Raw genomic sequence first — 58032 nt, forward strand, 5'->3', positions numbered from 1 at the left:
GTGGTGTGTAAGGCAGCATGGCTATGTGGGAGAGTTTCTATACTGATATGTTGCCAAACAATAATTAATAATGTCAGCCATCAGTTTTATCCTAAATAGGTCTGGTGTTTGGGCATCATGTTGCTGCAACCAATGCATTATAAGATCTGGGTTCTTCTTCTGACCCTCCCACCTGTTTATGTGAAGACCAGACAAGTCACTGAACTTGAACCCTCTGAGATCATCTGGTTTGAGCGCCCCATTTTTCACCTGCAGAGAAAACAGAGCCCCAGAGAAGGGAAGCAACTTGCTTCAATATGTCATATCAGAGTTAGAACTAGAACTCATGTCTTTGGATTCTCATTTGAATGTTCTCTTTACTGTTGTTCAATAGGATTTCAGTAGAGCAGTGATTCTCAACCCTGGCTGTATATTTGAATCACCAGCAAAGCTTTTTTAAAAATACCGATGCCGGGGCGCCTGGGTGGCGCAGTCGGTTAAGCGTCCGACTTCAGCCAGGTCACGATCTCGCGGTCCGTGAGTTTGAGCCCCGCGTCAGGCTCTGGGCTGATGGCTCGGAGCCTGGAGCCTGTGTCCGATTCTGTGTCTCCCTCTCTCTCTGCCCCTCCCCCGTTCATGCTCTGTCTCTGTCTGTCCCAAAAATAAATAAAAAGCGTTGAAAAAAAAAAATTTTTTTTAAATAAAAAAAAATTAAAAAAAAAAATACCGATGCCTGGGTATTAGACCAATTAAATCAGAATCTCTGGAAGATGGGGCCTGGGCAGCATATTCTTAAAATTTCCTCAGAGGATGTTAACGTGCAATCAAGGTGGAGAATCACTGATTCAGAGGTTGTGATCTGTGAACCAGCAGCATCAGCATAACCTGGAAGCTAGTTAGAAATGCACATTTTCAGAACCCGGTTTTCTGTTTTGCCAATGTAGAGACTAATAGAACCCCTGTCAGAGAGAATTGTCCCAAAGATTAAATGAGATAATACATACAAAGTGCTTATCATGGTGTCTAGCATATTACTACTCTCTAGAGCAGGGGTTGGCAAACCTTTTCTGTAAAGGGCCAGATAATAATTTAGGCTTTCTGGGCCATATGTATGATCTCTGTGGCAACTGCTTACTTCAACTCTGGTTGAGATAGAAGCCATTGACAATACATGACTAAATAGACATAGCTATGTTCCAAAAAAGACCTATTTATGGATACTGAAACTTGAATTTCATATATTTTTCATGTGTCATGAATTATTATTCCTCTTTTGACTTTTTCAAAAATGAAAAAAACATTTATAATATAATATGAATTATAAATATTATATAAAGATAAATCCCATACATTTGGCAGCCGTCTCCCTTATTACAGAATTAGCATCAGGTTTCATTCAGCTGAAAGGAGTTGTTAAGTAGTAGTTAAAAACACTAGGTTTTCAGTGTTGTAACTTTTCTCTTTATTTGTAATTTTTTAGATCATGTCTTCAAATGTTTCAAAAAACAAAAAATGTTTATATTTTTACGTTATAATATTTATAGAAAATTAAAATGTAAAAACCATTCTGGGTTTGCAGCCTGTATAAAAACAGGTAGAGGGTGGGATTTAACTCACGGCTCTAGTTTGCTGATCTTTGGTGTTGGAATGTAAGTTCTATGAGGGTAGGCATTTAGTCTGTTATGTTCATGGGACTATCCCTGGGAAATATCATCGTGTTCGGCCCATAGTATTTGCTTATTTGTTGAATGAAGAAATGACTCAGAAGGGAGAACTTTTATATACAGTTTATTTCAATAGCTCAGGATAACAGTAGACCTGAGCAGTGCCTTTATTGCTTAATCAGATTTATATAACTACCTGGACTGCTCACATGTGGCTATTTAAATTTAAATTAATTTAAATACTATTTAAAAATAAGTTCTTAGAGTAACTGAATTTTAAGCGCTTAAATAGCCACTTGTAGCTCTTGGCTCCTGCATATAGATAACTGCAGACGCAAAACATTTCTATCACTGCAGAACATCTCTTGTGGACAGTGCTGATCTATATTGATAATAGCTCAGAAGTGGGTGATATAAGGGGCACCTGGGTGGCTCAGTTGGTTAAGCTTCCAATTTTGGCTCAGGCCATGATCTCATGGTTGGTGAGTTAGAGCCCCACATTAAGTAGTAGTTAAAAACACTAAGCTTTTAGTATAACTTTTCTGTTTATTTGTAATTTTTTAGATCATGTCTTCAAATGATGCAAAAAGCATAAAAATTACACAGTGAAAAAATCTTCCCCCTGCACCCCCATCTCATAGCTGCTCAGTCTCATCTCCCCCACTCCCTTAAGGAACTACAATTACTTCTATGTATCTTTTCAGTATTTCTTTATGTGTATTTAAGCAATAGATTCTTCTTTCTCCACCACTTTGACACAACAGGTAACCTAGAGTACACACTATTCTTCCCATTAAAAAACATTTTTATGACAAATTCTTGAAGGTCTTTCCATGTCAATACATAAGTATATTTCTCATTTTGGGTTTTTTTTTAATGTTTTTGTTTTGTTTAAAGAGTGAATGGCATTCCAGTGAACAGCTGCACCATAATTTCTTAAGCCAGTCCTCTATTGATGTCATAGGAATTGTTTCCATTATTATTTCATTTAAGATGAAATTTTGAAGCTATTTCCTCCACCACATTTAGAATCCTTCAAACATATAATGAAAAGAAAATTGACCAGTCATTTGGAGCTTAAAATGAGCCTAACCATTCTGCTCTACCAAAAAGAACTTATCAGCATCCTCCTCATCAAAGTGGTAAGATTGCCTTCTCCCCAGCAACATTCTTTTCAGTGATCTTAGCATTTCATAACATCTATTTTCCAGGTTTCCAATATTCTTTGTAGGTGAAGGAGCTGAGCTAGGAGTACAGATGTTTATACTGAGCTACAGAAAACTCCTCTAAGAGAGAAAGTACCATTCCTGGTCAGCTGGGCTTTCAAAGTATTTAAGGTCTCATCTAAAATGCAAGCTCTACATCTATATAAACAGCAGTGCAGAAGAGGTTTTAGCCGCCCTACATCTCTGTAAGTATCTCTCCTACCAAGTAATCCAAGTAATAACAGTGGCTTAGCATATATAGCCTCAAAGCAAGGTGAAGCCCCCTACTATTCTCCCTAGCCCTAAACTTAACCTTCTCTATAGGATTTTTGGAGCTGCCCTTGATCACTTAATGGAGAAAAGTGGCTTCCCTGGATTATTTCCTTGGATTTTCATTTATATATTCCCTGAAGTTTCCCTAGAGGTAGTATGCATACTTTCTGGATGATGTAAACGATGGATTCCTATCTGCCACTGAGCAGGGTGGAGAGGTAAGTAGACAGCACAATGAAAAACTCGGCTGGTACTTGAACTCAATTAAGTTTTTTCCAAAACATTTTACCAAGTTAACACATGCACATAGTTAAAAAAAATTACATAGTACCAAAAGACTTAAAATGAAAAACTTATCTGCTATGTTTATAGCCTTTTGTGTGTACATACTCCTTGCTACTTACTAGATACAATTACACAACAGCTGAGAAATTCTGATAGAAATACTTTCATGAGAGCACTTTTGATTTGTTGGTTTTGCTTGCTTGTTTGTTACTCTTGCTCAAAAGTGCATGTGCCAGCCCAGAAAACCTTACATAGAAGACAGATAAGGTAGTACTCACTAAAGTGAAAGATTCCAACACAGCTGACGGTGATGGCAGACCTGTTTCCTAGAAGAGCAGCCCTGAAACTTGAACTCTCACTTCTGCTTTAGTCCTGGTAGTAGCCAACAGAAGAGGGAGAAGTAGTCTGACAACTGGAAGAAGCAAGACATAGAGGGCCCTTCCTGGATTGGTGGAGACATTCTAGAGGGAGGAGCAGGAGTTTCAGGCCAAGTTTACGCTGAAAGTTTACACAATTTTCTGCCACCCTCCCTTTTAGAGTTAATTATTTAAATACCCTGTAAGCTTTTGCTGGGGAGCTGGGAAAGTAATTTATTCACAGGAAGAAAAGTGTCTATGGAGTTGCTGGGGGGATGGGTCCCATGAAGGAATAGAGGAAGTTTTCTCTTAGAAGGAGCAAAGAAAAAAGGACGTAAGAAGACAAAGAGGGGGTTTAAATGGAAAAGAAAGAAGTTAAGGGGTGGGTTTGGGTTGCTCTAGGTCTTAGGGAACCTGTTGCTGTGTTTATCTGTTGAGCTGGTGATGACTAAACATAAATGCTATCATGTCATTCCTCTGCTCAAATCCTTCAGTGCTTCCTGGTTCACTCCAGGTCAAATCTCAAGTCCTTCCATGGACTACAAGGAACTGGTGATCTGGAACAGGGTCCTCTCTGACCACCACCCACCCACCTCTCCTTCTCTTAATCTTCTGCAGCTTGAACATACCACACATGTTCCAGCTTTGGGATCTTTGAACTTACAGCTTCTACTGCCTGGAAAACTCTTCTCTTAGATAATCCCTTGGCTAAATCCCCATTTTATGAGGTATCCATCAAAGTGGTCTTCTCTTACTACATTTTCTAAAACAGCACCCCTCATTTTTTTTTCTCTTTAATCTGTGTTAACTTTTTACATCTCTTACCATCACCCTTAGGAGTAAGAACTTTGTTTTGTTTGCTGATGCATCACTATTCTCTAGAGCAGTTGCTGGCAGCTTTTAGGCATTCAATAAATATTTGACTGGTAAATGAATAAGTAAATGACCTTTTCAGTTACATGTGACAGAAACCCAATTCAAATTCACTCAAACAAAATGAGGGATTTATTTGTCACTTTTTAGTTCTATGAGTTTTTGGTTGTTGTTGATTCCCTGGGATTATCTATGTAGATAGTCACATAATCTGCAAATAGGGACAGTTTTACTTCTTTCTTTTGGTTCTCTGTGACTTTTATTTCCTTTTCTTGCCTTATTGCATTAGCTAGAATTTACAGGCTATGTTGAAAAAGAATGGTGAGAGCAGCTATGCTTGCCTTGTTCCTGATATTAAGTGGAAAGCATTCAGTCTTTCATGCTTGGGGGTAATGTCAGCTGTAATATTTTGTAGATGACATTTATCAAGTTGAGGAAGTTCTCCTTTATTCTTATTTTTCTGAAAATTTTTATCATGAATAAGCCTTGAATTTTGGCAAATACCTTTTCTGTCTCAATATCATCATGTGATTTTTCTTCATTAGCCTATTAATAAAGTGGATTTTTTAATCATTGAACCAGCCTTGCTTCCCTGAAATAATATATATTTATATTTATAGATGAATTCTATATACCTCTTGCCAATTTTGAGAAGTTTTCCATCATTATTTCTTGGAGTAATTTTCTAGCCCTGCCCTCTCTCCCTTTTTGGGAGTCTTATGACACAATGTTAGATCTTTTATGATAGCCCTACAAGTCTCTGAGGCTCTTTTTTTTTTTTTTTTTTTTTTTTTGGTCAGCCTGGTTTCTCTCTGTTGTTAATATTGGGGAACTTTTTTTTTCAGATTTTCTAAATTGACCACCTTATTTAAACAGAAAAAAAACCCACAATTTTAATTATGTACATATGTGGGAACCCTACAAAGATATGAGACTCCTACATTGATTAAATTTTACCATCAAAACTGTTACTTTTTAAAAATGTTTATTTATTTTAAAATTTTTATTTATTTTTTTTAATTTACATCCAAGTTAGTTAGCATATACTGCAACAATGATTTCAGGAGTAGATTCCTTAATACCCCTTACCCATTAAGTCTATCCCCCCTCCCACAACCCCTCCAGTAATATATTGGATAATTTTTATTTTTCTATCTTCCAGTTAACTAATTATTTTCTCTTCTTCCTCCCATTCTGCCATTGAGTCTATCCAATTAAGTTTTTCTCTTATTATATTTTTTATTGTATTTTTTAATTTTAAAATTTCCATTTGGTTCTTCTTGATAATAATCTATTACTTTGCTGAGGCTTTGGTGTTTCAAGCATATATATTTACAATTGCTTGTTGAAGCATTTTTATTATGGCTGCTTTAAAATCTTTGTCAGATAGTTCTAACATCTTTGTCATCTTGGTGTTGGTATCTATTGACTGTCTTTTTTTATTCAGTTTGAGATCTTTGTGGTTCTTGGTATGGTGAGTGATTTTCATTTGAAACCTGGACATATTTGTATTACGTAATCAAATTCTAGATCTCATTTAAACCTTCTGTTTTAGCTGGCTTTGTTCCACATTGTCCTGGCAGGGAAAGTGGGAGGACACCACCTCATTAATGCCAGATGAATATAGAAATCTAGGTTGTCCACTAAGTCTCCAATTAAACTGGGATTGGGAGCAGTGCTGGGTGGGGATAGCAGTTCCAACTCCTCATGGGGTCTCTACTGACACTGGCCTGTTCCCTACTTGGCATTCTCTGATGCTACCCCAGTGGAGGGTATTGGGATACCTTGTTATAGACTGTTGAGAGTAGAAGTCTAAGCTTCCCACTCTACCTTTTGCTGGCATAGGTAAGGATATGTGGAGCCTTGATTTTTTCTGTGGTATTTGGCTGGAGTAGAACAGATAATATTTAAAAGTTTTTTTTTGTCTTGGTAGGCTGCTCCTTTCATGGTCCTCTGGTAAAAGACAGCAGGCTTTTTTCTGGGGCTTTTATTGTTGGTACCATTGCTATTTCCAAGTTTCTGGCTTTTTCATCTCCCAAGTCTACAATATATGAGGCAAAAAAAGAAAACCCAGGGAACTGACCACTGGGTCATTCCTTAGGTCTCAAACTCTATAACCAGTCTGCCTTCCTCTCTATACCTTCCAGAGTCTTATGTTTGTTTTATATCTAATGTCCAGGGATTTCAGTTGCACTTAGCAGGAGAAAAGAGAAAAGTCTGTCTACTTCCTCTTCCCAGAGTAGAAGTCCTCCCAACTCATTTTTTGAGATTAGAATAACATTGATAGCAAAACGAGACAAGAACACTGCTAAAAAGAAAATCACAGGCAAACTGAAAAACTATGAACAAACAAAAAGTCAAAAATAGATTTTTAACAAACTGAAATCAGCAATGTACAAAAACCAAAAATCCATTATGACAAGTTTGAGTTTATCCTAAGAAAAGGTAAAGGAGAAAAACCAATATGAGCATTTCAGTGCACACATAAAATGTATAAATTTCAGTATTTATTCATGATAACCTCCATTGCCCTCAAAAGTAAAATTCAAGTGGAAGGAGATTTCTTTAATGTGATAAATAATGTATATCAACAAATTATTTTGATATTGAACATTAGAAACATTTTATGGTGAAATATTAGAAGCATTCCAACTAATTGAGAATAAGGCAGTGGTCACCATGCCTAATTAATATTATACCATGGGGCACCTGGGTGGCTCAGTCGGTTAGATGTCTGACTTTGGCTTAGGTCATGATCTTGTGATTCATGGGTTTGGGCCTTGCATGGGGCTCTGTGCTGACAGCTCAGAGCCTGAAGCCTGGTTCGGATTCTGTGTCTCCCTCTCTCTCTGCTCCTCTCCTGCTCATGCTCTGTGTGTCTCTCAAAGATAAATAAACATTCAAAAAAATTTTTTTTAATTAAAAAACCTAAAAAACAATGCAGAAGATAGCCTCCAACAAAGAGTTAATTATCCAACTTTAAAAGTAAGGGCTATGGCTGAGAAACCCTGATCTAATGTCTAAGTGGATTCAGTGCTTACTAATAGGCCTTTACACATAGCTTGTCTTTCCTTGTATTCATTAATGTTTTTCTTTGTTAGCTGAATTTAACACCTACTAGATTTTTTCCCCCCACAAGGGCTTATAATGACTGCTTTCCCTTGCTTAGTTGGTAATGCCTAACTACTGACTTTATACTGAGAATATAAAGTCTAGGTAAGAGTTTCTTGTGTTAAATTTTCTTTCCCTCAGAAAACTGTAGACCTTGTTTCACTGTTATTTGGCATTAAATATTACTTTGGAGAAGCCCAAGGTCAAACAAGTTCTGTTCTCCTGGAATGTGCCTGTTGTATACTAGAAAATTTGACTGGCCTTTGTCCCTGGTTCCTAAATCCTTGGAGACTCTAAATCCCTAGAATTCCTGGGTAATAGGAGTGCCTTTGTTATTCATGAACCCCTTAAATGCCACCTGAGATTATGCTAGCAAGGTGACTCAGGATGAAGGGTCTGGTCACCAGAAAGGTCAGCCATGTGATCAGAGGGTTGGAGCTTTGAAGCTCTGGGGAGAGAAGGGGAACTGGAGATTGACTTGAGTCAAATGCCTAATGATTCAGTCAATTATGCCTAAATAATGAAACCCCAATAAAAATGGTGAAGTTTCCTGGTTGGTGAATATATCCAATATGCTGGGAGGGTGACATGCCCTGATTCCACAGAGAGAGGGCATGGAAGCTGTACATTTGGGACTTTCCAGACTTTCTTTTATGCTTCTTTTCATTTGGCTGGTCCTGATATATAACCTTTATAATAAAACTGTAATCCCAAGTCTAGCACTCTTTTGAGTTCTGTGAGATCTAGTGAATTAAGGGACAGGAGGGGGTGGTAGCCAGTTGGTCAGAGGTTTGTGTGGTCTGGGGACCTGTGAACTTACAGTTAACATCTGAAGTATGGGAAGTCTTTCTGGGGACTGTGCTTTTAAAGCTGTGAGGTCTGATGCTATCCCAACAGTGTCAGAACTGAATTGAAATGCAGCACTGTAGAGCCTCACTTACTCTGCCTGGGTGCTTGTGTAATTTTTTCTTTATTCACAAATTAATTAACTTCAGCCAGAGGTGTTTTAATGTTGTTATTCCTATATCAGGTCTTATCTACAACAAATGTGTCTTATTGTTCTGTAGATTCTTTTTCTGTTATGCTAGTTTATGGTCATTCTCTATTATAATTTCTACATCATTCGTCTTAATGTTATTGACTTGGGTCCTTGGGCTCTCCAAGCAATAGGAATTGACTGGGGCCAAATGGGAATTTCCAGGCAAGGCTTTTATTGGGCTTATGCTCGAGCACAAGGGAGACAGCACAAAGGCAGGGTCCTTCATGCTGGCTGTCAGAACAAAGGCCAAGGAAGTTTTTAAAGACGGTAAGGTGGGAAAGGAGTGATGTCTAAGCATGTAGGAGTGAAGAGAGATACAGGAAGTTGGGCGGATAGGCAAAGTGGACAGAACATGCTTCTTCACGCATCGCATGTCTCATTACCATGTTAAATCTCCACCCCTGGGCATGGTTTTTAGTATTATAATGAGGGACAAAGTCAGCGAAAGGTCAGCACTGGGGTCCATCTTGCAGACTGGTTTGATTTGGTCTTCACCAGTCTTTGTAGTGGGGTCCCTCCTTTGGTAAGCATCCTGTTTTCCCATTCCTGTAAGACCATAGAGATCCATCTCTCAAGGATTGCTGGATTTTGTGGTGAAGATTGAGGGGACCTGAGTTCAGTCCCTGTTCCATCTTAGTAACTTCAGTGCTCATGTAGACAACCCATTTAATACTGTGGTCTTTCATTCTCTTAATATCCTGTCTCCCAATGATCTTAATCCTACCCAGCCTTAGTCTCTCATTCTTGTGACTGCACCCCACACCTTCTCATTACCACCAACAGTACTACCTCCAAAATCTGTGTCAACATCCCCCACCCCGCTTTTTTTTTTTTTTTTACTAATTCCTCCTGTCTTGCCAGTTCATTTCCCTTTACTATCTTTATCACAGTAATTCCTTTAACTCCACTAAAATCTTCAGTCCATTGACTTGAACACTGTCTTCTTCATACCTTCACTTACCTCTTGCCCATCTTGGATTCTAGGTCCTACACAGCTCCTTTGTACTGCTCTCCCTCACCATACTCACCCGACAAAACCCAGCTTTCTGCAAAACTCCAGATAGCTATCTCCCTATATTGTGACTACACATGAGCAGCTTAACATAGCTCTGGAGAAATGGTTCTGCGGAAACCTGGTTCTGCACTTACGATGTTGATGGTACTTGCTAATGGTCTTAAAAAATCCAAGCAGGTCCTCCCCATTGCCTGATAACCCCATTACATATCTATAGGTGGAGATAACCATTTCATACCTTCTCCTATTTCTATAAACCTTCATCTCTCCTCTCCTCCTCTTATTTCACTGAGATTTAGAAGTAGCCAGAAGAGAATTTCTTCAACCCCCTAGTACTTAATCAAACTAAACTCCTACAATTCTGTTCATACCTTCTGCATTCCTTCCTGTAACAATGAATAGTTGTCAGGTTCCTAGTTTGGGCCACCCTCTCCACAGTGTCCTTGACATCATCTGCTCTCCCCAACTCAAGAACATTACTCCTTCAATTACCTCTCTCCTGTACCACCCATTTCTTCCTTTTATTTTGGACTGGGAGTTGCAAAGAGACAGCCACAAACACATAGTAATATCTCCTATATTAAAATATCTTAGGGGGGGCGGCTCACCGGACCCTTGATTCTGAACCACACACCTACAGGGAGTCAGAAAGTTGTCGCGAGATGAGGAAATCCTGATGCTGGCTTTGTCTTCCTGACCCAGGAGGTAGTCGTGACAATGGACATGAAGTGAGAGGGTGATGTCTGGGCCTCAGCTGTAATCTGTCCTATGCTGGCATTGGGTGAACCCTTTCAAGTTCCATCTTTGAACAATTTTCACAGTGTTGGACAACAAAGAAGACAGAAAAGCATCTCTGAGAACATCATTTTCCAGGTTCCATTTGTGTCAAGGTGGTGGCTGGTAACAAGTTCTTAAAGAAAAAAGACAGGCTTCTGGGAAGATGGCGGTGTAGGAGGACGCTGGGCTCACTGCATCCTGAGGATCACTTAGATTCCACCCACACCTACCTAAATAACCCAGAAAATCACCAGAAGACTAGCAGAACGGACTTTCCGGAGCCAAGCCTAGATGAGAGGCCCATGGAAGAGGGTAGGAAGGGCGGTGAGGTGGTCGCGCTCCACGGACTGGCGGGAGGGAGCCGGGGTGGAGGGGCAGCCCACCAGCAAAGCAGAGCCCCTGAGTCTGGCTTGCAAAAGCAGAGGGGCCAGACGGAGTGTGTTCGGACAGCAAGTGGGACTTAACATCTGGAAGGTTATAAGTTAACAGCTCTGCTCGGAGAACCGGAGGGCTGGAGGACAACGGGAGGGAGAGTTGTTGAGCCCTTGACCACAGAGCTCAGCTTGGCAGGGAACAAAGGCGCTCGCTAGCGCCATCTCCCTCGCCCATCCCCCAGCCAAAATCCCAAAGGGAACCAGTTCCTGCCAGGGAACTTGCTTGCACCGCGCAAACACCCAACGCTGTGCTTCTGCGGATCCATCCCTCCAGCAGGTCTGACTCACTCCCGGTGCCACAGGGCCCCTCCTGAAGTGGATCTCCAAAGGAAAAGCGAGCTGAGCCTCCCCCTCCCGCCCGTGTGCAACTTGCCTATCCACCCCGCTAATACGCCAGATCCCCAGCACCACAAACCTGGCAGTGTGCAAGTAGCCCAGACAGACCACGCCACCCCGCGGTGAATCCCGCCCCTAGGAGAGGGGAAGAGTAGGTACACACCAGTCTGACTGTGGCCCCATGGTGGGCTGGGGGCAGACATCAGGTCTGATTGCAGCTCCGCCCACCAACGCAAGTTATTCAAGACAGCACAGGGGAAGTGCCCTGCAGTTCCACACTACTCCAAGGACTATCCAAAATGACAAAACAGAAGAATTCCCCTCAAAAAAACCTCCAGGAAATAACAACAGCTAACGAACTGATCAAAAACGATTTAAACAATATATCGGGGCGCCTGGGTGGCGCAGTCGGTTAAGCGTCGACTTCAGCCAGGTCACGATCTCGCGGTCCGTGAGTTTGAGCCCCGCGTCGGGCTCTGGGCTGATGGCTCAGAGCCTGGAGCCTGTTTCCGATTCTGTGTCTCCCTCTCTCTCTGCCCCTCCCCCATTCATGCTCTGTCTCTCTCTGTCCCAAAAATAAATAAACGTTGAAAAAAAAATTAAAAAAAAAAAAGATGTCTAAAAACGATTTAAACAATATAACAGAAAGTGAATTTAGAATAATAGTAATAAAATTAATCGCTGGGCTTGAAAACAGTATAAAGGACAGCAGAGAATCTATTGCTACAGAGATCAAGGGACTAAGGAACAGCCAGGAGGAGCTAAAAAAAATGCTATTAATGAGCTGCAAAATAAAATGGAGACGACCACAGCTCAGATTGAAGAGGCAAGGAGAGAATAGGTGAACTAGAAGATAAAATTATGGAAAAAGAAGAAGCTGAGAAAAAGAGAGATAAAAAAAATCCAGGAGAATGAGGGGAAAATTAGAGAACTAAGTGATGCACTAAAGAGAAATAATCTACGCATAATTGGTATTCCAGAGGAGGAAGACAGTGGGAACGGAGCTGAAGGTATACTTGAATAAATAATAGCTGAGAACTTCCCTGATCTGGGGAAGGAAAAAGGCATTGAAATCCAAGAGGCACAGAGAACTCCCTTCAGACGTAACTTGAATCAATCTTCTGCACTACATATCATGGTGAAACTGGCAAAATACAAGGATAAAGAGAAAATTCTGAAAGCAGCTAGGGATAATGTGCTCTAACATATAAAGGGAGACCTATAAGACTCGTGACCTATCTCTCTACTGAAACTTGGCAGGCCAGAAAGCAATGGCAGGAGATCTTCAATGTGATGAACAGAAAAAATATGCAGCCTAGAATCCTCTATCCAGCAAATCTGTCATTCAGAATAGAAGGAGAGATAAAGGTCTTCCCAAACAAACAAAAACTGAAGGAATTCATCACCACTAAAACCAGCCCTACAAGAGATCCTAAGGGAGATCCTGTGAGACAAAGTACCAGAGACATCGCTACAAGCATGAAACCTACAGACATCACAATGACTCTAAACCCATATCCTTCTATAATAACACTGAATGTAAATGGACTAAATGCGCCAACCAAAAGACATAGGGTATCAGAATGGATTAAAAAAAACAAGACCCATCTATTTGCTGTCTACAAGAGACTCATTTTAGACCTGAGGACACTTTCAGATTGAAAGTGAGGGGATGGAAACTATTTATCATGCTACTGGAAGTCAAAAGAAAGCTGGGGTAGCCATACTTATGTCAGACAATCTAGACTTTAAATTAAAGGCTGTAGCAAGAGATAAAGATGGGCATTATATAATAATTACAGGGTCTATCCATCAAGAAGAACTAACAACTATAAATGTCTATGCGCCGAATACAGGAGCCCCCAAACATATAAAACAATTACTCACAAACACAAGCAACCTTATTGACAAGAATGTGGTAATTGCAGGGGACTTTAATACCCTACTTACAACATTGGATAGATCATCTAGACACATGATCAATAAAGAAACAAGGGCCCTGAATGATACATTGGATCAGATGGACTTGACAGATATATTTAGAACTCTGCATCCCAAAGCAACAGAATATACTTTCTTCTCGAGCGCACATAGAACGTTCTCCAAGACAGATCACATACTGGGTCACAAAACAGCGCTTCATAAGTATACAAGAATTGAGATCATACCATGCATACTTTCGGACCACAATGCGATGAAGCTTGAAATCAACCACAGAAAAAAGTCTGGAAAACCTCCAAAAGCATGGAGGTTAAAGAACACCCTACTAAAGAATGAATGGGTCAACCGGGCAATTAGAGAAGAAATTAAAAAATATATGGAAACAAATGAAAATGAAAATACAACAATCCAAATGCTTTGGGATGCAGCAAAGGCAGTTCTGAGAGGAAAATACGTTGCAATCCAGGCCTATCTCAAGAAACAAGAAAAATCCCAAATACAAAATCTAACCACACACCTAAAGGAAATAGAAGCAGAGAAGCAAAGACACCTTAAACCCAGTAGAAGAAGAGAAAAAATAAAGATCAGAGCAGAAATAAACAATAGAGAATCTTAAAAAACTGTAGAGCAGATCAATGAAACCAAGAGTTGGTTTTTTGAAAAAATAAACACAATTGGTAAACCTCTAGCCAGGATTCTCAAAAAGAAAAGGGAGATGACCCAAATAGATAAAATCATGAATGAAAATAGAATTATTACAACCAATCCTTCAGAAATACAAGCAATTATCAGGGAATACTAGGAAAAATTATATGCCAACAAACTGGACAACCTGGAAGAAATGGACAAATTCCTAAGCACCCACACACTTCCAAAACTCAAACAGGAAGAAATAGAAAGCTTGAACAGACCCATAACCAGCGAAGAAATTGAATCAGTTATCAAAAGTCTCCCAACAAATAAGAGTCCAGGACCAGATGGCTTCCCTGGGGAATTCTACCAGACATTTGAAGCAGAGATAATACCTATCCTTCTCAAGCTGTTCCAAGAAATAGAAAGGGAAGGAAAACTTCCAGACTCATTCTATGAAGCCAGTATTACTTTGATTCCTAAACCAGACAGAGACCCAGTAAAAAAAGAGAACTACAGGCCAATATCCCTGATGAATATGGATGCAAAAATTCTCAATAAGATACTAGCAAATCAAATTCAACAGCACATAAAAAGAATTATTCACCATGATCAAGTGGGATTCATTCCTGGGATGCAGGGCTGGTTCAACATTCGCAAATCAATCAACCTGATACATCACATTAATAAAAGAAAAGATAAGAACCATATGATCCTTGGGGCGCCTGGGTGGCGCAGTCGGTTAAGCGTCCGACTTCAGCCAGGTCACGATCTCGCGGTCCGGGAGTTCGAGCCCCGCGTCGGGCTCTGGGCTGATGGCTCAGAGCCTGGAGCCTGTTTCCGATTCTGTGTCTCCCTCTCTCTGCCCCTCCCCCGTTCATGCTCTGTCTCTCTCTGTCTCAAAAAAAATAAATAAATAAACGTTGAAAAAAATAATTAAAAAAAAAAAAAAAAGAACCATATGATCCTGTCAATCGATGCAGAAAAAGCATTTGACAAAATTCTCATTCTTTCTTAATAAAAACCCTCGAGAAAGTCGGGATAGAAGGAACATACTTAAACATCATAAAAGCCATTTATGAAAAGCCCACAGCTAATACCATCCTCAGTGGGGAAAAACTGAGAGCTTTCCCCCTGAGATCAGGAACACAACAGGGATGTCCACTCTCACCGCTGTTGTTTAACATAGTGTTGGAAGTGCTAGCATCGGCAATCAGACAACAAAAGGAACTCAAAGGCATCAAAATTGGCAAAGATGAAGTCAAGCTTTCACTTTTTGCAGATGACATGATAATATACATGGAGAATCCGACAGACTCCACGAAAAGTCTGCTAGAACTGATACATGAATTCAACAAAGTTTCAGGATACAAAATCAATGTACAGAAATCACTTGCATTCTTATACACTAACAATGAAGCAACAGAAAGACAAATAAAGAAACTGATCCCATTCACAATTGCACCAAGAAGCATAAAATACATAGGAAGAAACCTAACCAAATATGTAAAAGATCTGTATGCTGAAAACTATAGAAAGCTTAGGAAGGAAATTGAAGAAGATATAAAGAAATGGAAAAACATTCCATGCTCATGAGTTGGAAGAATAAATATTGTTAAAATGTCAATACTACCCAAAGCTATCTATACATTCAATGCAATCCCAATCAAAATTGCACCAGCATTACTCTCAAAGCTAGAACAAGCAATCCTAAAATTCATATGGAACCACAAAAGACCCCGAATAGCCAAAGTAATTTTGAAGAAGAAGACCAAAGCGGGAGGTATCACAATCCCAGACTTTTGCCTCTACTACAAAGCTGTCATCATCAAGACAGCATGGTATTGGCACAAAAACAGACACATAGACCAATGGAATAGAATAGAAACCCCAGAACTAGACCCACAAACGTATGGCCAACTCATCTTTGACAAAGCAGGAAAGAACATCCAATGGAAAAAAGACAGTCTCTTTAACAAATGGTGCTGGGAGAACTGGACAGCAACATGCAGAAGGTTGAAACTAGACCACTTTCTCACACCATTCACAAAAATAAACTCAAAATGGATGAAGCACCTGAATGTGAGACAGGAAACCATCAAAACCCTAGAGGAGAAAGCAGGAAAAGACCTCTCTGACCTCAGCCGCAGCAATTTTTTACTTGACACATCCCCAAAGGCAAGGGAATTAAAAGCAAAAATCAACTGTTGGGACCTCATGAAGTAAAAAAGCTTCTGCACAGCAACAGAAACAATCAACAAAACTAAAAGGCAACCAACACAATGGGAAAAGATATTTGCAAAGGACATATCGGACAAAGGGCTAGTATCCAAAATCTTTAAAGAAATCACCAAACTCCACACCTGAAAAACAAATAATCCAGTGAAGACATGGACAGAAAACATGAATAGACACTTCTCTAAAGAAGACATCCAGATGGCCAACAGGCACATGAAAAGATGCTCAACGTCGCTCCTCATCAGGGAAATACAAATCAAAACCACACTCAGATATCACCTCACGCCAGTCAGAGTGGCTAAAATGAACAAATCAGGAGACTATAGATGCTGGCGAGGATGTGGAGAAATGGGAACCCTCTTGCACTGTTGGTGGGAATGCAAACTGGTGCCACCACTCTTGAAAACAGTGTGGAGGTTCCTCAAAAAATTAACAACAGACCTACCCTATGACCCAGCAATAGCACTGCTAGGAATTTACCCAAGGGATACAGGAGTACTGATGCATAGGGGCACTTGTACCCCAATGTTTATAGCAGCACTCTCAACAATAGCCAAATTGTGGAAAAAGCCTAAATGTCCATCAACTGATGAATGGATAAAGAAATTGTGGTTTATATACACAATGGAGTACTACGTGGCAATGAGAAAGAATGAAATATGGTCCTTTGTAGCAACGTGGATGGAACTGGAGAATGTGATGCTAAGTGAAATAAGTAATGCAGAGAAAGACAGATACCATATGTTTTCACTCTTATGTGGATCCTGAGAAACTTAAGAGAAACCCATGGGGGAGGGGAAGGGAAAAAAAAATGAGTTTAGAGTGGGAGAGAGCCAAGCCATAAGAGACTCTTAAAAACTGAGAACAAACTGAGGGTTGATGGGGGGGTGGGAGGGAGGGAATGGTAGGGGGTGGGCATTGAAGAGGGCATCTTTTGGGATGAGCACTGGGTGTTGTATGGAAACCAATTTGTCAATAAATTTCATATATAAAAAAATAATAAAGAAAGAAAAAAGACTTACAATACAGAAAAAAAAATATCTTAGGGGATGCCTGGGTGGCTCAGTTGGTTGAGCGTCCGACTTTGGCTCAAGTCATGATCTCCTGGCTCATGGGTTCAAGCCCTGCATCAGGCTCTGTGCTGATAGCTTGGATCCTAGAGCCTACTTTGGGTTCTGTGTCTCCCTCTCTCTCTGCTCCTCCCCTGGTGACGCTCTGTCTCTCTCTCCTTCAAAATAAATAAATAAATAAATAAACATTAAAAAAATTTTAAGTATCTTGGGATATTTTTCCTCTTCCACCTCTTCATTTCTTTTTATAGCAAAATTTATATACAACTTGTAGTTTTTACTTCCTTATTCTCTCTTTGTCTTTGTCCCTCATTGTGGAAAATTTCAACCATATATACCAATAGCTAGAATAGTATAATAAACCCCTGTGTATCCGTCACTCTGCTCCAACGATTGTCAACACATGGCCAGTCTTGTTTCATTTATATCCCCACCCACCACTCCCTCTCCTTGCATTACTTTGAAACAAACCTAAACATCCTATCATTTAATTCATTTTGAGTATTCAACCCTGTGGCTGAATTTAACCTATTTTTCTGTCCCTTTATTTCTGTAAACTAATATATCTAGAAGCCAGATCAATATTTAGCAAAAGGATTACATAAAGAGTATTGTGTAATTACTATTGCATGACATCTTGGGAAACATAATGTCTAGTTGGCTTGCCTTTTTTGATGTTAAGGTATCAGCTTGACCCATCCAAGGTTCCATCAGCTTTTCACCTCATATAGTTTTTGGTTTTTGTTTTTAAGTAGGCTCCACGCCCAGCATGGAGCCCAGTACAGGGCTTGAACTCACAACCCTGAGATCAGGACCTGAGCTGAGATTTCAAGAGGGCACAGGGCACCCAGGTGGCTGAGTTGGTTAAGTGTCTGCCTCTTAATTTCAGCTAAGGTCATGATCTTACTGTTCTTGAGATCAAGCCCTGCATCAGGCTCTGCACTGACAGTGCCTGCTTGGATTCTCTCTCTCTGCTTCTCTATCTGCCACTCCCCTGCACACATGCACTCTCTCTCTCAAAATAAATAAATAAACATTTAAAAAAAAAGTTGGATGCTTAACCAAATGAGCACCCATGTGCCCCTCACCTAATGCTGCTTTTGACAATCATTTCCCATATCCATTATTTCATGAAGATCCCCATTTTCTCTGGAAAGGAATCAGGTTTTCTTCTCTAGTACCCAACTGAAATATAATCCCCTTCAAAAATAAAAACACTTTCAAAACCTGTTCTACAGGAAAGAGGACAGAGGTTTATATAACTGTGTCAACTATTTTGTTAACTACTTACAGACTTAAGAATTTTAATTCTATATACATTTTGTAAGAAGGGAGCAAGAGGCATTTCATGTGTCCTGGCAAGAAAACAGAAAGCTGGCCACTGGTCCAGGATTTCCCTCTGAGTCTAAAAGAAAATAACAAAGCTGGGCTTTCCAATCAGGTCCTACTTCAAAACCCATGTTCTCTTCACTTTGTTATGAGCTGTTTTATTAATTTATCTGAAGGACAGTGTTCGTAATCTCTGTGGACAGTAAGACTCTAACAAGAAGAATAAAGACGTTCTGAACAAATTCTAGATTGCCAGTGTATTGTTCAAAGGGTGCTATGTTATGCAGTAGAAACAAACCAAGGTAAAGCTCAGAGGCTGAAGTCTAATGTGAAAGTTCTGTGCTGCTGGGCTTTCCTGGTTAGCTCCACTCCACACAGTGACTTAGTGTGACTTATATTCACAGTGACACAGTGACTTATATTCATGGGCTCCATTCTCCCTCAGCGCTCCTCTAAGAGCTGTGTGCTGGATCCTCTGCAATCAGCCAGTAGAAAAGCAGAAGAGCAAGAGCCAGAGCAAAGAGCAGAGAGAGACATTTGTAGAGGATCTCGTATGAATTTAGGCCTAGAAACATGCACCACTTCTGCCTACATTTCAGTGGCTCCACCCTCACTTCCAGGGAGCTGGAAAGTGATAGCTTAATATAAAAATAATATAAAAATATATTAATATAAAATATATTTATTAATATAAAATAATATAAAAATATATTAATATAAAAATAATATAAAATAATGTCTGCATATGGATAAAAATGAAAGATACAGAATGATATAAAGTAGTTACTAAATGTGTTGCAAAACAAGGGTATATGTGTGTATAGGGAAGTGGGTGGAATATATATGCAACTAGTTTTTCAAATAAGTCTTAAATCAACTTTAGTTTTTCTCCCAATTTCTGTCCCCCCACCCCTGCTGTATCCAATATCCCTTTTCTATCCCTTAGTGACTTGCTGGGATGATCCCACAATTCACAATCACTTTTAGTTATAAGTTTGTCCACTTAAAAATGTTAATCACAGAGGTGCCTGGGTGGCTCAGTTGGTTAAATGTCTGACTCTTGATTTTGGCTCAGGTCATGATCTCAATGTGAGATTGAGCTCCACATCAGGCTCTGTGCTGACAGTGTGGAACCTGCTTGGGATTCTCTCTGCCACCACTCACATTATCTCTCTTTCCCTCTCTGCCCCACCCCCCTCAAAAATAAAACATATTAATCACAGACTCAATGTACATTGCACCTGTTCCCCTCTCCCTAGCACAGACTTGCTCTGTGCTTCTTGGGACCAGCAGTGGACAGGACTGGCCACCCTTCTGCACTCCTCCCATTCTAGTATCTAGAATATAGACATGTAGCTTGTCTGCCTCTCATATACCTTCCCTCTCTTATCTAACCTCTAGACACTCTACTGTCAGAGTTAAGGAAAAAAGATTAAGAGAAGGGGGTTTACCATGCTGGCTAAGACTTTAATCCTCTGTTGGGCCTGGCTGTTCAAGCCTAGGTATCTTCTGGGAGTCCACTTGGCACAGAAGATACTCACACATCTTTAGAACACCTTGTCTCAGGCTGCAGGTCTCTGTTGTGTTGTCTTTCCACCCACCTCACTCTCTGTGCTCTGCCATGTGTCTCTACTTCTCTTTCTGGCTTATTTCCATACTTGGTCAGGCAGAAGGGGACATCATCCCAGTAATGTGATGCCAGTCTCCTTCCAGGAACCACTAACCTTTATAATGGATTCCCTTAGTGTCCCTCTCAGCAAAGGGTGTGAAAGTACTATCTTCTTTCCCATCCCCAAGTTTCTGATTTAGGCCCAAAAGCAGAGTGCTCTCAGTGTAGCAGGACCAGTTGAGCCACCTTTTCACAAACCTGGAGAGAGTTACAAAACTTAGTCTTTTTTTTTTTTTTTTAGTTTATTTATTTTGAGAGGGGGGGAGAGAGAGAGAGAGAGAGAGACAATGTCAAGCAGGCTCCGCATTGTCAGTGCAGAGCCCAGTATGGGGCTCGAACTCACAAACTGTGAGATCATGACCTGAGCTGAAATCAAGAGTCAGATTCTTAACCAACTGAGCCACCCAGGCTCCCCTCTTAGTCTTTTTTGACAGTTCTCTTTAGAATGGAAAGGGCAGGGACATAATGCCTCTTAATCCTTAGCTTTGGGCTTTAGTTGAGAAATGTGAAGAGACACCTGAACTCTTACTAAGCACCATTTTTATATACATGTAGGATGAAAACATACATATGTGAATGTATAGGTTATGTGTATACATTCACATATGTATAAATATGTATCACATATGTGTCACTTATGTATATATACACATATGTATGCATACATATGCATACATATATGTATGCATACATGTCACATATGTATATATACACACATATTTATGCACTTAATTATTCCCTTTTAAAACATGAATCAGTTCATACTACACATACCTCACTTTTTTTTCCTTGATTTTCCAATGTATCTTGTAGATCTTTCCATATTAACCCATTTAGATAAAATAAGGCTTATCCTGAGTACTGGAAATCAGTAAGGAGTGACTGAAGACACCTCAGAGCAAACTGAGCAACAGAAAAAGCCTGGGTCTTCACCTCAACTCTTGTTTGCTTAAAAATTAATCTTACCAAACCTTCCAATTAGCAACAGCCATGACAAAACAGCAGTAGCTAACATTTATTGAATATTTTTATGTGATTACCATGAATTATTTTTATTCAATACTCATAACTTCCTATAAGGTATATATTACAGCTATTCCCATTTTATAGATGAGGAGCATGAGGTTAGAGCAGTTTATTTGCCCAAGGTCATAGAGGTAGCAAAGGGGTGGAATCAGTATTTAAACACAAGACTGCAACTCTCAATGTATGTTCTTAATCAGTTTGTCTATTTGTTCATCTACACATTGAATGCCATATTCTCATTGACTTCCCTCCAATTTTTTTTTAATTTTTTTTAACGTTTATTTATTTTTGAGACAGAGAGAGACAGAGCATGAACGGGGGAGGGTCAGAGAGAGGGAGACACAGAATCTGAAACAGGCTCCAGGCTCTGAGCTGTCAGCACAGAGCCCGACGTGGGGCTCGAACTCACGGAGCGCGAGATCATGACCTGAGCCGAAGTCAGACGCTTAACTGACTGAGCCACCCAGGGGCCCCAACTTCCCTCCAATTTTTAACTTAAATATAAATGATTCAACCTGACTACTCATGTAGATTCTTATTTAGGCCTCATCTGTGCTGAAAGATCCTCTAAGCCTCTGTCATCCTGGACTATTAAGCATATGCCGTACCTACTCTGAAATTTATACTTCTTGCATTAGTACTTTATCCAATACTATTGTTATGCCTTGGTGGAGTGTGCAGTTCACAGATGATTTCAGTTCCAAATGGATGTATTTCTAACTTGTTGAACTGTCTGAGACTCCACCATTTGGGATTCACTCTTAGGAGCACTGACAAAAGTGGAAGTAAGAAGCAGGAGGAGGACCTACAAGTACTCAAAAAAGTAGAGCTATATAGTAAAACAATGAAATTTAAACATAGATTATTCAACCAAATCTCAGAGAAGCAGGAAGGAAGTACCTGTGAAACCTCATGAAAAGTTTTAAGAAGACTCATGCATGTATAGAGTGTAAAATTGGAGAAGAAAATTGGAGGGAAGGAATTTATTCACCTTTTCTCTCAAGAACCAACATCCATAAAATGCCAAATTTGCCTTACCTGTCAAAATTAGACTCTAGCAGTGGTGGGATGAAGCACACTGGCGGCGGGGGCAGGGAGGGGCTGGGATCAAGAGTTCAGGACACCCAGCAGGGCTAAGTGAGGATGCAGGTAGGAACAAACGGCTAGACCAAATGTGGCTTCTCCAGGGATAGACCAAGTTCACATGGCTTCAGAGTCAGGTTCCATTGTGGAACTCAGGCTGTTGGGCACGTTTCTTATGCAGCTTGTAGGTGTGATAAAAGTGCAAGTGTGGCACAAGTGCTGTGGGCAAAGAGCCAGTGAAAGACCTGGGGTGTCATTCAATCAAATGTGAGGCAGGAGCCAGTTGGCAGAGGTAAGGTGTTACGTATTTTATCTTATTTTATGATACACGATATTAAGTTAACTACATTTAAAGTTTCTTTCCCTTCTGGCCTCCTTCCTCAAAGGATTACATTTAGCTTTCAATAAGTGACACATGGAGATAAGACATTAGGGGACAAATAATGCATTTAGGGGACTGGGTTGGGGAATGGATACTAATATAAAAAATACTAGGGACACCTGGGTGGCTCAGTTAGTTGAGTGTTGGCTCAGGTCATGATCCCATGGTCATGGGATTGAGCCCTGTGTTGGGCTGTGTCGGGCTCCATGCTGAGCATGAAGCCTGCTTGAGATTCTCTCTCCCCGCTCCCCCCCCCCCCCCCGCTCTACTCCTCTCTCCGGCTCGTACTCTCTCAATCTCTAAAATTAAAAAAAAAAATAAATAAATAAATAAATAAATAAAAATACTAGACATCACTGAGTCACAACTGAGCCCCAAACCAGCTGTTTTTAAGTCCACACTGACTCAACAGTGACTATGAACAAGTCCACATTGACTCAACAGTGACTATGAACTAAGCACTTGTCATGCCTATCTTAATGAGTTTTCCTAGTAACCCGGAAAATCGGTATTATTATCCCCATTTAAACGTTGTTGTTTTGTTTTTTTAATTTCATGAGGAAATTCAGCTTCTCACTTGCTTGAAGTTCCCCAGCCAGAACATGGCAGAACTGGGATTTAAACACAGTTTGACTTTAGAATTTGGGCCCATGATCATATACATATTATCAACTCTGAAGGTGGCAGGTGTAGAGAAATCAAATCAGCAGGTGACCAGGGTTCAGTGTTAAGACATCTATTACCTGAAAATGCTGGGTAACAAGAGAATAAGGCAGGAAATCCTGGATGGATAGTGTAGTCAGAACAGGAACAAAATCTAAGAGTGTTTCCTACCTGTGTTCGGGGCAAGGATGGATTCTGTACTGAACATACAAGTAGAAGTTAAATGGCAGTAACTTTGAAAGGAAGAGAAAGAGAAAGAGAATTTAGAATGTCTTACATCATTCTTCCCTTTCTGGGCTGAAGACCTCATGAATATGTGAAGCGAATTAGAATTAGGTTAATTAGAATAAAAGGCAAATTCCTCATAGTACTTATTCCAAACCCACATTATCCGCAGCACAGGGTATTAAGTGATTTTTCTATAATGCCGACATTCCTTTTCTTAAAACAAAACAAAACAAAACAAAACAAAACAAAACAAAACAAAAAAAACACTTGGTATACAGGAGCCAGAAGAGGGGTTTACAAGCCACATCACAGAGTCCTTGGTGCCCAATGATAGACACCAGACCTCTGACCATGACTGGTAACCTAAGGAGGTGAAAGTTCACACAAATTGAAATTTCATACAAATGTGTTTCCAGCATTGCCAGGGAAATCTCTCTCTTAATTCCTAGCTTCTTTTCTTGCTCCTCTGGTGGGGCTTAATGGGATCTGGACTTGGTATACTTCCCTTCTTAATAGCATTGGTCTTAACCTTTTTCCTTTACTGACCATTTCTTGGGGTTGAGTTCAAATGTTCAATAATATTTTTTGAGCACCTAATATGGATCTGACATTATGGCAGGCACCAAGGATGAAAACAAAAGTAAAAAGAAGTTTCAGTCAGCTCTCTCTATGCTTCTGAACACCACAGCAATGCCACTGTTCTTCACAATCAACTGAGGACCTCCAGAAATCTATACTATGCAATCTCCATTGTCAAAAGTAAAGGCTATGCTGATTATATAGGTGAAAGCAAAAAATAAGATGATGACAAAATTTTTGGAAATAGTGGTAGATCCAGGGTCAGAAGAACCAAGGATGACTGGGGGAGTGAGGAGGCTAGAACTAGCATCAAGGTTCTGAAAAGTCTAGTACTGCCACTGCTTCTGGAGTGGCTGCAAAGCTGATGATACTGGATTTGGAATGCCACTGCCATTGGTCAGATGAACTCTAAATGGGCACTCCTCTTTACACATTTGCTTCCAATTCTCAGACCCTCACAGATGCATCCAATTGATGAAGCTGAGGTGATGTGCTCACATTACAGAGTGGGAAAAAGGAATACCTGACATGTCAAGCTTCCATGATGCAAGGTGGGCCCTGCCTTCCACTCAGACTCATCCAATGATGGATTACACCTCCTTCCCAAAAGGGGGTTCATTTATTAAGCAAACAAAAACAACAAATGTTAACCATAAGGTAGACAAAAACTAACAAGGAAGTAGTTATAGGTGATCATGATATGTATTCCAGCCCAGTTTTCCCACTGGTGATAGAATCTGCTTATTTCTCTGCCTTCATCCCTAGGATAATAGTATTAAAGAAGACATATTGGAAATCACTTCCTCAAGGATTCCATTTCTTATGAAATTGCCTCCATATTTGGCCAGAGGGACCACCCTAAAAGGGAAATGAATTTTTTCCATTTGTCCTACTCTACAGTGTGGAATGGGACAGTTAACACCTAGTACTAATCAGGAACTCTAGTATTAATATTAGTAATTTAAGCAAAAGAACCTAAGGGAAGATAAGGTTATACACACACACACACACACACACACACACATCTTTATATACATATATGTATATATACAACTATACATACATATACATATATATTTACATATAAGAAAAAACCCAGTCAACCATGAAGTTCAACATCAGGATAATTACTTTTCCTCTTTTTAGTATTTTGTTGTTTCATACATTACAAGTAAATCTCAGAATGTGAGATTGAAATATCTAGGTCAATAAAAAGCACAGTACTCCTGCATTGCTTACTAAAGCAATATACTGTCATAGGTGGAACACCAACATAAGGGATTTATAAAGTTCAAGTTGACTTTTTTTTTTAATGTTTATTTATTTTGAGGTAGGGGGAGGGACAGAGAGAGAGGGAGAGAGAGAGAGAATCCCAATCAGGCTCTGCTCCTTCAGTGCAGACCCTGACACCAGGCTCAAACCCACTAACAGATCATGACTTGAGCCAAGGTTGGATGCTTAACCAACTGAGCCACCTCAAGTTGACTTTTAATTGCATGAAGTATAAGGAGCTGGATTCCTGACTTTAGGGTATGGGGAATATTATGATGTTAACTCTGAAGGGATTGCTTATCTATCCAGTTTAATGAGTGGGTTCATAAACATTTTAGGGGACAGATATGAAGAAAAGAAAATAGCAAGGTATATTTAATTGGAGAAAAGAAGATGAATAATTTTCCTAGTAGTGAAAATTCTTTTATATGTATATGGACTATTCTAGACTATTATTTCATATCAGAATTACTTTTTCATAGGTGTCACAAGAATGTGAATCTGAGAGATGAAGGCCTTACAATAAATAAGAAGTTCTTTATTCCTGACTTTCTATAACAATCTACATTTCTGGGGCACTGGATTCGCTAATTCTTCCTAGGGCAACAAAGGACAAACCTTCTTTTGGCTCTTCATGATTTTGTTCAGAAGTGAGGATGTGATTTCCTGTCCAGACCAACTACAGTCAGAACAATAATTTACCAAAATGTTACTATCACTTGTTATGACATCAGCGTCAAACAAAAGTTGTGTGAAGAAATTTATATGGACAATATCTTGGGTATGAATATGAATCTTGGGTATGAATAGTGACAATTCAATGTTAAGAAGTTTGGCAGGAGCACCTGGGTGGCTCAGTCGGTTAAGCGCTGGACTTCAGCTCAGGTCATGATCTCATGGTTCGCGAGTTTGAGCCTCACGTGGAGCTCTGTGCTGACAGCTCAGAGTATGCAGCCTGCTTCAGATTCTGTGTCTCCCTCTCCCTCTCTCTCTCTGCCCCTCCCCCAATTGCACTCTATCTCTCTCAAAAATAAACATTAAAAAAGTAATTAAAAAAAAGAAGTTTGGCCAAGTTTCCCTGTATTTTATATTTCTTATTCTGATAATCAACTCTCTGACTTCAATGAGTTTCTTATACTTTGTGTTCTTTATTTGTACCTCTGGGGTTCTCCAACAGGAGTGCTAAAGTCAAGTCCATTGCATATGCACATTTCAAAAGGAGCAAAAAATAAGAAGGGTGGTTTGGAAGAAACATTGACTTCTAAGAAACACTGCCTATAAGTGCAACATGAGTATGAAGTGTGTCTGTCTTTGCTAATGGTCTCAACCTTAGTACTTAGGTCAATAACTAGTGCATGGGTACTAAATAAATATTACCGGAATGAATCAATGACTATGAATGGTAAACAAAACAGTTCTTTACAAGCATGGTCTACATCCGGCTGGAGGCCAGCATGTAAATTTACAAACCCGCTCCATCCAGGCCAATTCCCCAGGAAGCCCTGGCTTTTGGATAGTGAGCAGTAAGAAGTGCCCATCAAGGGCGCCTCAGTGGCTCAGTCGTTGAACTTCCGACTTGGGCTGAGATCATAATGTCACCCTTTGTGGGTTGAACCCTGACAGCGCACAGCCTTCTACGGTTTCTCTGTCTTCCCCTCTCTCTGTCCCTCCCCCACCTCAAAGAAGAAAAAAAAAAGTGCCTGTCCACTCTCTCCAAGGGCGGGCCTCGCACCACCATTCCACGGCTGGCCACCTGCCGGCTTTAGGACCCGGCGCAGCACGGAACGAAACGTGGGAGGCGGGACTAAGAGAGGCCGTCGCACACACATGACGAAAGCAGCTGGCGTCAGCAGAGGTGAGGAAGCCGGGAACAGAGGAGAAAGCTGTTTCTCGCTAGCCTTGGTTCTCACCCGCCATGGCGGCCCCCGTCCAGCCGCCTCCTCAGTCTAGCGGTGGAAAGCGCAAAGGGAAAGCTCAGTATGTGCAGGCCAAGCGGGCGCGGCGCTGCGACGGCGGTGGGCCACGGCAGCTGGAACCCGGGCTACAGGGCATTCTCATTACCTGCAACATGAACGAGCGCAAGTGCGTGGAGGAGGCCTACAGTCTGCTCAACGAATACGGCGACGACATGTACGGGCCGGAAAAGGTACGAGCCCCAGAGAGGGTAAGCGGGCCTGTGAGAAAAGAAAGGAATGCAGGAAGGCCGGCTGTTTTCTACGCGTGCGCGAGTTTTGTGGCCTGGTCTGTGTTCCCGCCTTCTCGCGGAGTCTGAGTTGTAGCTCGCTGCCGGGTCGCGTGCTTGAGAAGCTTGCCCATTTGAGGGGTTTTTCCCATTATTAATCACAGGGGCTCCTGTTTATAGATTGCTTCTGAGATCCACGTGTTGTGTTTCCGAAGCCCTCAAAGAAACGTTTATTTCTTACGGTAGACTTGTGAAGTAATATTCACGAGGACACTGGAGCTCAAGTAGGTTAAGTAAACGGTCCACATTCACAGGGGAAACTTCATTGGTCGTCATAGTTTTTATATATCTTACCACCATCTTTACGCCATGGTTGTAATAATTGTCCTAAGCATTGTGTCTGAAAGAGTGGGTTTAGTACTAGTGCTAGTTATTTCTCAAATGCACGTGTAAATACATTTTAAATTTTTTTTCTTTCTTTTCAACGTTTTTATTTATTTTTGGGACAGAGAGAGACAGAGCATGAACGGGGGAGGGGCAGAGAGAGAGGGAGACACAGAATCGGAAACAGGCTCCAGGCTCCGAGCCATCAGCCCAGAGCCTGACGCGGGGCTCGAACTCACGGACCGCAAGATCGTGACCTGGCTGAAGTCGGACGCTTAACCAACTGCGCCACCCAGGCGCCCCAATACATTTTAAAAAGCAAAAATTTTTGTACCAATTCCATCTAAGATCTAATTGTCTCAACACAGTTTGGAAATCTTTATATTATTGGCGTAAGATCTGGACTAATACAGAAACACCTGAATTAATTAAAAGGGGGAGGATAGATAATACAGAGGGGATTTGGATTCAAGTACTGTTATTTACTAGATCTACGGCCTGGGCGTATTATTTAATTCTGCTGAGCTAGATAAAAAAGAATAAATGATAGTATATTTAATGTTGGCTGACAAGTTGCTTATGTGTATAAATACATCCTGATAAATAATAAAGGTTCCATAAATGGGTATAATTATTACTGGTGCCTGACTGGCAAACTCCATTGGTGGGGCAGAGAACTAGGCAACAAGTTAGTGTCCTGTCTCCACTGGTGTCTTGAGCAAATTCTCAAACTATTTTTGTTCCCTCTTCCTTAGTAGAATAGAGATAAGGGTTTTTAATGCCATAACAGGTTGGTCTAATCTCACCAAAAGGAGACTGTCTCATTAGGTACAAAGATATCTAGTGATGGGATTTAAGGTTTACCTTGAAGTAATTCATTTGGTGAGCACATTTCCCTGTGTCGCAGAGTGTCAAGATGTTTTTGAAAGCATTTTCAAATTATATGTACCCCAGTCTGAAGGAACTTCCTTTTTCCTCTACATTTTGTAGGGAGTGATGTGTCAGTTTCTTAATAAAAAGCTTTATTGTCAGTATTGATCCATCTGCCACTGGAGGTTTCACATAAATATATAGTTACAGCTTTTAACATGAGCTGTTTTGGCATTTTTGCTCATTAATTTTATGCAGTTTACAGACAAAGATCAGCAGCCCTCTGGAAGTGAGGGAGAAGATGATGATATGGAGGCTGCCTTGAAGAAAGAAGTTGGTGACATTAAAGCATCTACGGAGATGAAGCTAAGAAGATTCCAATCAGTGGAGAGTGGAGCAAATAACGTAGTCTTCATCAGGACACTTGGGATAGGTGTGTCTAATAAGCCTTAAGATTATTGAGCCTATAATATCTAGACATCTCCTTGTCTTAGTGAATACTGCCTAAAAAGTGGCTTCATGGTCACGGCTCAGTTAATAATTTGATTGATCTTCTTCACACTGTTTTAGCACTAAGCATATGGAAAGGTAGAATGGTGTGGTGAACATAACATTGGCTTAAGAGTGGAAACCTGGCTTTGCCACTTTCTTTGCGTGTAACTTTAGGTGAAACAAGAGTACAAGTTCTGTCTAAAAGAAGCAGCTGCTATTCAGCTCCAGCCAATTTGGAATGACTTTAGCCATCTGGAATGTAGTCCTAATAGAACCAGGTCTTTTGATTTTTTAAAAGAAGGTGGAAATCTGGAGAAGTTTGTAGATTTTTTAATGTAGTTAACTAATTTAAAAGTATTGAAAACACTGAGTAGCCCCAAGTAGACTTGTATGTCATCAGGATGTGGCCTAAGGATCATATGATGATTTTGTGTAATTCATGGTCTTGGGGCTCCTCTGAGTTCTGAGATCTGGATTTTTGTACAAATTTGATCAATGGATGAGTTGAATGTGTGGTTTTTAAGTTTATTTATATTTGGAGAGAGTGAGTAGGGGAGGGGCAGAGAGAGATGGAAAGAGAGAATCCCAAGCAGGCTCCATGCTCAACTCAGAGCCCCAGACAGGGCTCGATCCCATGACAGTGAGATCATGCCCTGAGTTGAAATCAAGAGTCAGATGCTTCACCTGCTGAGCCACCCAGACACCCCTGAATTAAATCTTTTAAAGTGACTTGCAGATTTTGTTTTGTTTATTATTGTAAAAAAAAAACCAAAACACTGCTGTTTAATAACAATATGTTGGTAGTTGTTCTTGTTATAGGAAAACAATATGGTCTTGTTTGGACAAGTCAGACATCACAAAAATGTTAACTCCAGTGTCTTCATGAACTGTTGTTTTTAGTGAAAGCAGTAGTAATGCTGAAGAGTTAACATATTAGGTATAGTAGTAATCATAGGCAGTGAAGAAAGTTGGAAAAACTGATTAGACTTGTTAATGTTCATCGTGATAATTTCTTCTACTATACTGTTGATGTAGGTTGCTGACAATGAAAATTCATTTTGGACAGTTTGAAGAGGTTTTAAAATGTCTGAGAGCTTATATTCTTGTTCTTTTTTTGCTGATTTTTTTCTTTTCTTTCAGAACCTGAGAAGTTGGTACATCATATTCTTCAGGATATGTATAAAACCAAGAAGAAGAAGACTCGGGTTATTCTACGAATGTTACCTATTTCGGGCACATGCAAGGCTTTCTTAGAAGACATGAAAAAATATGCAGAAACATTTTTGGAACCCTGGTTTAAAGCTCCAAACAAAGGGACATTTCAGATTGTATATAAATCTCGAAATAACAGCCACATGAATAGAGAAGAAGTTATCAAAGAATTGGCAGGTATGTTTCTTTTAGTGATTTTACGTTTGTATGTAATAGTAAATACTTGTTTTTAGGAATTTTTTTTTAAGATTTAAGGCTTATATTTTTGGATGTAAAACAAGTATGTTAAAATGTCCTTAAAATAAGGGCGCATGGTTGGCTCAGCTGGTAGAGCATGTGACTCTTGATCTCAGGGTTGTGAGCTCGAGCCCCACATTGGGGACAGAGATTACTTTAAAAAAAAAAAAAAGTCCTTAAAATAATATCAGACCTAACAGACTTGGATATGAGACTTTCTGGTAGTTAGATATTAAGTCTTCCAAATCAAGATTGAATTTTCTTTGGAAAAAAAAATTACTCTGATTAAATATTTCAGGATTTTATTTGTATTTATTTATTGAAAGAGTTCACAGAGTTTGACTGAGGTCCATGTAGAAGCATAGACTAGTATGTATATTGCTTTTAACAAGTCCCAAATGGAAAGATGAAAGATTGTGTTTGTATCTGTCAAGCTTCATGGTACCCTTCTCCCTCTAAGTGTTTCCCTATTCTTTTTGTTACAGGAATAGTAGGCAGCCTCAATTCGGAAAATAAAGTGGATCTTACCAATCCACAGTACACAGTGGTAGTAGAAATCATTAAAGCTGTCTGTTGCCTGAGTGTTGTGACAGATTACATGTTGTTCAGAAAGTATAATCTCCAGGAGGTGGTTAAGAGTGCTAAGGACCCATCACAGCTTAACCCAAAGCAGCCAGCACAAGCAGGAAATGGGAAAGAAGCTAAATTGGAATCTGGTGACAAATCAAATCAAAATGACCCAGCAGAAGGAAAAAATAACCAGCAAGTGGTACCAGAAAATAATGAGGAGCTGGGGCACACAAAACCAAGATCTGAGACACAGGTGGTGAGTGAGGGAGGAGCTAATCCTGAACTTGAAAGTCAAGTCACAGAAGGATCTGAGCCAAATGAAAATGACCTCTCATAGAGAAAAAAAAAATCATTTGATGTTGCAGGTAGGTTTCTCTGGTGGCATTTGGTGAGATGTTGGTAGGATTCTGTATAAAATTGTGACTGAAAATACAGGTTTTGAACTTTGTATGTTGCATAATGCTGTACTCACAATAGTGAACAGTGATTGAGCAGCTCCATTAACAGTTATGTTGGAGATCTTTTCAGCCCCATGTGCCAGGTGCAGTTTGGCTTATGTGAATTTTGTTTAGCTGGGAGAAACTGTGGATAATTGGTGAGCACTTGCATGGAGGGGAGGGTGACAGGAGGCTAATATTGGGCTCTCCCTCATGATTACTTTCCCCAGCCTCCCTTTCTGCACTGCCATCTAACTTACTGGAGTAAACAAACTCTGTAAGAGACACTCCTAGGGAAATTAGCATTCTAAGGAAGGAATTTTTACATGTTGCAACTCATCTGTCCCCTGTCACTTTGTTGTAAACATTGCAAAAACATGGGTCTTCTAGGTGAGAAGTGAATTGTTTTTTGTGAAGTTTTTGTATTTTTTTGTGATTCTTAGAGTTACTTTGTAACTCTTAGTTACTGTGGCAGATTTTCTATTTTATTAACATTTGTTAAACAAATCTGATGTTCCAGTGCTGCAATTTTTGAGGTCATGGTGTAAGATAGAAGAGGACCATTCTAGGCATAGAAATACAGACATTTCTGTTGAGGTTCGTGATGAAGAATTAGTCTTCTGTGATACTTTGGTATGCCAGTGCAACAAGGGACACAAATTCTTTCTTTACAGTGAAAGCTACTTTTCAGTGATCTTACGGATTTACAATCCAAGCTGTTGTCTTCCATTGTACATTGTGGAATGCGACTTACAAACCTAGCATTTGCTCTAGCAATTGTAACTATAAATCATAGCCATTTGATAAGTAAAGATGTTGATTATTTTAAATGGCATCTGGAATATCAAAACAGTAAACTTTGTTTAAAAAAGTCACATTCAGGGGCACCTGACTGGCTCGGTTCGTAGAGCATGTGACCCTTGATCTCGGGGTTGTAGGTTTGAGCCCCCTGTTGGGTGTAGAGATTGCTTAAAAATAAAATCTTAAAAAAACAAAAAATCACATTCAGTAAAAGGTTTAGAAAGCAAAATTTTAGTAGCAGCATTATATTAGAAAAATTTAATAATAATAATACCAATGTAATAATACCAATATAACATTAAAATGTGAGGGCAAGAAGCAGTATAAGAAATTGAAAAGCCTTCACTTTCAGTTTAATAAATTGATTTATGTCTCCTGATACTAAAGAGGTTTGGGTGATTAACTGAAAAGCAGCCGCTTCTCTGTCTGGGTTGATGAGTCAACAGATTCCATGAATATTTGTCCTACTATAGCCTTGGTAAGGTTGGTGAATGATGACGAAATTCAAGAAAGCTTGTTCTGCTGCGAGGAGCCTCTCAAAACAAAGGCAATATAAATTTAATGGGTCTTTATAACTGAAGACTGAAGGTCTGTCATCTCTACTCCTGGTGCTCATCCTTGGCTCCATGACCAGTTTTGCCTCATTCTGGTAAAAGGAAATGTTGACATTCATGTTATAGCACACTGCTTTCTTCCCAGAGAGGTGCTGATAGAAAACACTTGGAGTTGAAATGAAGAAAGTTCTGGATAATGCTGCAGAAATGGTTAACTTTATTAAAGACCCATTTATGCAGGAATGTTTAAAAATAAATAAAGCTCAAATCTGAACAAAGAGCACATAAATCTACATACAGAAATCCAGTGGCTTGTCAGAAGAGTTCTCAACAGGATATTTGAGTTGAAAGGTCAATTGCCAGAGTACTTACAAGAAAATATTAGGCCAGATTTTGCAGAGTGCTTTGGAGATGCAGGATGGCTAAGACACTAGTCTATTTAGCAGACATTTTTTTTTTTTTTTGTCACATGAACAAACAAGTTCCTGCAAGGTCCTGGAGAAAATGTATTTTCTTAAAAGTGATAAGATTCTTGGATTGATAGGAACTGACTCGTTGGAACAGTCACATCGCCAAAGGAACTCTTGAAATGTTTCCACACCCACTTGGGCATGAGAGTGAAGAAAAGATAGCAATGAGTCTGAGGCCTTAACTAAAACTCTCTGTGAAGAACTGCAAAACCAAATAGCCTTTCCCCTCCTTTTCTCAACACCTGTGTATGACTAGGTGCGAAATCCCTTCTCTGAATCTCAGCCTGAGATGTTGTCCAGGAGAAGAGAAAGAACTCTCTGAGTCATAGTCTGATAGTTCAGGATTTCTGTGAAATAAGAGTATCCTTAACTTAGTGCTGACACTCACATGCCATGAAACTTAATTTGAAAGTTTTTTCAAGGTTTCCCCCAGGGTAAAACTACTGAAAAAAACTGGAAGAGACTCACCAAAGAGGGCTGCATAAGAAGTCCAGGTTGAAAGTAAATATTAAGAGGCTGTGAAATTCACTTTTAGATGGGTTTATTTTTAAGTTTTAAAAAGTTCATAAGTATTATAAATGTTGAGTCTTCCTTCACCAACGTCTATGTCTGTTTAATGGCCAGGGAATGTGGTAATGTATTTTTATCCTCCTAAACTAGTGGTCCTGCTTGGTAAACCAGACTAGAAGGATTAGGGAGGGGAAAGACTATAGATTGGACCTTGGTAATGCAGATGAGGCTGCAAGTCCTTCTAGATCTTTAGATATTTAGAGTGTTAACTCTTAATAGGTTGAGATCATTTTAAAAGGATGATCAGAGCATTTTAACTGTCACGGAGGATAGGATTTTGGTGCCTTCATCAGACTTGCTCCAAGACAAAGACACTTTTATTTTGATAGTGCAAGACTTTGGGACTTTGGGAATAAAATTGGCCACATGCTTACAGAACATCTAAGTTTGTGGAACTGGGTTCCTTTTACTTTGTGAAAGCTGCTACTCTACAGAAAGATTTTGATTTAGTAGTTTGTTTTTAATCCTCTTGTATTTATTTTTATTTGGTAAGACCTGTGACAAAAGCTATTCTTTCCAGCTGTAAAGCACTGTGTTCTGTTGGAATCTGATTTCATTCATTGATGCATTTTCAGGTTTCATAACTTTATTGTCACTGACTTTTGAGCATGTTGTTTTATAAGTGACAAGATTCCAGGGTGGAAATTGAGTGTTGTTTTGTTTTTTTTTTTTTCATTTAATTTTTGTTCTTGTTTTTGTTTTTAAGTTACATCAGCTAAAAAAACTCCAGTGTTGTGGTTTAGTAAATTTGTTTTGCTTTGTGGAGGATAGGGTGTTATACTTGGTATTTTGAGATATGTTTGCTTAAGGTTAAACATGATTTCTAAATGTTCTTTTTATTTGTATTTTGCTCTTGTTATGGCCAGGTATTTAGCTTGTTTTTCATAGTTTCTGATATTTTCAGGAAAATCAAAATAAATTTGTTCCCTAAAGATTGGTGTTCTGTGCTTTTTCTTTCTTTCTTTCTTTCTTTCTGCCTCTTAGTAAATCTCTTGATTTATGTGTGTGTGTGTGTGTGTGTGTATACACATACATATGTATAATATATATATATAATTTTTTTTTTAATGTTTATTTTTTTTGAGAGAGACAGAGTGTGAGCAGGGCAGGGGCAGAGAGAGAGGGAGACACAGAATCTGAAGCAGGCTCTGGGCTCTGAGCTGTCAGCACAGAGCCCAAAGCAGGGCTGTGGGGCTCAAACTCATGAATGGTGAGATAATGGCCTGAGCTGAAGTCGGATGCTTAACCGACCGAGCCACCTAAGTGCCCCATAAATCTCTTGATTTATAATAGATACCTCATAAAAGATGTTTTTATGTCAAATTATACATTGTCCTAAAATATAAATCATTTTTATAAATGATTATATAAAAAAAGATATAAAACATTTAATAATTGCTCTTGAATAATTACTCTTATTAAGTAATCAAACTTTAGATATTTTGCAGCGAATTTGCTTCAAAAGGAGGTATAGTAATACAGTAGTCAATTAAATGCACTTATTTGGTTTTTGGATTATTTATATTCCTTAATATTAATATTAATATTAAAATATAAACTAATAAAATTAAATTAATATTATAAAATATTAATATTTTAAAGAACTAATAAAAAGATCTTAGAAATTATTATTTTTAGATTTATTTATTTTTGAGAGAGAGCATGAGCAGGGGAGGGGCAGAGAGAATGGGGGACAGAGGATCAAAGTGGGCTCCACATTGACAGCAGAGAGCCCAATGTGGGGCTAGAACTGACAAACTGCGAGACCATGACCTGAACCGAAGTTGGATGCTCAACCAACTGAACCACCCAAGCACCTTGAAGAAATTCAGTCTTGAACTTTTAGAATAGTTCTAATCTTTATTTTGGCTTAATCATTCACAAGATAATTCAATGTCCACTGTACTTTTCTAAGTAATTATTCACTATTTTAAACCCTTGCAAATCATTAAAAGCATTGCCTTTGTCAGTTTGGTCATTATAACAGTTTTCTTCCCAAATGTTTTTAGATTTTCATTTATTTTTTGGCTAATTGCAAAACAAAAAATTGAGTTTTTCAACCAGGAAAAATCTTCAGCATTTTAACAATCACTAAATTGTTAGGAAGCAAGGACTAAAAGCAGCCCTGTTAACAACTTAATGCCATCGTCTCTTATCAGGCTATGTTCTACCCCATTCATGGTCTCTCAAAACGTTGCGTTTGATTTTCCCAGTGATTGTCTTTGGGAGTTCTGGAACAAATTCCACCTAATTAACAGAAACACATTATGAGACACTTGATTCCATTTTGACAATCCCATCTGTCAGTACAATAGGGAAAGCTTTCATGCAACTCGAGCATGGAGTTTTAAGTCTAGGGGTTGTCTTAGTCCACCAAGCTCATTGAAATTCTTGTGTTTATATAGTAAAGTTGACAATGGAGCTCCATCATGGGTTTTTAGTGCAAAGGCTGTGTGCTTTGTCAGAAGAATATAATAATTCCTTTACTCCTAAGTTCAATTGGACCTAGGCCTCCACTACCCCAGGGAAATAGAGGCCACACCTAAATGCACAAGGAAACAAGTTAATTCTTGGGGTTTGGGCTTTTAAGAACTGGGTCCTGCAGTTTCTGAGGGAGATTTTTGAGAGAGAATTTTGAGTACACACAATTTTCCCCTTATGTCCATGGTAAATCCTCTTCGTTTCCCTTCCTCAAGATGTAACTATTGTATTTAAAAATTTTCTCCAATAACATTTCTGAAAATCAACTGCCATGGATTTAGTAAATTTAATGGAGAAAATGTAACTATTCTTAAAGTTAACTACCTTTTGGTTGAAATACCAACTGAAATGGAATTCTCATGTTAAGGATCAATATCAACCAATAGTATTCTGGGATGAGAAGGAAGGAAGTTGCAGTGCTATCTCTATGTTTTTATATAGAATTATTTTTTTTATTAAAACTTTAAAAAAATATTTATTTTGGGGAGATAGAGTGCAAGCAGGGGAGGGGCAGAGAGAGAGACACACACAGAATTTGAGGCAAGCTCCAGGCTCCAAGCTGTCAGCAAAGAACCTGACGCAGGTCTCGAACCCACAAAGTGCGGGATCATGACCTGGGCTGAAGGCGGACGCCCAACCGCCTGAGCCACCCAGGCACCCTTTTATAGAATTATTCTTAAATCCTCCCTTGAAGAAGAAGGTCTCAGGAAAGATTCCACAGTTTCTTCGGATAGTATATATATTTTTTTCTAAGCCTTAAGTTTGGTCAGTTTGATACTAAAGCCCTGTGCTTTGAATTTGTAAGGGTATTATGGATCAAGAGTGCCATGATTGTTGAATTAGGTGCTGTTTTCATTTTTTAAAAACATTTTTTAAAGTTTATTTGAGAGAGAGAGAGCACGAGATGGGGAGGGGCAGAAAGAAAGGGAGAGAGAGAATCCCAAGTAGGTTCCATGCTCAACATGGAGCCTTGGGGCTCTATCTCATAACTGTGAGATCATGACTTGAGCCGAGATAATGACTTGAGCTGAAATCAAGAATAGGATGCTTAACTGACCCAAGTCACCCAGGTGTGCCCAGGTGGTTTTTAAAATCAATTTGCCAGTATTTTTTTTTCTCATGGAATGGGGCTGATTAGTCTTATAAGGATCCCATGTAGTTACTCAGTATTGCAGAGTTGATCAAAGCTAGTTTATCAAATATTTGAAAATAAATTTTCTAAAGCAAAATTGTTAGGGCAAAACAAGTTGAAATAGGTATCCTCTGCTTACATACTGAGCAAACATAAAGTCACAAGCTAATAAACTCTATGTACTTACTACCTTAGACCCTTGTTTGGTAATACATTAACTTTTGGGCAAAAATACTTGCCTTTCTTGGATATTTGTAAGGTGCAGTTGATTTTTTCACATGATCCTGAAGTTCAAGAGTTAATTTCTCTGGGTTGGATGATTTAAAGGGTGCAGATAAGACAACAAAAGCTTTCACTACCTGCAGGAGAAAAGTCCATTTATATTGATGTTTGTTTTTCAGACATATCAAGAGTTTGGAGCCAATGCTGAACACAGGTATTTGTAATTAACAGGAGCTTGAGTGATGAATGCAAATCCAGAGATCACCTCTGAACAGAGCTTGGATTACAAATGAGGTTTTGAGATCTAATTCCAGACAAATGGTTTCTGAGTGTGAGGAGTGCAGTGTTTCATTAAGGGTAAAGGTTGAGTTTTATTTACATGTCCACATGTATTTGACATTTCAGTCAGACTAATCCTAACAGGCAATCCTTGATTTACCGATAACCACTTATTTCAAACCTACACTGTTAGAAACATGCAGTAGGGGGGACAAATGGAGTTCCCAGAGAATACAGTTTGAAAGGGGTTTGGGGAGGCTTAGTGGAGGGATTTTGTATGCTGGGGGATGAACTCTCAGGAAGGATTGGTCTACCTCTGAATATTTTTTTTGCTTCTCTTTGGAATACCATGCAAAACTCACTAATTGTTGAAGTTAGTTAAGTATAAATTATTAATTATTCCTACATTGATTCCAGTTGGTATTTACTTCTAATGTTCACCTGAAATAAGCTCTATTGAGACTATGGTAGCAGGAGGAAAATACTTTGAAGAATGGAATTCATTGAATGGGGAAGTGGTACAAGAGGTTTGAGTGTGGGATCCATAGAGTCACTGCAGAGGGTCACAGTTATATGAATGGCAGTAGAGAAAGAGATGTGGGAGGATGCTGATACAGAAACTGATTTTGAAATTTTGCTACTTATTCTATTAGAAATTTCCTCAAGGAAAGGAAAAGTCTCCCTTTCATACTACATGGCTTCCTCCTAAACCTAAGGTTATTCCTGTCATTCCCCAGATTCCCTTTAATAGGTTGAAAGTAGGCTTGTGGGACTTGTTTGGGAACCTGGCCACAACATCCTATTTGCGTTGTTCCTGTAATGAAATGTATTTTGATTTCCGTGACAATAGTACATACAGTAGAATCTGCTGTTTTTTCTTCTGTAGCATCTCTTCCTCTTTTAGTAACAGTACCCTGAGTTTCCTATGGAGCATTACCCTAACTTCTCTCTCTAGTGGTGTTGACACTAACTCCTACCTCCAGTGACCAGCATATGATCCAGGTCTGGCCAGTAAGCATATACCATTCCCTGGACCACGTTGGTTGGATATGTGATCTAAGATAGGCAAATATTATTCTGGGAGTTGCTTGAAACTGGTGGAAAGGGAGCTGTCTCTTTTCCTGGTTGTTAAGCTGTGTGCATTTGGAGTGGTTGCTGTCAAGTAGGAAGAACCTTTCCGAATGGAACCAACCTAAAGAACAACAGCCAAGAGATGGAGAGAGACGGTTTTGCTAACTTCACATGAACCCTTGGATGTAGCTGTACCTGAAGACCTCACTTATGTGTGAGCCAGTAAATTCCTTTTTTTAAAAACTTAAGTCAGTTTGAGTTGAGTTTCTGTCATTTGCCTCTAAAAGAATGCTAATACATCCCCTTTGAGATGCAACTCATTTGTAAAGTTGATTGCCCAGTATACATTTTTGGCACATGTGCTTCATAATAAGAAGTACATGACTACTCCTGATTCACTCCTTAACATGGTCAAATGGATAGAACTTGAAAATATGAAATTGCTACATTAATGACATTCACTCTACCTCTCCTCTGATTGGATCTGGACTACTGACAACAGCTGATTCAACAACTGCTGGGTGCTCGATTAGTGCACTCTCCACTTCAAATGGCCCAATACGGTACCTGGAAGAGGAAAAGAAGCCCTTGGTCACTACACCACCCAATAGATCTCCCCTGACAATCAATTACTTCCTAAGAGTAAGAGTAGCAAATATACAAACCCAGAGGATATGATGACATCATCAGCTCTACCAACAAACCAGAAATACCCATCACTGTCCATCACTCCTCTGTCTCCAGTGACATAAAAATTCCTTCTTATCGTGGCAGCAGTTTTCTCTGGATTGTCCTAGGAATCAAAGATGACTCTTGGTCAGAATAGACAAAGGGCTATGGCACCCATGGAGTGACTTGTACATTGTGCACTCTATTTCTAAAAGAAATTAATTTAAAGAAATGTAATTCCTAGTGTAGAATACAAAAGGTTCAAGAATATAATAAAAAGTAAACCCCTCTTCCACCTCTACCACTCCCTATCACTCCCTCCCTGCCCTCTGCAGCCTGCCTAGTTGTCTTTTCTGAGGACACTCACTGCAACTGGTTTCTTACACATAGAATTTAATCTTTGCACAACTCCTAGGAGATAGATGATATTCTCCCCATTTTGCAGTTGATGAAATAGACTTGGATTTTGTGACTTGCCCATATTTACACAGCAACACGTGATGGATATGAAATTTGGACCCAAGTCTGTATGATTCCCTGTACCACCTTTTCTATTAAAGTGTGACTAGCATATTTTACATTCTTGTACCACATATTCAGAGAAGAAACAGAAAGGCCGTGTAGTCTGTAGTCTGAGGGCAATTTCCCCTTCTTTGCCAGGTGGTAGGATGTTGCCATTTTCATCTATAATCTAGAATGAAAGAAACAATTTAGGTTCCTAAATTTGTTTTTTTACAGTGTGAAAACAGGTTATAAATAGTTGTACAATGACTAGTAGAAAACTGTAAAACGTTTTTTCCTTATTGAAACAGATATTACTGACCTGGACATCATAGGGTTGTACTCCTTTGCCCATTGAACCCAGTTTAATTTCTTGTCCTTTCTGATTGGCACAAATTATTCCCTGTTGAGAGAACATGTTTTATATAAGGATGTAAAAATTCAATTTCTGTAGCTATTTATATCATGACAATAAAACATAAGACTCAGTATTGACTGATTTTCCCAGTTATACACACACACACACACACACACACACACACACACACACATACACATACACACATGCACATTATTTTAGATCAGTGCTTCTCAAACATAAGCGTGTACCAGAGTCACCTGGAGCATTCATTTTTCAAGCACAGATTTCCAGGCACCATCTCAGAGTTTCTGATTCAGTAGGTCTGGCCAGGTGGGGTGTCTGAGAATTTGAATTGCTACCAAATTTCCACGTGCAGCTGATGCTGCTGATTTGAGGACCACACTTTGAAAACTACTCCTTAGACTAAGGATACCACTTAGTGCACCTTGGGATAAATTCCCCACTGGGGCTCTGTGGGGTCCTCAGTGTTGCTGAGAAGATGAGCTGCTCAAATCTGACCCTCTCTGACCCCTAACACCTTTGAGACTTCTCCAGCATGGGAAGAAGGCAGGAAGACTGGAAGGAATAATCCTAATTTCCCTCTAGCCAAACCTAATTGGGCAATTCAGAGGTTTTGGTGGTTACTTGCAAGGTAAGGTATCCTGGGAAATTCCATAAAAATTTAGAACACCAAGGGGACTCTTCAGGGGCTCAGTCTGGGGTTGAAATGTTCCCAATGTGCTAAACCTAAACTGCCCATTAAACATACCACTTCTGTCTGTCCGTAGCCCTCATACAGTTCCAGTCCAGTTTGTGCCTTCCACTGTTCCAGCACCTCGGGGTTGAGTGGCTCCCCTCCTGTCAAGCAGTGCCGTAGCTTCTTGAATTTATATCTGTAGACACAGATATAGGGTCTTTGATGGGAGAAATCTGAGTGGCTTTCACTAAAACATTATTAGTATGTTCTAGCAACAAGCAAATGAGCTAGGAAAGACAAGTAGTAGGAAAGTTCAGTCAGCAAATATTTTTGAGCACCTACTATCTTGTCAGACATGGTTGTAGGTGTGTGGGGCATGTTAGTAATTCAAATAAAATTTCCTGACAGAGCTTGCATTTTAGCAGATCATTAAAGGAGGGGAGAAGGTAGGAGAAAATACCAATAATGATCTTAAGTGCTTATTATGGGCCAAGTGATAAAACAGCTAACATTAATTAAGAACCTACTATGCTGTGAGGGCTTTAGGAGCATTCTCATAATCCTCACATCCTTATTATACAGATCAGGAACTTGAGGCTGAGAGAATATAAAGAGGTTGTTCAAGGCCTCACATATAAAAAAGAGCTGAATTGACTACCCTGCACTTACCATTTGTCAAGTATCTCACCAAGTAGGCCATTTCCCTGAATTCTCTCCACAACCACGTGAGGCAGCCCTTAATCCTCTCTTGTGGATGGAGTTAAGGAGACTTAGTAAGGTCATCTGGAGTGTCTGAGGTCACACTATCAGTAAATAGTGGAGCCCTACTTGTTTGGCTTTGGAGCTTGGTCAGCTAACCACTGGCCTTACTACTCCACTGCCCACTTTCTCAAGTGAGGAAGTCTGGAATAGCCCAGCTCCGGTGCATTGAGGTGTCAAATGGGGAGGACAGGAGTTGTGCCTATTCAAAATAATCCTGGAAAGCCCTGAACTACTCTTGAAATGTGAGCAAGATGCTTACATTCATATCTGCTTTATTTTGTTTCATAGCACTCTCCCTTCTGGGCATCCACACTTGAGGGTGCAGAGGATGGGTGAGCCTATACTACTTAAATTACTTCTCTCTTCCTTTCTCTTTTTCTTCAGGTACTCAATTTGTATTAGTTAAGTAAATATGCATTGCAAGTCCACTAGGTGTTCAGATGATTTGGATAAATTGATTATAATCTTCAAGTCATAAGACTTCATTAGCTTCTCTTCAAGACAATATGAATGCAGCTGTATTTTGGGGAGGGAGGTTGGTTCTCAGACTTTAGGGTTCTGGTTGTCCCTGGGAAAATGTTCAGTTGCCCCTAGAGGCTATCCTTAGGGGCAACTGGGAAGTGATTAGGCAATATCTGAAGACAGTTTTGATGGTTGCGAGGGAGGTTCTACTGGCATCTAGTAGGTGGAAGCCAGGCAGAATGTTGCTCAACATCCTACAGTGCACAGGACAGTCCCCGACAACACAGAATTATTCAGTCCAAATGTCACTAGTGGCAAGACTGAGGAAACCTGGGCTATCCTGCGCTGAGAAGGGGTGATGCGGGACTATAGCTTTTGTTTGTGGTTCAAATGGAGATTTCTGCCCAAGTACCTCTTAAGGTCTTTTTGCACAAGCATCCGGTACACAGTGGGAGCGCTGCACAGGGTCGTGATGGGATAAGTGGTGAGCGTCTGGATGATAGAGAAAGACAGTTTCAGAAGTGGTTCATTAGAGGCCACAACCAGAGCTGATGTCTGCAACCCCTCAACGTCTATCATTAGCATGTTTTCATCTCATGATCACTACTAGGCATAAGAAAGCAAATATTTATTGTCACTAGTGACTGGATGTCTGTTGGAAACTTCCAATTATTGGGAAGAATACATATATGTTACAGTAATAGACACACACAATCAAATTCAACAAAAAGTAAATTGTCGAATTTGAGACCAACCCCAAAGTAGGAACTGGTTGATTCTACCTCAGGGGTGCAAATTACCTTTCATGGTGGAATTTTGAAACCTCCTGCCCATATATTCCTGCACAGTACTCACCCTAGATGTGAGCTAACCTACCAAAACTTTCCCAATACTGTTTCTATAAAAGATACCAGTCCTTTCTAGTGGATTGATTAAATGCATAAGTCATTTTCCAGGCCCAGATTTGCTGGGCTCATTTTCCCTCTAGCTCCTTAAAGAAAAATAATGACATAGGCAGGTTAAATCTAGAGAGATACTCACATTTTAGATTTCCTGTTTCTAGAGAGGTTCGACTATGCCAAGTGATAAATTGACAGTTTGTATTAAACTTAAACATTTGAGAGAAGGCTTTCAAGATGTATTTCTAGTCTATCTGGATCATGAAAAACTTTTGATCTGTAAGTGAACATCTCTACTATGTGTACTTGCTCCCTGGATTCCAACTATTTTTTTTTTCAAATTTTATTTATTTTGGGGACAGAGAGAGACAGAGCATGAATGGGGGAGGGGCAGAGAGAGAGGGAGACACAGAATCGGAAACAGGCTCCCGGCTCTGAGCCATCAGCCCAGAGCCCGACGCGGGGCTCGAACTCACGGACCGCGAGATCGTGACCTGGCTGAAGTCGGACGCTTAACCAACTGCGCCACCCAGGTGCCCCTGGATTCCAACTATTCTTGATAGGTGTAAGTGCTTATACCTAAGAATAGCGTAAAGTTTTTAGAGCACTTAAAATACACACATCTTTGTGTATTTGTGTGTATTTTAAAATACATACTATCTTTGTAAAATAAGAATAGTCTTATTTTAATCAACTTATTGAATATGTTAAATAATATAGATTAATAATATAATAATACATTAATATTATTAACATAGTACTAGCATTACTGTCTTAATATAATGTTAAATAAATTGATTAAAATAAGTATATTATGTATCTTAAATACTATACAATATTTAATATTTTACTAAAATTATTATTCTTTTTTTTTAAAATGCAGGTTTCAGAACTGCAAACTTAGTTTATCTACTTAGGACACTTTATTAGCCTGATGGAGAGATCCTAGTTCTTATGCTACCCAGCATTTCTGTTAAGACCCTCAAGCCATCTCGTCAGACCAGTTAGCAAAATAACAGGGTGAGTATAGCTTTTATTCACACAGGTGTGGTGTTTGTTTAATAACATGTATTTTGTTAAACATAATTGATTTTTCATGGGTGAAAAATAATTGGCCTGAATCACATCTTTCTAAAGGCTAAAGAAATGAGAGCAATCTGATACCTCAATCTAGCTGTCTCTGGCTGAAAAGGAGGGACATGCCTGATTTCAAGACAAATATTGGGTTCTGAGAATTAACAAAGTGAGAAGCTCAGGGTGAGGGGAGAATGGAAGGAGCTGCTCTGGGAGAAAGGTGACCCCACCTTTTAATCTTCTCTACACAGGGTTTGGGATTTATCACCTATTGTTTTTGTTTCACTGAGTCAGAAACCAAAGATTTGGTTGGACTTGAGACTTCTAATCTGTTACTTAGAATCTCATGCTCAGTGGGACATTAGAAATCCTGAACAGTTTGAAGCACAAGAGTGGATTTTATGCCTGAGAGTGTTGTGGGTGTTTCCTCTCTGTTAAATACATTCAAAGGCCAAGTCCCTGGAGACTTCAGTTCTTAAAAAGGAATTATTTCCACAAGCCCAGGAAACTATATTCTGAAGAATCATTTCTCTGTAGTTTTAGAGGAGACAAGGGAGAGATGTAGCTAGAAGTCATGACTTACATCTAAGAAAGTGTCAGTGTCAAACTGGGCCATCCGATGTACAAAGACACACGCTCCCTGAAGCCAGGATGAAAACACACTGCCAATGGCAGCCTTGATCCAGCCAGTGTCAGACATGTTCCATATGATATCTGAGGACTTCAGGTCTAGCCAATACCTAAGTGATATGGAGAAGCAACAAGACCAAAAAAAAAAAAAAAAACCAAAACAAAGCTAAAGAAAGAAATCCCACAAAACAAAAAACAAAACAAAACAAAAACAAAAACAGAAAAGCAAACAAACTGGTGTCTTTGAGAACTGGCCAGAACATCAGGGGCTACAGAGAAAGATCAAAAGAAACCCGAAGGCAGGATGAGCTATTATTCTACCTCCCACTTTTGTTATTTTGTTAGAGAACTTCTTCAGAACCCTAGGTAATATGAAAATAGGGAGGCTGGGTTTGGCATGATATTCTAGGTTTGTTCATTGATGCAACAAATATTTATTGTGTAAATATATGCTAGGCACTGTTCTGCCTAGCATAGTGAGATAGACTAGATATCTGCTCTTACTTCAGTAAGACAGATAGCTAACAAGCACACAATAAAATGAATGAGTATAGATCAGTATCATAATATCAAATAGTGATAAGTGCTCTGAGGAAAATAAAACAGGTAATGTGATAGCTTTAAGATATCTAGGAAGGCCTTTCTGGGTGAGTGAGCTTCTCTGGCAATGAGAAGGAGCCAGACATACGGTTATTGAGATGTGGCCAAGGGTGATTCCTGTACATCACCCTGTGCTCATCACAAGTGCACTCCTTAATTCCCATCGCCTATTTAATCCATAAGTTCTTGCTTGATCAGTTGGTGAGATGGTGCCATTTACTGAGCTAGGGTTGGGCAGGGGCATCAAGGGTTCTGTTTTGTAGACATTATATTGGAGAAATCCAATAACCCTCCAAGTGGTGGTGTCAGCTCAGTTGGATACACATGTGGGCGGCTCAGGGGAGAATTTAACAAAAGCAGTTTTCCTCCCTACCTTCCACAAAGGGTATACCCAATTCCAAGGCTGCTCTGAGAGTGCTGGGCCATCTTGGGAGCACCTGTGGTCCCACTGGTGAAATAAATGGCCATTGGTTCTTGACTTCCTGTTTCTACACAGCTGTGCTCTGCAGAGGCAGATCTGTAAAATATGGATCCCAACATAGTGGCTGAAGATGGCAGACCAGTTTATCTCTCTATATATATATTTGCATACATACATATATATATATATATATATTCTTGATACCAGAGAACAGTTAATAGAACAAAACCTAATTCAAAGCCTCCTTGAGAGGAAATTCTCAAGAAATCTTAAAGGGACTTTGTAGATAAGTACTAAGCTTTAACAACTCACTTGTCTGTTTTTTTAAGTGCCACCTTTGTATAGGTCACATAGATAACCAAGAGACTTTCAAAATCAATGGCAAAAGGATGTGTATTTAAACTTTTTCTCTCAGTGCTTCTTTTAATCTATGATTTTTTCAAAAATCAGTGAATCTTTGTGAATTTTTATTAACATTTCAAGAGTTTTTATGATTTAAAGGAAGATCTTTTGGCATTTGAATCAAACTTTTTAATACTTTTTGTTCAGCATCTTCAATATCGCTGACAGACACAGCTTCTTACCATATAGCATCCCATTCTTCTTCCTTGCACTGATAAAACTCTGATTTTGTTCAGGTATCAGGCAGGGGAGACTGTTCCTTATATAGCTCTAGGGGGTGAATCTTGATTATCCTAAGCTGATCATGCTAATTCTTGTACCAGAGACTGATTTAGGGATGGGTACATGTTGCAGTTATGGTCAATGAGATTTAAAGGCTTTATGGAAAACGTTTCCTTATTTTAAAGAGTCATGAGGAAGGGATGCTGCCTTTCCTCACCCCACCTATCTTGTTTTCTGGACTTCAGATATTGTTGTGAAAGTACATTATGTCTGGGACGACTCTAGCCATGTTGGGATCACGGGAGGGATTAGCAGACACACTGAGGATAGCACGATGGAAAGATGAATGAATCTGGGTTCATGCTAATTTCATCAAACTACTGAATAACCAACTCTCATTTGGCTCTATCTCTGTACTTCTTACTTGTCATATAATAAAATAGTTTGTGTTGTTTAAGCCACTTATAGTTGGGTTTCCTATTACTAAAGCCAAGAGCATTCTATGAATAGATAATAACAGTATCTGTGTAAGATTATCTGCACAGACAGCTCCAACATTTCCTTCCCACCCTGCACAAGAATGCCATTCCCTCACTGAGGAGTGGAGCCTATGTCCTCTCTCCTTGAATCTGGGATGGCCTTATGACTAATTTTGATTGACAGAGTGTGGCAGAATTTCTTTGACTTCTCAGCCTAGGTCTTAAGAGGCTTGGTAGTTTTCACTTTCATTGGGGCGGGGGTGGGGGGATGCAGCCACCATAGGAAAACGTTCAGACCTTCCTGCTGGAGACAGAGGGCATGTATGGGACAAGTGAGGTGCTTCAGCCAATAGCTAACACCAGAGCCTCAGACTTGTGAGTGAACCCCCTTGGGTCCTTGAGCTTCAGTCAAGCTGATATGGAGAAGGATAAGCTGCCTCTGCTGAGGCCTGCGTGAACTTTTTTTTTTAATGTTTATTTATTTTTGAAAGAGAGAGAGAGAGAGAGACAGAGTGTGAGAGAGGGAGGGGCAGGGACAGAGGGAGACACAGAATCTGAAGCAGACTCCAGGCTCCAGGCTCTGAGCTGTCAGCAGAGAGCCTGATGTGGGGCTCAAACCCACAAATTGTGAAATCATGACCTGAGCCGAAGTTGGACGTTTAACCACCTGAGCCACCCAGGTGCCCCTGCGTGGACTTCTGACCTACAGAATCTTGAGAAAATGTTGCTTTATGCCACTAAATTTTGGGATATCTTGCTTCTCAGTGAATTCAAAGTCCTTTTTCTTCTGATTTTTTGGGCACCTTTAAGGGACTCAATGGCACATTGCAGAGTTGGTTAGGGCAGGGACCTGTGAAGTAGGGGTGCTTGCCGTTAGGGGTATATAAGATACCCGAGATGGGGAAGAAACTAAGAGGACTTCAAATTATATGCATTCTTGTATTTATTATTTAAAGTATTTATTTTTGGTATTTGTATAATAACCAAAAACACATGTATATGATTTATAAATTAATATGCATGTATTGTGGGAGTGTTAAAAATATTTTACTGATGGAGATGCATATTCAAATAATCTGGGTGCTATTACCTTAGGGAATCGCTACACTGCCGAATGACTTTATTAACTGAAAATAATATGAGTAATTATAATTACTATAATATTTGTGGAGTGATTACTATGTGCCAGGATTTATACTAAACACTTCACATGCTTCATCACATTTAATTCTTTTACAACCCAGTGAAGTATATACTATCCTTATCCCCATTCTTTGGATAAGAGAGAGTTTCGGAGATGTTACTTGACTTATCCCAGGGTACACAGCTTATAAAAGACACGAACAGGATTCATTGGCATAGCCCTTGGGAGAGAATTTTGGGATTGACTAATAACAGGAATTTGGTTTGCATTAATTAGTAGGATAAAATTTCATTTCAGCAAACACACACACACACACACCACTGCCCTATTCATGTCTTCTTTCTTTAAGCTTCTCTGGAAGAATTTTTAAAAAATACTGTATTTAATAGCTCTTTGAAGGATAATACCATTAATTAACATTCTATTCTTTTTTTTATAGTTGAGGAAGTACTTTCTCACATATTAGCTTATTTTATCCCCAAAACAACACTTGAGATATGTGCAGTATAATTATCCCTGTTTTACATATGAGTAAAACCAAGGTTCAGTGATCTGTTTTGTTCATTCATTCATTCAGCAAATATTTATTAAGTATCACCTGTATGGTAGGAACTGGAGATAGAGTGATCAACCAAGCAGATCAACAGTGCCCCTGTCTTCTTGGAGCTTACAGGTTAGGGCAGAGTTTGGCAAACATTTTCTATAAAGGGCCATACAGCAAATATCTTAGAATTTGTGGGCCATATGGTCTCTGTTGCAACTACTCTACTCAGTTCTTATAAGATTTACAAAAACCGGTGCTGAGCCAGAACTGGCCCATGGGCCCTATTTTGCCAACCCCTATTGCAGAGGATAAAAACACAGTATATAAGGGAAAAATGACTGGACACAATATTCAGATAGTAATGACTGCTATGAAGAAAACAGGATGATGTGATAGAGTGGTTTGGAATTCTGTAGATAGGGTGGTCAGAGACAATCTCAGTGAGAATAAAACATTCAAGCTAAAATCTGACAGGAAGGAGTCAGCTGTGAAGAGGACGTTGGAAAAGCATTTCAGGCAGAAGAAACAGCAGGTACAAAGGCCCTGAAGTGGGGCATGTTTGAGGAATTAAAGGGTGGCCAGAGGGAATCAAGGCAGGGAGAGTAGTGGGAGAGGTGATCTAGGATTAGGCTAAATCCAAGCCATGCAGTATACTCATAACAAGCCACAGTAGGAGGTAGGGAAACGGAGGCAGAGCTACATCTTTTCTTCTGTGCTTAAAAATATTTTATTAGGTGATTCTTTAAAAAAAAAATTTTAATGCTTATTATTTGAGAAAGAGACAAAGAGCAAGCAGGGGAGGGGCAGAGAGAGAGGGAGACACAGAATCGGAAGCAGGCGCCAGGCTCTGAGCTGCGAGCACAGAGCCCGATGTAAGGCTCAGACTCACAGACTGAGAGATCATGACCTGAGCTGAAGTCAGCCGCCCAACCAACTGAGCCACCCAGGCACCCCATATTAGGGGATTCTTTTATGGGAAGGGGTCTGGATCGAGTGATAGTATTGCTGAGTCCTTGAGGCAAGGAGACTCCGAGATACAGTTGTAATTGGTGTTATTGCTGGTACTGCAGTTGAGGTGGGGGAAAATACTCACTGAAATAATTCCTGGAAGCTGAGCCACCCGTTCTGGCTGTGTGGAGACACCAGGAGTTTGGTCTCTAAGTCAGGACACTCTGACATGATGGACTCCACTGCTGGGACCACCTCCTCACTGACCACAACACACTTGGCTTTGGATGCTCGCAGCCGATAGAGAATGTCTTTTGCTGTCAGCTGGGTTGTTCCTGGCATGAAGACCAGCCCTGGGAAGGAGAGAGGGCCCTGAGCTGAGCAGAACTCTTGTCCATCAGGTAAGATTGTAGACTGTTGAAATAGGCTCTGTGCTTGGTAGAGAGGAGTTGTGGATTATAGCCTTTAGCTACCCTTGTCTCGGTCCCCAGGGACATCCTACAGGACCTTGGTCACTGGGAGATCATTAGAGCACTGGCTTTAGATTCTGATAGTCCCTGGGTCTAATTCTGTCCTTGCAACTTACTAGCTTTGTGACCTTGAACATGTTACTTGATCTCTCTGTGCCTTCCTTTCCTTATCTGAAAAATGAGGGAAAATAGTAGTAAGTGTCTGGCATATAGTAGGCATTATAATGGCATAACATTTTTGTGAAACATTTGCATCATTATTATATAATACTTAAATAGCACTTTACAGCTCATAACATATTTTAATGAACATTATCTTAGTCAGTCCTCTGAACCAGTGGTCTCCAAAGTGAGTTTTGCAGGGTAACCCACTGAGGATGAGAAGAAAAATTAGAATTAAAAAATTTTATTGCGATATTAGAATTCTTTGTTTTAATCTCATTTTTGTATATATTTTATAACATGCATGCTATATTAGTACAGAAGAACAATATAAATATTATATCCAGATGGGAGGATGTGTGTCCCAAATATTTTTATTGATAGTTTGTGCAATCAGAAGAGCCTGGAGACCACTGTTCTAAAAAGCCATGTAGGTCCATGCAGTTGTTGACATTTGATGGAATGTGAGATTGAGTCATAGCCAGTGAGGGGCAGAGTCAGCCCTCAAACCTGGGTCTTCTCAGTGGTCTGGAATCATCAAAGTTTGTCTACACTCCTTTGGTACTCCTTTGGCAATGTTTAGTTTATCCCACCTCTTCACTTCACTCTAAACACTGGCCTGAGATGGACCTGATTTTAAAGTAGCAGTTCCTTGTGAGAAGGACATATATAAGAGAATTAGATGAAAAGCAGAGGGAAGGTGGTTTGCACTTTCTAAAGTGAATCAGTGAAGGAAAACAGAGTGTATGTAAAGCATTACGAACAGCCACTGAGCACTTATTAGGCCTCCACTATCTCACTTAAAACCAGTCCCAGTGTATAGACGACAACTAGCCCAAGAGTCACAGAGTCTGTAAGTGGCAACCAGGATTCAAAGATACATTTACTAGACTCCCCAGACCTGTACTCTATAGCCGACTACTTATTTCTTGGTGAGTTTCCTGAAGTCAGCTAAATGGGAAGAAGTGGACTTGAATTCCTAGAAAGAGACTTTATTCATTGAATATATTTTAAAAGCTCTCATGTGTCATTCTCCTCTTGAGAAAATGAATAAATATATGACAATAAGGAAGTTAATCAAGGAGATACCTTACAGGACCTCAGATAGTGCACTCTATGTAAAAATATAAGATTATTTATTTTGCAAACACTTGTTCTTAATGGCTCAGAAATTATTAGTACCCTTGGTAGATTTTTGACATGAATGTGTTCAGTGCATAGCACGGGGGTTAAGGAAACGTTCTCTTCTGGTGGATTTCAGAGTTTAGCATTATAGCAAAAGTGAAATATTTTGCCACATTAGGTGCAATACAAGTATCTCAATATTCACTCAGAAGATTTAATAATTCTGAATTAGAATTATGAATTAGAAATAATTATGAATTAGAAAACAATCCTTAGGTGCTTGCTTAACACTTAATTAACTGAATGTTTTTGATAATTTGGCCTGGGAGTTTGTTTTTAATCTTGGCATTTCACAAATTGCTTAAATTATGTTAAATAATATTAAGTACATTTTTAATCACAAACCACTTTTAATCTCCTTCCAACATAAAATTGGTTTCACATTTCCAAGTTCCTTTTTATACTAGATACAAAAAGTACTTTATATACTGCTTTTATAAAATTTAAATTGGTAATTAAGAGCATTTTCTAATACCATTGTGAAATCCTTGTAATTATCTTTTTAATGGTATCCCATCAAGTTTGAGGTATCATAATTTAAACTAGCAATAAACACTTCTATTAAACTTGATTTAATCATTTCTATGTAGTTGTTTCCAATTTTTTTCTCTTGTTAATGATATTGTAGCAAAGATCTTGTGTTCTCTATGTATTATATCCTTTAATATTCTTACTTTTTAAAAATGTTTATTGATTTATTTGGGGGTGGGGTGTGAGCAGGGAAGAGGGGCAGAGGGAGAGACAGAATCTTAAGCAGGCTCTATACCCAGTGCAGAGCCTGACATGGGGCTTGATCTCACAACCATGAGATCTTGACCTGAGCTCAAATCAATAGTCAGATGTTCAATCAACTGAGCCACCCAGGTGCCCCAGTATTTTTATTTACCTTTAGTTGATTTATAGACATTGTGTCATGCTCTACAGTAGGTATTGGAAACTTTTTCAGTAAAGCACCAGATAGTAAATATTTTAGGCTTTGTGGACTATCCCATCTCTGTCTCAATTAGCAATTCTGCTGTTGTAGAGCAAAAAGAGCTGTAGACAATATGCAGATGAAGGAGCATGGCTGTATGCCGTTACAACTTTAAAGCTTTATTTACCAAAATAGATGGCCAACCTGTAGGCCATGGTTTTTGCCGACCTCTGTCCTAGAGTGAAAAAAAAATTCTAGAATTTTTATTTGGGGTAAAATATAAATTATTATTTTTATAGAAAATGTGTCATTGAATACATTGATCTTTTTGCCTGGAATGAGGCAGAGGTTTTCCAACTGGGATCCGCAGTCATATTCTTATAAGTCCTTGTATTCTAAAATGCTTTTTCTTCCTTTAGTGTTTTCAAATCTGGGAGAATCCAAATATATTCAAGAAAGTAAATTCAGGACTATCTGGCTAAATACATCATAACCAGCTCTGCGAAAAGGCATTAGTGTCCACATTTGCTTTGATAGAGTTTTTGTTTAAATCCCAATTGCATAGCTTTCTAGCTGTGTACCTTTGGACAAGCTTCTTAAACTCTCTGAACCTCAGTTTCCTCTTTTGCAAAATGGGCATTGCAATAATACCCACCTCTTTTTTCTTTTCTTTCTTTCTTTTTTTTTCTTTTAGCAATACCCACCGCTTAAAATAGTTGTTATTATTATTACATCATGTTTCCTCTTCATCTTAACTCTTATTTCTCTGTTCTCTGTAAGCATAGCTTCAGTTGGAACTAACAATTCAGAAAAACCTCAAATGTCAGTCTCTCTCTGTTTCTGCATGATTTAGAAATGTTAAATATTGGCACTGACCTGTTCGCATACAAGCCACATTTATAAGCCACCACTCTGGGATACGGGGCAGAATCACAGCCACTCGGTCTCCTCTCTTTAGGCCACAGGGCTTGATGAGCACGTTGGCAGCTTTTCGGGACAAGGAGCCCAGTTCTTCAAAGCTCCATTTCACCTCAGCCCCTTTGCCATTCACCCACCATAGGGCTGGGTTGGCTGGTCTCTCTCCTGTCTGGCCATCGGCACATGGGAAAGAGAGAAGGCTTATATGACGGGTCCACCAAATAGATGGGACATCTGCCATTACTTCTTCTCAGCACTTGTGCTGGTGGATTCTGGTAACAGCACCCTAGTTTGTCATTGCAGGACCTATTCCTCTCCTATTGAATATAGCTTAGGTGAGACAACCCATCAGGGTAATTGTCCACCCACCAGTGAGAGACATGTGACCTATGTTGGGTGAATCAGACCTTCTGTCCCTGATTTTGAGTTTTCTGAGAAGAACAAAAAGATAGAATATAGTTGAAACAAAATCTGTGTATGAGCTCTTGGTGCTTCTATATCTCCAGGGAGCTATCCTGGTTCCTGTTCTTGCTGAAACTGAGTGTCCAGCTTGCAACCCATTTTTGTGAGCACTCCTATGTCCAATAAATTTCTTTCTTGCTTAAAATAGATTCTGTGCCATCCAAATAACCCAAATGGTTGTACTAAGGTTGATTAGGAACAAAGCATCTTTTTCTATCTATCTATCTATCTATCTATCTATCTATCTATCTATCTATTTTTTAGAGAGAGCACACACACGTGTGCCCACATGACTGGGGGGGAGTGGCAGCGAGAGGGGGAGAGAAAATCAAGCAGGTTCCACACTCAGCATGGAGCCTGATTTGGGGCTCAATCTCATGACACTGAGATCATGACCTGAGCTGAAATCAAGAGGCAGATACTTAACCAACTGAATCACCCAGGTATCCAACATCTTTTTTTTTTTTACCCAAAAGGCTGAGGGATGGTTTTCAGAGAAAACAAAAAATAGGATGGTGGGCCTTTGGGGGAGGCTCATCAACTGACAGATTTTTGAAGGAAACTTCTCCTATGATTCTACAAAATACACTGTCTATACTGAAAAACCTCTTCACTTTGTGAATTACCAAAAAAAAAATTACTCCTCTTTTCTTCCCTTTTCTGGAACTCTCTTTTTACCTTCTCTGGTTAGAAAATATTTCAAAATCAGGGCAGCTGGGTGGCTCAGTTGGTTAAGTGTCTGACTTCGGCTCAGGTCATGATCTCACACTCCGTGAGTTCAAGCCCCTCGTCGGGCTCTGTGCTGGCAGCTCAGAGCCTGGAGCCTGCTTCAGATTCTGTGTCTCCCTCTCTCTCTGCCCCTCCCCTGTCTCTCTCTGTCTCAAAAATAAATTTTAAAAATTTAAAAAAAGTATTTCAAAATTCAATTTCAATTTCACTTCCTCTCTGAAGCCTTTCTCAGCCTCCTCTTCTCTTCTCTGACTTCTCTGTATTCCCACAACATTGTGCTCAGATGCCAGATGACTGTGTTATATTGTATCATAATCCCTACCCTATGGGTGTAAGATTAGGGTCTGACTCATGTACTCTTGGGACTGGTGACCTTGGATAAGGAATTTAACTTCTATGAGGTTAACTTCCTTATTTGCAATCCCCCAGCATGGTGATGGGGATTTGGTGAAATAATATAGGTCAGTATTTCTTAATCTTTAGTCATTTGAGTATCACTACTTTTGTCAGATCTGTTTACACCTGTGCTATTGTTCTTTGTATTTTTCTTTACATTCACTCCTTTTTACTTGTATACATTTACTTAAGAAGGAAAACTGGTAAAACCAGTACTGCTTGCTAAAAATAGGTTACTGAAAAATAAATATATTGAAAATAAAATATGCCCTTAAATTTTGTCTAGAGATATTCAACTTCTACCTGCTCTTTCTGTTCAAAAGAGAGTTTAACGAATGTAAAAGAGCTGTTAAAGATGTAATGGACTTAAAGGAAGACTTTCCCCTTAATTTAATAGGAAAGATGATTCAATGTTATTTAATATTTTGTATATCTAGTACCTGCATCTTTTGAGGCACAGGTCCTTGCAAATGACTATTATTATTAAACCAAAGCTCAAATTACTGTTTTTTCCATAAATATGTAGCTAGCCTGAACAGATGAATGGAGAGCAAAGAGCTGCTGAAGGAAATGAAAGAAAAGAGAAAATGAAGGAAAAGAGGCAGGGCTCTGTGAGTAACTACCATGAGGGGGTCTGAGGAAGATCCAGAGAAAGACAGTATGTGGAGTTGAGGATCAAAGATCTTCCCTGGGGAGAGAGAAGAGCAAGTGGAAAACAAACAAAGGAGACCCAGAGGGATGAAAGAACTGAATTAAGAGTGACAAATGGACCACAGAACAAGGAAATGGAAGGCTGAGACATAGGTGGATACCAAGCATCCAATGGAAGCCTATCGTGTCATACCTTTTCTTTTTGGGACCACTGGTCCAGCACATCCCCAGCAAAGTTAAAGTTTTTAGGCAATGATCTCTCACAGCGATTTATGGCTTCAAAGTCAGCAAGAGTCAGAGGTGCCCAAAGCTGGTGATCTTTGTGAAGGTACCGGCCAGTTGGCCTGGCAAGCCAAATGAATCTGAACATCTGATAGCGGAAAAAAATCATGATTTCCAAAGGGCTTTGTCAACTGATACGGATGTGGAAGTTCTGTAGCCTGTGGGGAGAGATGGGTAGGGGGAGCGTTAGTCTCTCTGGTTGCTCTGTGGTGAGACCGGGGAGTGGACTTGTGGCTGTGTGCTCCCCAGGGAGTTGGGGAACACCTGAAAAACACTCATCCTTTTTCAGGGCTGTGGCAGTCAGCCATGGACTAGTCTCCCTACCACTGACCTCTCCTCTTCGTTCTGTCTGTGATCAGGTTATTCTTCAAAACAAAACAAAGCTGACAACTATAGAATTGTCAAGCTTCCATTTTTCGTCCCTATCTTCTCCCCCAACCAAACAATAGACAAACAGTATTTTGCTGCCTCAATAGACATTCAAGCCCTGCTTCTGTCTGCCTCATACTCTATTCTAACTGTATTTTGCAACTCCTCTACTTGAATTTCCTCTTCTAGTTAAAGCAGTCCACTTATTTTCATGAATGCCTATTTCTAGCTCTAAGATTTAGTCTGTCATTCACCTTTTCTCTGGCTTCCCTACTTTCTTCTCCCCTCAGTCCTTCATTATAATTGGTTAGAAACCTTGATTTAAGTCCTGGCTCAGCAACTTTCTGATAATAGGACTTTGGGTAAATCACTTACCCTTCCTGCACCTCCATTTTCTCATGTGTAAAATGGAGGAGGGGAGGAATATAATACCTCTCTCCTACGGTTATTATGAGGATTTAATAAGATAATGTGTGTAAAATAACCAGCATGTAAAAAGTACCTTCAAAGTGTTAACTAATGCTTTTGTTAAGATTATTTTCATTAGTACTATGGTGGCATTGGTTCATGAAGTAATTTTACTTTATGAATCAGGAGACCTGGACTTTACTCTGAACTCTTTCAGAATTAGCTTTGTGACATTGGTAAAGCCACCTCCCACTGCCATCTGTAATTTAACATTTTTTAATAATACTGTTATTTCTTCCTTTGAATTTCCATCATATGCATCAATATTCCTCACATGACAGGTTTCTAGCTTATATTATTAATTGTTTTCCATATATGTGCTTTGCCTCTGTAACCTACCTAAATGGTGTGGGTAGAGGCTATGCATTGCATCCTTGGTACTTAACATGACCTACAGAGCCATCTTCAATAACAGAAGCCAATGTTTATTAAGCGCTTGCTGTAGACCAGGCATTTTGCATTCCTGATATCATTCAGCATTCATGACAAGCTTTTGAGGCTGGTGTCATTATTATCTCCATTTTAAAGATGGGGAAACTGAGACCCATGTAGACTTAAGTAGTGTGCCCAAGGTCATCCATCTTATAGTGGCAGAGGCAAAGTTTGGACCTGTTTGATCTGTCCTCAGAGCTTGTGTCCTCAACCTCTTTGCTATTCAGCCTCCCTTGTGCTGCCTTCTTCAATCAAGGTTTCTTGCTGATGAATATTGCCTTTCAGTCCTACTTAGTTGCCTTGTATGGAGTGGAAAAATCTGCAGGTGCAAAGGGTGCCTGAGTCTGCCACATGGTGAT

At 39.6% G+C, this 58032-nt stretch overlaps 2 protein-coding genes across 2 annotated transcripts; one reads left to right on the plus strand and one right to left on the minus strand.

The window, feature by feature from the left end:
* The first annotated feature begins 27319 nt into the window (after window positions 1–27319).
* Window positions 27320–32767, plus strand: THUMPD1 (THUMP domain containing 1). Its single transcript, XM_047087669.1, has 4 exons — window positions 27320–27603; window positions 29152–29326; window positions 30526–30774; window positions 31320–32767. The coding sequence occupies exons 1-4, from the start codon at window positions 27373–27375 to the stop codon at window positions 31739–31741; spliced, it is 1077 nt and encodes a 358-aa protein (XP_046943625.1). The 5' UTR covers window positions 27320–27372; the 3' UTR covers window positions 31742–32767.
* Window positions 32768–36396: 3629 nt separating this feature from the next.
* LOC124518026 (acyl-coenzyme A synthetase ACSM4, mitochondrial) lies at window positions 36397–56513 on the minus strand. Its single transcript, XM_047087809.1, has 13 exons — window positions 56316–56513; window positions 53843–54053; window positions 50382–50589; window positions 46450–46593; window positions 45430–45586; window positions 43286–43365; window positions 41722–41845; window positions 40914–40994; window positions 40680–40781; window positions 40087–40214; window positions 39889–39988; window positions 38089–38208; window positions 36397–36483 (listed from the first exon to the last, which is right to left on the minus strand). Exons 1-13 carry the CDS (start codon window positions 56511–56513, stop codon window positions 36397–36399), a joined length of 1740 nt encoding a protein of 579 aa, XP_046943765.1.
* Window positions 56514–58032: the final 1519 nt, after the last annotated feature.

Source organism: Lynx rufus, unplaced genomic scaffold, assembly GCF_022079265.1.
Source record: "Lynx rufus isolate CCGP_SWC_20201006 ecotype Redwood Valley unplaced genomic scaffold, mLynRuf1.p SCAF_23, whole genome shotgun sequence".
Taxonomy (NCBI): domain Eukaryota; kingdom Metazoa; phylum Chordata; class Mammalia; order Carnivora; family Felidae; genus Lynx; species Lynx rufus.

Bases quoted from the DNA above. Each gene is read 5' to 3' on its own strand.
- THUMPD1 (XM_047087669.1), top strand. From the start codon at position 27,373: ATGGCGGCCCCCGTCCAGCCGCCTCCTCAGTCTAGCGGTGGAAAGCGC. The intron at 29,327-30,525 runs GTGTGTCTAATA...CTTTTCTTTCAG, and splicing joins CATCAGGACACTTGGGATAG to AACCTGAGAAGTTGGTACAT. The intron at 30,775-31,319 runs GTATGTTTCTTT...TTTTTGTTACAG, and splicing joins AGTTATCAAAGAATTGGCAG to GAATAGTAGGCAGCCTCAAT.
- LOC124518026 (XM_047087809.1), bottom strand. From the start codon at position 56,513: ATGATTTTTTTCCGCTATCAGATGTTCAGATTCATTTGGCTTGCCAGG. The intron at 40,995-41,721 runs GTATGTTTAATG...TTCTCTCAACAG, and splicing joins GCTACGGACAGACAGAAGTG to GGAATAATTTGTGCCAATCA. The intron at 36,484-38,088 runs GCAAGTATTTTT...TCTGTTAATTAG, and splicing joins CTTACAAATATCCAAGAAAG to GTGGAATTTGTTCCAGAACT.